The sequence below is a fragment of the Pristis pectinata genome, chromosome 14, assembly GCF_009764475.1.
Source record: "Pristis pectinata isolate sPriPec2 chromosome 14, sPriPec2.1.pri, whole genome shotgun sequence".
NCBI classification, from domain to species: domain Eukaryota; kingdom Metazoa; phylum Chordata; class Chondrichthyes; order Rhinopristiformes; family Pristidae; genus Pristis; species Pristis pectinata.
The window spans coordinates 19,911,531-19,972,478 of record NC_067418.1 but is presented as its reverse complement, the minus strand read 5'-3'; the positions used below and the strand labels follow the sequence as shown (position 1 = coordinate 19,972,478).

The 60,948-nt window shown below is 39.9% G+C and overlaps 1 protein-coding gene across 7 annotated transcripts; it reads left to right on the top strand.

The window, feature by feature from the left end:
- The first annotated feature begins 15,652 nt into the window (after positions 1–15,652).
- On the top strand, positions 15,653–56,764 carry alkbh3 (alkB homolog 3, alpha-ketoglutarate dependent dioxygenase). Of its 7 annotated transcripts, none has more exons than XM_052029569.1 (10): positions 15,653–15,916; positions 24,948–25,062; positions 27,912–28,009; positions 32,521–32,555; positions 34,964–35,011; positions 37,712–37,815; positions 42,131–42,219; positions 42,302–42,511; positions 49,295–49,393; positions 55,916–56,764. In XM_052029569.1, the coding sequence occupies exons 2-10, from the start codon at positions 24,984–24,986 to the stop codon at positions 55,991–55,993; spliced, it is 840 nt and encodes a 279-aa protein (XP_051885529.1). In that variant the 5' UTR covers positions 15,653–15,916; positions 24,948–24,983; the 3' UTR covers positions 55,994–56,764. The 7 variants fall into 7 exon arrangements, with proteins under 7 accessions (XP_051885529.1, XP_051885533.1, XP_051885534.1 ...); XM_052029573.1 differs by lacking the exon at positions 15,653–15,916 and adding an exon at positions 15,940–15,980; XM_052029574.1 differs by lacking the exon at positions 15,653–15,916 and adding an exon at positions 20,573–20,681.
- The last annotated feature ends 4,184 nt before the right edge of the window (positions 56,765–60,948 follow it).

Genomic DNA, 60,948 nt, shown 5'->3' with positions numbered 1-60,948 from the left:
GCAAATATCTGCTCTGTGATAATATTAATGTCCTCCAAAACATCTCTACTAGTTTCTCTTATCTCTTGAGCAACCATGATTTTCTCCTCAGTAAACACAGAGGAGAAATATTAAAAATCCCACCCATCTCCTGTGACTCAAGACATAGGTGGCCCTGCTGATCTTTAAGGGGACCTACTCTCTCCCTGGCCACCCTTTTAATATATCCATAGAACCTCTTGAGAAATTCCTTAACCTTACCTGCCAGATCCATCTCATATTCTCTCTTTGCCCTCCTAATTTCCCCCTTGAGAGTATTCTTAATCTTTTTATAGTCATCAAGAGATTCATTCGTCCCCAACCTCCTAAACACAATGCATGCTTCCCTCTTTTTGACCAGAGCCTCAATATCTCTTGTCAGCCAAGGTTCCCTGAACTTGACAGGTTGACCCTTCACCCTAACAGGAACATGCTGCTCCTGGACTCTTGATATCACACTTTTAAAAGCCTCCCACTTGCCATTCATTCCTTCCCCTTCAAACAAGCTCACCCAATCAACCTCTGTTATATCCTGCCTAATTCCCCCAAAATTAGCTCTGGTCCAATTTAGGACCCTAGCCTGTAGACCCATCCTATCCTTTTCCATCACTATCTTATGGAATTATGGTCACTAGAGCCAAAGTGCTCCCTGACTGCCACCTCAGTTGCCTGCCCTATCTCCTTCCCTAAGAGAAGGTCCAGTATTGCACCCTCCTGAGTAGGGCCCTCTATATATAGACTTAGGAAACTTGCCTGGACATATTTCCACCCCATCCAGACCCTTAACACTCTGGGTAGTCAAATTAATACTGGGGAAATTAAAATCTCTCACTTATACGAACCTATTATTACAACTATCAGCAATTTTTGTACACACCTCCTTCTCAAGTTCCCGCTGACTATTGGGTGTCTATAATACAGCCCCACTAGAATGACCCTCTCCTCCTTGTTTCTAATTTTTACCTGTATGGCCTCACTGGACAATACCCCCAAAATGTCATCTCTAAGTACTGCTGTTACATCCTCCCTTATCAAAAAGGCAACACCCCTTCCTCACTTACCTGTACCTCTCTCACACCTATAGCATCTGTATCCTGGAATATTGAACTGCCAGTCCTGCCCTTCTCTCAGCCATGTTTCTGTTATGGCTATAACATTTTGGTATTGGTTTAGTATTGTCACTTATACTGAGGTACAGTGAAAAACTTGTCTTGCATACCGTTTGTGCAGATCAATTGAATACATGGTGCATTGAGGTTTATCGATGCACAGTAGAAAGCATCCTATCTGGATGTATCACAGCTTGGTATGGCAACTGCTCTGCCCGGGACCGTAAGAAACTGCAGAGAGTTGTGGACACAGCCCAGCACATCACGGAAAGTAGCCTCCCCTCCATGGATTTTGTCCATACCTCCTGCCTTGGTGAAGCAGCCAGCATAATCAAAGACCCCACCCCCCTCGGTCATTCTCTCGTCTCCCCCCTCCCATCAGGCAGAAGATACAGGAGCCTGAGGGCACATACCACCAAGCTCAAGGACAGCTGTCCCACTGTGACAAGACTTATATGATGAGAGGGACTCTTGACCTCACAACCTACCTTGTTATGACCTTGCATCTTATTATCTACCTGCAATGTACTTTCCTGTAGCTGTGACACTTTACTCTGTATTCTATCACTTCTGAGTTCATCTCATATTACTGGTAGACAAGTAAGAGGATCTTTAACATTTCTTAATCTCTATTAGGGTCCCAGAAATCTCCTCCCTTGCCTACCTTAGCAACCTGCAATACATCTCAGGTAGTTATTGGAGGCATTTCTTAAATACAAAAGGTAACCAAGGAAAAGAGTAGGGTCTGTTAGATATGAAAGGGGCAATCTGTGTATGGACCCAGATTATGTGGGTGAGGTCTCAGATAAATACTTCTCAGCTGTATTCACTAAGGAGAAAGATATTGTAGCTGCAGATTTCAGGGTACAGGACAGGGAAATTCTAGATTCTGTTAACATTAAAAAGGAAGTATGTCTGACCAGGCATAAAGGTTGATGAATGCCTGGGCCCAATGAGATGTATGCCAGGTTGCTATGGGAGGTAAGGGAGGAGGTTTCTGTGACCTTGACAGATTTTTAATAGTTTCCTGACCATAGGTGAGGTGGCCGATGACTAAAGGATGACAAATGTGATACCTTTATTATAGAAGGGCAGCAGGGATTATCCATTTAATTACAGGCCAGTGAATCTAATGTCAGCACGGGATGTTATTGGAAAAAATTCTGAGGGACAAGATTAATTAACATTTGAAAAGGGAAGGGATAGTCAGCACATCCTTGTTGGTGGGAGATCTTGTCTGACTAATTTGATGGCATTTTTTGAAGAGGTAATAAAACCTACTGATGAGGACAGTGTGGTTGAGGCATTCTACAAGGATTTAAGGAAAGGCTTTGATATGGTCCCACATGGAATGCTTGTCCAAAAGTATAGACTTATGGAATCTAAGGCAAGTTAGTACATTGGATTCAGAGTTGGTTTGGTAAAAGGGGACAGAGGGTGGAGGATTGCATTTGTGATGGTGACTGTGAGCAGTGGTATACCACAGGAATTGGCACTAGGACCTTTATTGTTTGGCATATAGACTAATAATCTGGATATGAATGTAGGAGGTATGATCAGTAAGTTCGCAAATAACACTAAAGTTTGTGGTGTTGTTGATAATGAGGAGAATAGTCGGGTTACGGAACAATACTGATCAGCTGGTAAGTCAGGTGGAGCGATGGCTGGTGGAATTTATTCCTGATAAGTGTGAGGTGATGCATTCTGGGAAGTCTAATAAAGGTAGGAAATACACCATGAATGGTAGGGCCAGAGAGAGTATTGAGGAACAGGGAGACCTTGGTGTACAAGTCCATAGGTTCCCTAAACGTGGCAGCACAGAAAGATATGACAAAGAAGGTATAGAATATAAGATTATGGTATCTTTATTAGTCACATGTACATCGAAACACACAGTGCAATGCATCTTTTGTGTAAGGTGTTTTGGGGGCAGCCCGCAAGTGTCAGCATGCTTCCGGCACCAACATAGCATACCCACAACTTCCTAACCCATACGTCTTTGGAATGTGGGAGGAAACCAGAGGAACCCCACGCAGACATGGGGAGAACGTACAAACTCCTTACAGACAGTGGCCAGAATTGAACCTGGGTCTGTGGCACTGTAATAGTGGTGCTAACCACTACACTACCGTGCCTGCTAAAAGTATAGATGTCATGGTAGAACTCTACAAAATGGTGGGTAGGCCACAGCTGGAGTCCAGGTGACCCCTGCATTACGGTCATTTGGATTATGAAAATTCGCTCATACAGAATACACAAATCACTACCCACTACTGATTGTACTGAGGAGAGTATCTGAGTCAGAGTGGTAAGGCTTTGGCGAGAACAGGTAAGAGGTGAGAATTATAGTAAGGGGGTAAGTTACTGGTTTATTTATTTAGTAGCATTAGATAGTAGCATTAGCAGTATGCCTATAGGATTAGTTTTGTGCTTGGAGTGCCAGATGTGGGGACCCTGGGAGACTTCCAGCCTCCCTGAGGACTACATCTGCGCCAGGTGCATTGAGATGTGGCTCCCTAGGGACCATATTAGGAATCTGGAGCTGCAGCTTGATGACCTTTGGTTAATCAGGGAAAGTGAGGAGGTGATTGACAGGAGCTATAGAGAGAGATAGTACAGAGCACCTCTCTGGCAGTCCCCCTCAGAAATCAGTATATTGTTTTAGATACTGTTGGAGAGGATGACCTGGCAGAGGAAGACCACGGTGATCGGGACTCCAGCACTGTGCCTGGTGCCGTGGTCCAGAGAGCAAGGAGGAATGCAGTAGTTATAGGGGATTCCATAGTGAGGGGAACAGACAAGAGATTCTGCGAGCCTGATAAGGATACCCGGATGGCGTGTTGCCTCCCTGGTGCCAGGGTACGGGATGTCTCAGATCAGGTCCACAGTATTCTGAGTGGAGTGGGCGAGCAGCCAGAAGTCTTGGTACATGTTGGTACCAATGACGTAGATAGAAAAAGAGTGGAGGTCCTGAAGGAAGATTACAGGGAGTTAGGAAGAAAGTTGAGAAGCAGGACCTCCAGGATAGTAATCTCAGGATTACTGCCTGTGCCATGTACTAATGAAGGCAAAAGTAGCAGAATCAGGCAGATGAATGTATGGCTGAGGAACTGGTGCAGGGGGCAGGGCTTCAAATTCTTGGATCATTGGGATCTGTTTTGGGGTAGGTATGACCTATACAAAGAGGATGGGTTACACCTGATCTCAAAGGGTACCAATATGCTGGTGGGAATGTTTAATATAGCTGTTAGGGAGGGTTTAAAGTAATTTGGCGGGGGGAAGGAAACCAGGGTGTTAGGGTCGAGGAAGAGGAAAATAGAAACAAGTCAAAGATAGTGTGCAGCAAAGATGGCAAGGAGGACAGACAGGTGAAAAGACAGGATAATTTGCTGTGTAATCAAAATACAGCAAAATCGGTAGCAGATACTGGTCTGAATGCACTGTACTTACATGCACATAGCATTAGAAATAAGGTGGATAACCTTGTAGTATAGCTACAGATTAAAAGATATGATGTGACTATCACTGAGTCATGGCTTAATGATGGATGTGATTGGGAGCTGAATGTCCAAGGGTACACAGTGTATAGGAAAGATAGGCGGGTAGGTAGAGGGGGTGGCGTAGCCCTGATGGTTGGCAACGATATTAAATCACGAGAAAGAAGGGACATAGGATCAGAAGAGGTAGAATCCTTATGGGTTGAGTTAAGAAATGGCAAGGGTAAAAGGACCCTAATAGCAGTTATACACAGGCCCCCAAACAGCAGCCGGAATGTGGACTACAAGTTACAGTTGGAAATAGAAAAAGCGTGTCAGAGAGACAATGTCAAGATAATTATGGGGGATTTTAACATGAAGGTGGATTAGGAAAATCAGGAAGGTACTAGATCTCAGGAGAGAGAGTTTGTGGAATGCCTACCGAATGGCTTTTTGGAGCAGCTTGTTGATGAGCCCACCAGGGGATCGGCTGTTTTGGATTGGGTGCTGTGTAATGAACCTGAGGTGATTAGGAAACTAAAGGTAAAGGAACCCTTAGGAAGTAGTGATCATAATATGATTGAGTTCAGTTTCATAATATGATTCAGTTCAGCTGATATCAGAAGTGTCAATATTTCAGTGGAACAAAGGAAATTACAGTGGCATGAGAGAGGAACTGGCCCAAATTGACTGGAAAAGTAAACTGGATGGAGGGACGGCAGAGCAGAAATGGATGAAATTTCTACAAGGAATGAGGAAAGTGCAGGAAAAGTATATTCCAAGGAAGAAGAAAATTATGAATGGAAAAATGGCACAAATGTGGCTAACGAGAGAGGTTAAGGCTAAAATAAAAGCAAAAGGGAGGGCATACAAGGAAGCAAAAATTAGTGGTAAAACAAGATTGGGAAGCTTTTAAAAGCTTACAGAAAGAAACTAAGAAAGTCATTAGGAAGGAAAAGATGAATTATGAAAGGAAGTTGGCAAATAACATACAAAAGGTTACTAAGTTTTTAAATATATTGAGAGTAAAAGAGAGACACGACCAATTGAAAACGATGCTGGAGAAATTATAATGGGTGACAAAGAGATGACAGAAGAACTAAATGAGTATTTTGCATCAGTCTTTACTGTGGAAGACATCAGCAATATACCTGATAGTCAGGGGTCTCGGGGAATAGAATTGAGTACAGTCAAGATTACTAGAGAGAAAGTGCTCGGGAAGCTGAATGGACAAAGGACAGATAAGTCTCCCAGACCGGATGGAGTGCACCCTTGGGTTCTGAAGGAGGTGGCTTTAGAGATTGTGGAGGCATTGGAGATGATTTTCCAGGAATCAATAGACTCCGGCGTGATTCCGGAGGACTGGAAGGTCGCAAATGCAGTTTAAGAAAGGAGGGAGGCAGCAAAAGGAAAATTACAAGCTTATTAATCTGACATGGGTGGTTGGAAAGTTATTGGAGTCGATCCTTAAGGACGAGGTTATGGAATACTGAGAGGTGCATGACAAGATAGGTCCAAGTCAGCATGGTTTCCTTAAGCGAAGATTCTGCCTGACCAACCTATTGGAATTTTTTGAGGTAATCTCAAGTAGGATGGACAAGGGAGAAGCAATGGATGTTGTGTATTTGGATTTTCAAAAGGCCTTCGATAAGGTGCCGCACAAGAGGTTGCTTAATAAGATGAGTGCCCATGGAACTACAGGAAGGATATTAGAATGGGTGGAGCATTGGCTGATATGCAGAAAGCAAAGGGTGGGAATAAAGGGATCCTGTTCTGGTTGGCTGCCGGTTACTAGTGGTGTTCCGCAGGGGTCAGTGTTGGGGCCGCTTCTTTTTGCACTGTATATTGATGATTTAGATTATGGAATAAATGGTTTTGTGGCTAAGTTTTCAGATGACACCAAGATAGGTGGAGGAGCAGGAAGTGTTGAAGAAACAGAAAGGTTGCAGAGAGACTTGGACAGTTTAGGAGAATGGGCAAAAAAATGGCAGATGAAATACAATGTCAAAAAATGTGCAGTTGTACACTTTGGAAGAAGAAATAAACGGGCAGATTACTATCTAGATGGGGAGAAAATTCAAAATTCGGAAGTGCAAAGGGACTTGGGGGTCCTCGTGCAGGATACTCTAAAGGTTAACCTCCAGGTTGGGTCGACGGTAAAGAAAGCGAATGCTATGTTGGCATTCATTCCAAGAGGAATAGCATATAAAAGTAAGGATGTGTTGATGAGGCTCTATGGGGCACTGGTGAGACCTCATTTGGAGTACTGTGTGCCGTTTTGGGCCCCTTATCTTAGAAAGGATGGACTGATGTTGGAGAGGGTTCAGAGAAGATTTACGAAGATGATTCCCAGAATGAAAGGGCTGACATACGAGGAGCGTTTCTCAGCTCTTGGACTGTATTCATTGGAGTACAGAAGAATGAGAGAGGACCTTAGAAACATTTCGAATGTTGAAAGGACTGGACACAGTAGATGTGGCCAAGTTGTTTCCCATGGTGGGTGAGTCCAGGACAAGAGGGCACAGTCTTAGAATTAGTGGGTACCCATTTAGAACAGAGATGCGGAGAAATTTCTTTAGCCAGAGGGTCATGGATTTATGGAATCTGTTGCCACGTACAGCTGTGGCAGCCCAATCATTGGGGGTGTTTAAGGCGGAGATTGATAGGTATCTAATTAGTCAGGGTATCAAGGGATATAGGGAAAAGGACGGGAATTGGGGCTAGATGGGAGAATAGTTAGCTCATGGTGAAGTGGCGGAGCAGACTCGATGGGCCAAATGGCCTACTTCTGCTCCTTTGTCTTGTGATCTTGTGAGTGTTGAGCAAATGTTACCAGATGTTGCCTGGGTTAGAACATTTCAGCTATGAGGAGAGATTGGGTATGCTGAATTTATTTTCCTTTAAGTTGAGGAGGCCAAGGTGGAACCCAATAGAGATGGACAAAGTTGAGGGGTGTGGATATTGAGAAACTTTTTCCCATTAGGGTAAATTTCTAAAACCAAAGGGTTCAAGATGAGGAGCAAGAAGGTTAGAGTGGATGTGAGGAAACATTTTTTCACCCAGAAGGTGGTTGCAATCTGGAATGCACTGCCTCTCACAACATCTTAAAAGTATGTAGATGAGCACTTGAATCGCAGAAGCATGAAAGGATACAGCCAAGTGCCAGTGAATGGGATTAGTGTAGATGCGTACTTGATGGTCAGAATGGACACAGGCCAAAGGGCCAATTTCTGTGCTGTACAACTATAGACGTCTTTACTCAAATCCTTTTGCAATAAAGGTCAATGTACCATTTACCTTTCTAATTGCCTGCTGTAACTGTATATCCTTGGTGATTCACGAACAAGGACGGCCACTGCACATCAACACCTTTTACTCTCACATCAGTTGAAAAAACAAAGGGGCTGATGTCATATTTTTCTCTTATATTCCATCTGCTCTCTTGCCAATTCGCACAGCTTCTCTGTAATTGCCCCCTTCCCTTGTTCCCAAGCCCTTCTGCATCTTTCTCACAAATCACACTGCAACCCACCTTTGTATAAAGATCAAATGTATTTGTTATTACATTTGATCCCTCATCCAAATCATTTGTATAAATTGTGAACAGCTGGGCACCCAGAACTGATCACCACAACCACCCAATCCAAAAATGACCTGTTTATTCTTACCTTCTGTCAATTAACCAGCCCTCAATCTATGCCAGTATGTTACCTCCAAACTGGTCTTAATTTAATAATCTTGTGTAGCACCTTATCAAAGGCCTTGTGAAAGAACAATACACTGCGTCAACTGGTTCACCCTTATCCTGCTAATTGCAACCTCAAAACAATAAGATTTGTCAAACACTGTTTCTCTTTCCTTAAATCCATTGTGGACTCTGCCCTATACATTATTATTTTCAAAGTGCTCTGTTACCACTTCCTTACCAACAGAGTCATACAGAACAGAAACAGGCCCTTTGGCCCAACTCATTAACACTGACCAAGATGTCTATCCAAACTAGTCTCATTTGCCTGCATTTGGCCCATATCCCTCTAAACTTTTTCTATCCATTATATTGATCCATCCATCAATAGATTCTAGCCTTACTAATTTTAGGCTAACTAGTCTCTAGATCCCTGTTTTCTTTCTATTTTCCACAAATAATGGGAATATACTTGCCGCCTTCCAATCTGTGGGAAGTCTTCAAGAATCCATGAAATTCTGAAAGGTGGCAATCAGTGTATCCACCATCTCCACTGCATCTCTTGAAACCTTGGAAATCACATTCTATTGGTTATCAGTCTCATTAATTCCACCAACTTTTTTTAATCTAAAAGCAATGACCTGAAATGGACAGCATCCTTAATTTACCATGGGTTGATCAAACCTTTCTATGTACATATGTAAAGTTTAAATTATTTAATTACACAAAATTTTAGCTTATGAAACTGAAGAGTTGACCTGGCATAGATTCAAAATCAAAATGAAGACTGCAGAAACTGCTTTATCTATTGAATAAATAATTTATTAACATTCAGATCTACTCAAAGGAGCAAAATCTGGTTAAACAAATCCCACTGTGTGTAAGTAAGAAAATAAGAGTGCTTTTGATCACCTAGTCAGATTTGAGAAGGTACTTCAATCGACTCAAAACAACTTATTGGTACTAAATTGATATTTTGTACTGAAAGCTGTGTTGCTTCTAATTCCATGCAGAGTTATCAAATAATCAGAATATTTTTCCAAATTATTAGCCTCTTCCCAAACACAAATTATACTTCTTCATTGCAAGATAAAGCAAGTAAAAATTGCGTGACGTAGGCGGGTAGCGCGCGAAAGGTTTAAAAAGCAAACCGCCATATCCAGCGGGCAGCGGAGTGAGTGGGAGCAGAGTATTTTGGGTTTTGGCTCAAGGGCTTAGGCTTAAAGGGGCGAGGCAGGTGAGTAGCTGATAGGTAAAAGTAAGGTTTACCTATTACTGTTATAAACTTTTAAGTAGGATAAAACTAGGTAGGGAAAGACTTAGTTCAGTTGGAGGACATGGTGGTGTGCATGATGTGGGAGCTAGTGGACCCTGCTGTGGTACATGGTGACCACTTCTGCAGTAAGTGCTTGAGGCTGGAGGAACTTTGGCTCAGAATTGATGAGCAGAAGTCGCAGCTTCAAACACTGCAAAGCATCAGGGAGGGAGAGAGTTACGTAGATATCGTGCATCGGGAGACAGTCACCCCCCCCCCGCTTAGAGCAGGTACTTCTGGAGTCCAGGAAGTAGATAGAAGGGTGACTGTCAGGGGAGAGAAAAGGAAAAAGAAAATGAACAGGCAGATAGAGCAGAGGACCCCGAAGGCTGTTCCCCTCAATAACAGGTTTTCCACTTTTGAAGCTGTTGAGGGGGATGACCTGCAGGGGTCAAGCAGGTCTCTGGCACTGGAACTGGTCCTGCTGCTCAGAAGGGAAGGGAGGAAAAGAGGAATGCAGTAGTGATAGGGGACTTGATGGTCAGGGAAACAGATAGGAGGTTCTGTGGCAGTGAGCATGAATCCCAGATGGTATGTTGCCTCCCAGGTGCCAGGGTCCGGGATGTCTCTGATCAGGTCCACAGGATTCTTGAATGGGAGGGAATGCAGCCAGAGGTCGTGGTACATGTTGGTACCAAGGACCTAGGTAGGAAAAAGGATGAGGTCCTGAAAGGTGAGTTTAGGGAGCTAGGCAGAAGGCTGAAGAACAGGACCTCAAGGGTAGCAATATCAGGATTGCTGCCAGTGCCATGTGATAGTGAAGGTAGGAATAGGAGGAGATGGCAGATGAATGTGTGGCTGAGGAGTTGGTGCAGGAGGGAAGGTTTTAGATTTTTGGATCATTGGGATCTCTTCTGGGGAAGGTGGGACCTGTACAGAGAGGATGGGTTACACCCGAACCCTAGGGGGGCCGATATCCTTGCAGGCAGGTTGCTAGGGTGGTTCGGGAGGGTTTAAACTAGTTTGTGAGGGGGATGGGAACCAGAGGGGTAGGTTAGAGGATGAAGTGGATGGGGAAAAGTCAGATCTATCATGTACAGAGGCTTTGAGGAAGGAGAAGCAGAGTACAGGGTATAAAAGTAGAAAGCCGGATAGGCTAAAGTGCATTTACTTAAATGCAAGAAGTATCAGGAATAAGGGTAATGAACTGAGAGCTTGGTTAAGTACATGTCACCAGGGCAGGAATGGGTATTGAATATTCCTGGATTTCAGTGCTTTAAAAGGGATAGGGAGGGGGGGAGAAGAGGGGGAGGGGTGGCGTTACTGGTCAGGGATACTCTTACAGCTGCAGAAAGGGTGGATGATGTAAAAGGATCCTCTCTAGAGTCAGTATGGGTGGAAGTTAGGAATAAGAAAGGAGCAGCTACTCTACTGGGAGTATTCTATAGGCCCCCCCAGTAGCAGCAGGGATACTGAGGAGCAGATTGGGAGGCAGGTTTTGGAAAGGTGCAAGAATAACAGGGTAGTTATCATGGGAGACTTCAACTTCCCCAATATTGATTGGCACGTGCTTAGTGCTAAAGGTTTAGACGGGGCAGAGTTTGTTAGGTGTATCCAGGACAGATTCCTGTCACAGTATGTTGACAGACCGACAAGAGGGAATGCCATATTAGATCTAGTATTAGGTAATGAACCAGTTTGGTGAGCATTTAGGGGACAGTGACCACCGCTCCCTAACCTTTAGCATTGTCATGGACAAGGATAGGAACAGAGAGGACGGAAAGATGTTTAATTGGGGAAGAGCAAATTATGAGGCGAAAAGGCTAGACCTTCAGAGTGTAAATTGAGATGCCATTTTTGAAGGGAAATGTAATATGCAGATGTGGGTGTTGTTCAGGGATCTCTTGCAGGGTGTTAGGGATAAATTTGTCCCGATGAGGCAGAAAAATAATGGCAGGGTGAAGAAACCATGGGTGACAAGAGAGGTGGAACAACTAGTTAGGAAGAAGAAGGCAGCATACATAAGGTGTAAGCAGCAAGGATCAGATAGGGCTCATGAGGAATATAGGGTAGCAAGGAGGGAACTTAAGAAGGGGCTGAGGAGAGCAAGAAGGGGACATGAAAAGGCTTTGGCGAGTAGGGTTAAGGAGAATCCCAAGGCTTTTTTCACATATGTGAAGAGCAGAAGAATGACGAGAGTAAAGGTAGGACTGATTAGAGACAAAGGTGGGAAGATGTGCCTGGAAGCTGTGGAAGTGGGTGAGGTTCTCAATGAATACTTCTCTTCAGTATTCACCAGAGAGAGGGGCTTTGATGACGCTGAGGACAGTGTTGGTAAGGTTAATGTTCTGGAGCATGTAGATATCAAGAGAGAGGATGTGTTGGAGCTGTTAGAAAATATTAGGACAAATAAGTCCCTGGGGCCTGACGGAATATCCCCCAGACTGCTCTGTGAGGCGAGGGAGGAGATTGCTGAGCCGTTGGCTAGGATCTTTGAGTCCTCGTTGTCCACGGGGATGGTACCGGAGGATTGGAGGGTGGCAAATATTGTCCCCTTACTCAAAAAAGGTAGTAGGGATAGTCCAGGGAATTACAGACCAGTGAGCCTTACGTCTGTGGTAGGCAAGCTGTTGGAAAGGTTTCTAAGAGATAGGATCTATGAGCATTTAGAGAATCATGGACTGATTAGGAACAGCCAGCATGGCTTTGTGAAGGGAAGATCATGTCTCACAAGCCTGACAGGGTTCTTTGAGGAGGTGACCAGGAAGATTGATGAGGGTAGTGCAGTAGGTGTGGTCTACATGGATTTTAGTAAGGCATTTGACAAGGTTCCACATGGTAGGCTTCTTCAGAAGGTCAGAGGGCATGGGATCCAGGGAGCTTGGCCGTGTGGATTCAGAATTGGCTTGCCTGTAGAAAGCAGAGGGTTGTGGTGGAGGGAGTGCATTTGGATTGGAGGGCTGTGACTAGTGGTGTCCCACAAGGATCGGTTCTGGGACCTCTACTTTTCGTGATATTTATTAATGACTTGGATGAGGGGTGGAAGGGTGGGTTAGCAAGTTTGCAGACGACACAAAGGTCGGTGGTGTTGTGGATAGTGTGGAGGGCTGTCAGAGCTTACAGAGGGATATTGATAGGATGCAGAGCTGGGCTGAAAAGTGGCAGATGGAGTTCAATCCGGAGAAGTGTGAGGTGGTACACTTTGGAAGGACAAACTCCAAGGCGGAGTACAATGTTAATGGCTGGAAACTGGGTAGTGTGGAGGAGCAGAGGGATCTGGGGGTTCATATCCACAGATCACTGAAAGTTGCCTCACAGGTGGATAGGGTAGTTAAGAAAGCTTATGGGATGTTGGCTTTCATAAGTCATGGCATCGAGTTTAAGAGCTGCGAGGTAATGATGCAGCTCTACAAAACTCTGATTAGACCACACTTGGAGTACTGTGTCCAGTTCTGGTTGCCTCATCATAGGAAGGATGTGGAAGCTTTGGAAAGGGTGCAGAGGAGATTTACCAGGATGCTGCCTGGATTGGAGAGTATGGATTATGAGGAGAGGCTAAGGGAGCTAGGGCTTTACTCTTTGGAGAGAAGGAGGATGAGAGGAGACATGATAGAGGTGTACAAAATATTAAGAGGAATAGATAGAGTGGACAGCCAGCGGCTCTTTCCCAGGGCACCAATGCTCAATACAAGAGGGCATGGCTTTATAAAGTATTGGGTGGGAAGTTCAGGAGAGACATCAGAGGAAAGTTTTTCACCCAGAGAGTGGTTGGTGCATGGTATGCGCTGCCTGGGGTAGTGGTGGAGGCAGATACGTTGGTCAAGTTCAAGAGGTTGTTAGATAAGCATATGGAGGAATTTAAAATAGGGGGATATGTGGAAGGAAGGGGTTAGATAGACTTAGGTGTGGTTTAAAGGTAGGCACAGCATGGTGGGCCAAAGGGCCTGTATTATGCTGTCTTCTTCTATGGTTTTGTAAAATATTAATCCAGATTTTGCTGAGTTTTACCTTTTACGAGTTCAGGTGTAGCACATGACTGGCTGTGCCAAACTGGTTGGCTGAGGGCTGCTGTTGTACCCCAAATGGTGTGGCTCTGAAGAAAAGTACATTGCATATTTCCAGTACTGTTTGCATAATGTTTTTATTAGTTTTTCCAGGTGATTTAACTTCCAATAACTTGAATTTATTCAAGAGTTTTCGAATGCTGAATGTTGAATGTTTAGAAGTTTGCAAAAGTTTGACAGATTGCTTGGAGTGGGGCCCAATCAGCAAAGTGCAGACCACAGATGGAACAAAATACTGGATACCAGAAATTAGTCACAAACTACTATAAATATTCTGGCCAAGCGGTATCCAGGGAGTGAATATCATGCAATGTAAAAATATTCAGTTTTCCAAGCACATTTGAAACCCATTGGAAAAAGTTAGAAAAATTTTGATATGGGAAATTTAAACAAAAAAACAGAATACTGCAAATACTCAGCAGGTCAGGCAGCATCTGTGGAATTTCTCTCTCCAGCTGTCCTTGCACATGAGTCACTGAAAGCTCACATGCAGGGGCAGCAAAGCATCATGTTGGTCTTTATTACAAGAGAGTTGATTACAAGAGTAAAGATATCTTAATGCGATGAACTTGGACCTTGGTGAGGCTGTACCTGGAGTTTTATGTAAAGACTGGGTCTCCGGACCTAAAAATTAATACCTGTTATAGAGGGAGGGCAGCAAAGATTCACTCGACTGATTTTAGGGTTGTTGGCTTTACTGGACTAGAGGTGACTAGGCCCTATTCTCTGGAGTTTAGAAGAATGAAAGGAGATGCCATTGTAACTTAAACATTCATACAAAACTGGGAGGATGTTTCCTCTGGCTGAGGAATCTACAATGAGGGGTATAGCAATAAAGGATTTGCCCTTAGAGACTGAGGTGAGGAAAAATTTATTCATCCAGAGGATGGTGAGCCTTTGAACTTCCCGAGTTCAGAAGACTATGCAGGCTCAGTCAATGACTTTGCTCAAAATATTTTAATAGGTTTCTGGATATTGAGGGAATTGAGGAATGGGAATAAAATGGTCTTAATGAATTGCAGAGCAGGCCCAAAGAGCCAACTCCTGCTCCAGATTTTTAAAATATTCTTGTCATCTTCCCCAATTCAACTTTTCCTCTCCTCTTTGCCCGGCTTCCTCTTCCTGCACTTTCTCTTGTTCTTCTTCCTTCCTCAATCTGTTCTCCCGTCTCCTGCTCCTTCTCATCCACTCTTTCCTTCCTCCTGTCGCCTTGCTCTTTCACTGTCGCCTTCCTAACACACATTCCTCCCAGTTACCCTGACATCCTGTCCTTTGCCCTGGCCTGTCTTCCTTTCTTTTATCTTCATCTTTTAGTCAGTCCCTTGGGATTAACAATGACTTCCATCCCAAATATGGGAACCACAGACTCTTCCAAAGAAGGGCAGTTGCTATCCCTTTGTCCCATATTTCCTGCTCCTCTATTCACTCTTTCTCTAACTTTTTCAGACACGAGATTCTGCAGATGCTGGAATCAGGAGCAACACACACAAAATTCTGGAGGAACTCAGCAGGTCAGGCAGCATCTATGAAGGGAAATGGAGTCCTAATGAAGGGCCATGGCATTCTGATGAAGGGTCTCGGCCCAAAACATCGACTGTTTAATTCCCTCCATAGATGCTGCCTGACCTGCTGGTTCCTCCAGCTTTGTGTGTGTATTTCACTAACTTTCTCTCCTTTTTTGTGCCTCTGACCCTAGTTATTTAACAGAGCAACTGCCGATCCGTACTTCCAGCATTTGTTGCTTTCAGCATTAATCTAATCGTGACGTTGCTTGTAGTAAGACTGAATATTGAGGGATGGGAATAAAATGATCTTAAGTTTGCTGTTACATTAGGACAGATGTAGTTTTGATTGTGTTATGTGGAGACCCTGAAGGAATAAAGGAGTTACAGAGTCACAAGATAACTCTGCAAAAGTTCAAAGATTACTCTTTACTTTCCCAACCGGCACCGTCTGGAAACAGACCACCTTTTATGACTGCAACAAAAACTAAACTGCTGGAAGAACTCAGCGACTCGAGCAGCATCTCTCCTCTACTTTTCTTTCTTCCCTCTCCTCTCTCTTTCACCCTTCCTGCTCCTGTTGTTTCCACCCATTTTCTTTTTTTCCATTTCAGACCGTATTGTTTGCTGCTCATCCACCCGCGTTGACAGAGCCCACCCCGGCGCGATCATCGGTTGAAGCAGATACACGGTGCACCGCGCTGCTGCGGCTTCAGCTGGTCCGGAGTGGGAACAATTTACCGGGCCCTCTCTGTGCTGGAACCGGTCGGACCCGGGACTGTGACACAGCGGAAGTCGGACAGTAAGGTTGGTGAAACTTATATGGGGAGGAGGAGGGCGAAGGGGTTGATACTGGGGACGTGTTGCTGCGGTAAGAGATTTACCACGGTCTTATTGATCGGCGGAGCAAAGCGAGGGGCCGAATGGCTTCCTCCTGATCTATCTCTTGTGTTATGTTCTTCCCAGAGCAACCAATGAGACCCTTTCCACATAGCAACCAGAGACTACACAGCAAGGGGGGGGGATCTCCCTCTACATGTTTTGTAGCAACTCGAGTGAAACCCCTCAAAGCAACGAGAACCCCCCCCCCCCCCCCAACCACACACACACACACACACACACACACACACACACTCATTCCAAACAGGGGATGTGCTCCCTCCACACCCAGGGACAATCTCTGGAGTGAAAGTAACAGGAGAAATGCTCAGCCCCAAAATAATCAGAGAGAAGCTCCCTCATTCTTTAAAAAAAACGTACGCCCCTCATCTCCATAATAACTGGGGAAAAAATCCATCATAATTAATAGACAAATGGCCTCACCTGTTAAAATTGCAGGGTGGGAATGATTTACCGGGTCATTTCTGTGCTGGAACCAGTTTAGTTTTAGTTTAGGAACAGAGGGATATAGGGTTAATACAGAAAAATGGCGCTTGGGTAGAAAGATCAATCTTACTGAATGGTAATGCAAGCCTTGTGAGGTCAACTGGCCTGCTATTTCTTATATTTTCCCCAATGGCAATTGAGAGAATGGGGTATTTTATTTATGAAGAGAGACTGTGGGTTGGCTAGGTTTGTTTCCGTAGGAGCAAAGGAGACTGAGGAGGGGAACCTGATAGAGGTATACTAAATAATGAGAGCCATAGATGGAGTAGATGGAAATAAATGTTTCCCCATAGCAGAGGGCTAACGTTTTGAGATAAGGGGTATCATTTAGATGGTATCTGAGGAACGTTACATAATTAACCAGACTAGGCTTGTACTTTCTTGAGTTCAGAAGAATGAGAATTGATGACATTGAATAGTACAAATTTCTTATAGGGCGGCACAAGGTAGAAGCAAAGTCGAAGTTTCCTCTGGCAAAATTACCATTTAGGATAATGATGAGAAAAAAAATCTTTACCCAGAGATTCACCATCCAAAAGTACTGCAAAGGCTTGGCCACTGAGAATATTCAAACCAGAGATTGATGTATTTTTAGATATTAAGGGAATCGGGAAATAGGGTTAATGGAACAAAATCAGCCATGATCATGTTGAATGACAGCACAGGTACAGGGGGCTGAGTGGCCTCCTCTTCCTATCTCTTACATTCAATAGAAGTGCAGATTTATTAAAGGTGTACTTGTGCTACTGAGATATGAATCATAGTAGATCCACTACCCCGAGCCAATCCATGGCCTCGGGTAATGTATCTAGTAATTCAGGCAGCAACTGATTCTGTGCAATGTGCTGCAGATAAAGTTTCTGCAATATCTCTATGGTTGTTATTTATTACAATGATAGTGCTGCCAGACACCATACGTAGAACTGACTGTAATGGGTAAACTGACTGTACCGCCCACTGGAAAGATACATTTTATCAGGCTTTCATGTCAACAGCCTTGGCAAACCTAGCAAACAATTTCCTGGCTGTGTAATACCCCCACTTCAGTAACATTATCAGAACACGTTTCCTAACAATACAATTAGCCCTGCTGTTTGACATGCAATTTGCCTGAAAATTTCTAAAATATATCCAGACCTCAAGAATTCATTTTTTGGAGTCCTCTGGTTTTCTTTATCACAGTGTGCAAACATTCAAACTAAATTCCCGTTTGTAACCTTATCCCACCTTGTACCCTTCCTCTGCTTTGGCTTTTGGCTCCCATTAAGATATGGCATCCTCTTTGATTCTCAATAGTAACATCAGTGATGAACGTAAAAATGGCTGGTAGCTGAGATATTAGCATTGAGTCATGATGATCGTTTTTATTTTTTTCCACCAACTCTATTCTCAAGTCACCACATGTGTTTCTGTTCCATCAGTTTTTGAGGCTGAGTAAGATTGGCACTTTAGCATCCCTTTTGAACAAGTAAACACTCTTCTTTCCCTTTGTAACATTGCCTCTCCCCACACCTGTCCCAGTTCACCTGTTGCTGAAATCTTCATATGCTTATTATTTTTACTCAAGACTAGACTCTTTCAATGCTTTTCTCGCCCTCAGTTTGAGCTTATCCACAATTCAGCTGTCCCTGTTCCAAGTCTCATCAAGTCCTACTCACCCAATGTCTATGCATGGTGACTTGCATTGTCTCCCATTTTGACTTTAAAATTCTCATCTTTGTTTACAATTCCCTCTAACACTTTGGCATCTCTGAAACCTCTTCTCGTCATACAACCCATTAAGATCTTTACACTCCTCCAGTATTGGTCTTTTGCCAGATGCCACTTTTAGTCACTGCACTATTCGTGGCCATGGCTTCAGTTGCTTGGGCCCAAGATTGTAAAATGTTCCTCCTCAGACAGACTGACAGACGGACACACACACGCAAATGCACATCCCTACCTTAAGATGCTCATATCGCGATCCCAGTTTTGCTTGATAATGTACCTGTTCGGATTGTTACGGACTCAGTGAAAGTCCCTTTAAGATAGAGAGTGTGTGTGTATGTGTGTGTGGGGCGTGCTTACGTCAATAGAAGATAAAGGACGTAATGACGTTGTTGAAGGAGTCAGAAGAAGAAGAAGAAGGAGAGAGAGAGAAGGGAGAGAGACACCAGCCTGCTTGTTTTCTCTATCGATGGATGAGAAACAATAACTGTGTTTGCCATAGAAATCCATGTATGGAAGTTGGAAGTAATCCGGTGGAGTTCACTTTGTTGCTGACCTGTAGAGGGAAACAGGTATTTGTGTGTGGACGACCACGGTTCGGATGCTTTTCGGGGTGAGGAAGTCACTACTGAGTAAACACTGGAGTGTCGTTTGGGTTCCATCGTGGAACATTTGGATTTCGTATGTACTCTCTCTATGTTTTTCTACATCTACATCTTATCTTCAGACAACGGTGGTTGTTGAAGAAGCCCTTGCTCATGTTTCACCTTATGGCTTGCAGAACTGAACTTTAAGAACCATTCCGGAACTGGGAGTTTTGGACTTTGTCACACACACACACGAAGAGTTTAGTTTTGGGGTTAACGTTCAAGGTTTAACATTCTTGAATTCTAACATACTAACATTTTTACTTTTATTTTACGTATTATCATAAGTAGTGATTAATAAAATAGTTTTTAACACTAAATCATGCTCAGTGTGTTTCTTTTGTTGCTGGTTCGTGACAAAATTGGGGGCTCGTCCGGGATCGTTCCCAAGGTTAACGAGATTCGTCCGGGATCCAACCCAAAGGTTAACGAGTGTCGTCTGGGATCATTCCCCAGATTGACGAGATTTGTTCGGGATTCAATCCAAAGATTTTTGAGGGAGGTCTGATAAATTCTTTTTAATTGGCTTGTGTGTGTGGAAACCAGCAGCAATGGATATTAAGGCATTTTTGGAGTCACCAACCCAAAAGGGATTGGGGGTGGCGAAAAAGGATGATTTGATAAAGATTGCTATAAGGCTAAACCTTACAGAAGTAAAGCAGTCTATGAGAAAGGCAGATATTCAGAGACTGATAGCTGGCCATTATGTGGAAAAGAAGGTGTTTGAGAAGGAAGTGTTAAAACAGTTTCCTGGCAGTGAAATAGCAATTTCTGAGGCACAGGTGCAGCTGGCAAAGATAGAGGCTGAACGAGAACAAACCCAGTTAAAGTTAGAGGCCGAACAAAAGAAATTAGAGGCTGAACAAAAGATAACTCAGATGAAGATAGAGGCTGATCTAGCAATGAAGCAGATGGAATTGAAGAGGATGGAGCTGAATAGTGAGGAAAAGGAGAAACAGAGGCAGCATGAGTTACAAATGAAGCGTAGGAGTTTGGAATCTGATTCTGAAGATGGTTTTTCAGCCAGCAGGGAGGTTCAATTAGTCCCTCCTTTTGAAGAAGATCAGGTTGATCAGTATTTCCAACATTTTGAAAAGGTTGCTGTGAGTTCAAACTGGCCAAGGAAAGGATGGGCTCTTATGGTACAGAGTGTGATTAAAGGTAAAGCTCAAAAAGCTTATTCTGCTTTGTCTGCTGAGGATGCAGCTGATTATACCAAGGTAAAACAAGCTATTTTGAAGGCCTATGAATTGGTCCCTGAGGCTTATAGACAAAAATTCAGAGACTTGAGGAAATCTGCAGATCAGACTTATATGGAATTTGCCAATGGAAAGAGAATATGTTTTGAACGATGGTGCCTGGCTAAAAATGTAGATGGGGATTATGATAAATTGACAGAATTGATACTAGTGGAAGACTTTAAAAGATGTGTTCCAGCTGAATTAACAACATATTTAAATGAAAAGGCAGTGGAAACTTTACAAGAAACTGCTAGGTTGGCAGATGATTATGCTTTAACCCATAAATCCAAATGGGGACAACCTCAAACCTTTCAAAAGAGTTACAAAGACAATCCAGGTAAACCGGAGATTAAATTGGGAGGTAATCAAAAAGGAAAAGATGAAAAGAAGCCAGGGCTGGAGAAACCTGTTGAGCGTACTTGTTATTACTGTAGGAAACCTGGCCATGTGATATCTAATTGTGCCCTTTTGAAGAAAAAGAAGGAAGCTGTGCCCAATGCTTGCTTTCAGGCAATTAAAAATCAAAAAGGTTTAGGAGATGCTGTTAAAGACCAGTCCTTGCAAGAGGGAAAAGCGGAAAAGTTGGAGGAGGTGAGAAAAGAATTCCGTTCGTATGTATCAGAGGGTTTTGTTTCACTGAATGATGAGTCACCCCAGGTGCCAGTGAAAATTCTTAGAGATACTGGGGCTAGTCAATCTCTCTTGCTGGACAGTGTTTTAAATTTTGGTGAAGAAAGTGACACTGGTGAAGTAAATCTAGTACGAGGCGTTACAGGTGAGACCATGTCTGTCCCTTTTCACAGGGTGATTTTAAAGTCAAAGTTCGTAGAAGGACCAGTCGAGATAGGGATAAGACCTAGTTTGCCAGTGGAAGGAGTTTCTTTGTTATTGGGAAATGACCTTGCAGATGGAGAAATTGTTCCTGTGGTACGGTTAACAACCAAACCAAGAATTGATGAGTCTGAGAATGATTCAGATGTTTACCCATCATGTGCGGTGACTCGAGCTAGAGCTAGAGAATTAGCCAAGACAGACAGTCCGGTGCAGTCTGATGTGGTTCCTTGTGACAGTCCTAAACAGGAAGAAAATTATGATGCCTTATCTGAGACTTTTCTGTCTTCATTGGAGGATCAACATCCTTGTAGTGAGCCTGAATTTAAAGATTTGTCTTTGTCGAGGAAGGATTTTATAGTGGAACAGACAAAGGACCCTGAGTTGACAGAATTGAAAGAAAAAGCTCTCTCATGTGAGGAGATTGAAAAGTGCCAACTGGATACTATGTCAAAAATGGAGTGTTAATGAGGAAATGGAGACCTCCTCATGTTCCTGTTACTGAGGAATGGGAAGTTATTCATCAGGTTGTTGTTCCAAAAGTTTATAGGAATGAGATTTTAAACCTGGCCCATAGTATGCCTTTGGGTGGTCATTTTGGGGTGAATAAAACTGTAGGGAAGATCTTGAAACAATTCTATTGGCCTGGTTTGAGAAAAGATGTGGTGATGTTTTGTCGAACCTGCCACACATGTCAGATGGTAGGTAAACCAAATCAAAAACCCCCTGTGGCTCCTTTGAAGCCAATTCCTGCTTTTGGGGAGCCCTTTTCGAAGGTGATTGTGGACTGTGTTGGTCCCTTACCAAAGTCTAAGACTGGAAATCAGTATTTGTTAACCATCATGTGTGCCACTTCTAGATTTCCAGAGGCAATACCCCTTAGAAATATTAAGGCCAAGACGGTGTCAAAGGCTCTTGTAAAATTTTTTTACCTTGTTTGGTTTGCCAAAAGAAATCCAATCTGATCAAGGTAGTAATTTTATGTCAAAAATTTTTCAACAAATAGTCTATGAGCTGGGAGCAAAGCAGATTGTATCATCTGCATATCACCCAGAATCTCAAGGAGCTCTGGAGACATTTCATTCTACTCTCAAAAATATGCTGAAGACTTATTGCTTTGAAAACACAAAGGATTGGGACGAAGGTATCCATTTACTTTTGTTTGCCGTTAGAGAATCAATCCAGGAGTCAATAGGATTTAGTCTGTTTGAGCTTGTATTTGGACATAGGGTGAGAGGACCTTTGGAGTTGTTCAGAGAGCAATGGGTTAATGAGGAAGTGCACTTGAGTCTGTTGGACTATGTCCAAAAATTTAAAACTCGGTTGGAGAGAGTCTGCCAGCTAACAAGAGAGAATTTGAAAACAAGCCAGATAAGAATGAAGACATATTTTGATAGACGTGCTCGGCCTAGGACATTCGCAGTGGGGCAAAAGGTGTTGGTATTTTTCCCTAGCCAAAATAATCCCTTGCAATCTCGTTTTTCTGGACCCTATGTTATTGAATCTCGAGTGACTGATCTAACATATATAATCAAAACACCAGATAGACGCAAGAAAACACAACTCTGTCATGTAAACATGCTAAAACCTTATTATGAGAGGGATTCAGTTGTGGCCTTGGTGGATGATGTAAAGGTTGTTTCTAGAATGCCTGATGTTGATGTTGAGGAAGGCCAATTTAGACCAAATATTGTTCCATCGAAACTAAAAAAATCCTGGAGAACCTTGAAACGAAGTTGGACCATTTACAAGTTTCACAAAAACAACAGATGAGAGAATTAATTTTAAAATTTAAAAATCTGTTCCCAGATGTTCCAAACAGAACATCGATAATTACCCATGATGTTGACGTTGGGGATGCAAAACCAATCAAACAACACCCATATCGAATGAATGTGGAAAAAAATAAACTTGTTGATCAGGAAATAAAATACATGTTGGAAAATGATATTATTAGACATTCTACTTCAAATTGGAGTTCGCCCTGTGTTATTGTACCTAAACCTGATGGAACTGTTAGATTTTGCACAGATTACAGGAAAGTGAATGCTGTAACAAAGTCAGATGCTTACCCTATTCCTAGGGTGGATGATTGCATAGATAGAGTGGGAAAGGCAAAATTTCTCACAAAGATTGACTTATTAAAAGGGTACTGGTGTGTTCCATTAACAGATAGAGGAAGGGAAATTTCAGCCTTTGTAACCCCTTCTGGATTGTATGAATACAATGTTTTGCCATTTGGAATGAAAAATGCTCCGGCAACATTTCAAAGAATGATTAATTCAGTGATTCATGGGTTAAAACATACAGATGCCTACATTGACGACTTAGTGACTGGGAATGATACTTGGGAAGATCACATCTCTGCGTTAGAAAGGTTGTTTGAAAGACTTTCCAAGGCTAACCTTACAGTTAACTTGGCTAAAAGTGAATTTGGCCGTGCCACTGTGACGTATCTTGGTTATGTTGTAGGTCAAGGCAAGCAAGCTCCTGTTCAGGCAAAAGTTCAAGCAATATCTGAGTTCCCTATTCCCACAGGTACGAGGACTGTTAAAAGATTTTTGGGAATGGTTGGATATTACCGAAAATTTTGTAAAAATTTTGCTGATATTGCTCTTCCCCTAACTAATCTTCTGAAGAAGGGAGTAAAGTTTGTTTGGACAGATTCTTGTCAAGAAGCATTTGAGAAGCTGAAAAGCCATTTTATGCTACCATCCTGTGCTCAAAACACCTGACTTTGAAAAGCCATTTTCATTAGCAGTAGATGCCAGTGATGAAGCTGCAGGAGCTGTGTTGTTGCAGAAGGGTGACCTTGATGATATTGACCATCCTGTAGCTTACTTTTCAAAGAAATTTAATGAGCATCAAAAGAATTATTCCACCATAGAGAAAGAATTACTGTCACTTGTTTTAGCCTTGCAACATTTCAGTGTATATGTTTGCACCGCTCAGAAACCATTGACTGTATATACAGATCATAACCCATTGGTGTTTCTGAGCCGAGTCAAAAACAAGAACAGAAGGCTGTTAAACTGGAGTTTAATTTTGCAAGAGTTTGATCTCATGATAACTCACATTAAAGGCAAAGATAATGTGATTGCTGATTGTCTTTCTCGATGTTAAATGGGAAACATGTATCTGTACTAATCTGATAGTCTGTAGTTGTGTAGCATGATAATCATTAACATTACTAACTGTATGCGCGGTTAAAATTTTCTTGGGAAAATTTTTTTTTAGGTGGGAGGTGTTACGGACTCAGTGTAAGTCCCTTTAAGATAGAGAGTGTGTGTGTATGTGTGTGTGGGGCGTGCTTACGTCAATAGAAGATAAAGGACGTAATGACGTTGTTGAAGGAGTCAGAAGAAGAAGAAGAAGGAGAGAGAGAGAAGGGAGAGAGACACCAGCCTGCTTGTTTTCTCTATCGATGGATGAGAAACAATAACTGTGTTTGCCATAGAAATCCATGTATGGAAGTTGGAAGTAATCCGGTGGAGTTCACTTTGTTGCTGACCTGTAGAGGGAAGCAGGTATTTGTGTGTGGACGACCACGGTTCGGATGCTTTTCGGGGTGAGGAAGTCACTACCGAGTAAACACTGGAGTGTCATTTGGGTTCCATCGTGGAACATTTGGATTTCGTATGTACTCTCTCTATGTTTTTCTACATCTACATCTTATCTTCAGACAACGGTGGTTGTTGAAGAAGCCCTTGCTCATGTTTCACCTTATGGCTTGCAGAACTGAACTTTAAGAACCATTCCAGAACTGGGAGTTTTGGACTTTGTCACACACACACACGAAGAGTTTAGTTTTGGGGTTAACGTTCAAGGTTTAACATTCTTGAATTCTAACATACTAACATTTTTACTTTTATTTTACGTATTAGCATAAGTAGTGATTAATAAAATAGTTTTTAACACTAAATCATGCTCAGTGTGTTTCTTTTGTTGCTGGTTCGTGACAGGATGTTTTGCTTTATTTATAACAAATTGCTGCCATTGTTCTGATGTTGTGCTCTTGTACTTCAGAGTGCTATGACAGTGAAGAAGTGAGACAAACAAATTATGGCAGACAAAAGACAACGGGCAAGAGTGCAGGGTTCATGGGCAGGCCACAGTAAGACCACAGCAACCGCATTTCAAGGTATGGTATCAAAAAAATAACTTTTTCTTGAAAACTAGTACATTATAACTGAAGCATAAAATTAGGTTTGGCGATATAATGGGGAATCAAAGTGCATGTCAGTGTCTACATATTAGAATGAATTAGGGAATTGTGGTTTAACAAAAGCAGATTGATTGTGTAATCTGAGTTTCACTCTGTATCTGGTCCTGCTCTTCCCTACTGCCTTCAGTCAGTGCATTTTAATTCTTTAAAAATATCAAGTGGTATGGAATCTTAATAATAAACAAGTCTTAAGTTGTTACAATGGAAATTATGTTCACAGCACGTTAGGATTTGCTGCACAGCTGCTGTGTTGAGGGTTTTGCAGCCTGAGGGCACAGTGTGAGCATATTGGATTCTGAGTTGGGTTGCTCATATTTGCATCTTGGTCTCAACTGGTAGAAGGGGAAGATTAGTTCCTTTAAATTCCTCCTCTTTCCACATGTGCCCTCTGGCTTAAGGGCATAGCTTGCCAGAATGACTATCGTTTATGTGTTATAATGTGCCAGGGATGGAACATTCACATTTCTTATCAATCATAATACATATGAACTGTAGACTGGTTAAGGAAATAAAACAAATTTAAGAGTAAAAATGTCTGACATTTCATGATAAACTTACCGGATATCAATCCTGCACAAACAACCCAAAAGATGTGTCTATTTCAATGTTTTTGAGTACCCAAATGGTTAACTTTTTCTTTTAGTAAGTGAAATGATTGTGACATCAGTTACTTCTTGTGCAGTTAGTGCTGTGGCAGTGTAACTTTTTATTTGGCTTTAGGACAACACATACTATTATGTATTTTGAAAAAATTAGATAAATACTCCAGGAATCCAAATGACTCCTAAGTAGATCTTCTGTCGACTTACTAGTATTTCAACAGCATAATGAATAATAGAACTAACCAAATAATGTAATCCCTTTCTCAAATATGCTTCATTATCTTCAGTACAATTGTACCTTAAATTACCTTTTTTTTCTTCACCTACTTCCTACATATCTGATATGCATCAGGGCTCTACCAATAGGAAATAATTTGAGTTGCTTCACTTTGACTCTTCCAATAGAGATGGATAATTTTTGTTTAAATCTCCTTCCCCTGATGCATTTTAGTTGTGAACAGTGGATGTCAACCTTTTTTCTTGCATTTCTTAGCACTGAACTTGACACTGCAATATCTCTCATCACTGTCTTTTGTAATTACGATGTTGTCACTTCTAACAATGTCAACAGCTCTACCCTTGACTAGGTGCTGGAGAATATACTGGTACTTTTTGTAAAATTATTTCCTATTTTTAGTATTTGATATTCTTGCCATTCAAGTTACTTTCTTAAATGGTAAAAATTGAAGTAAATATAAGTTTCTGCTCATATCTTGCTGTAGCCTCTTAAGCATTTTCTTGGGTTATGTAACAGAATCATAAAACTCTACAACATGCTGTGATTTTATCTAATATATAATATAAATAAAATTTTGACTTTGAATTTAAATTTTAAGAAGTCACTGGTATAATTGGAAAATGTTCTTAATCAATTAAGACTTTAAAAGAAAAATAAATATTGTACATTTTTTTGGGATTAAAGCTATGAATCCTCATATTTGTTTGTTGCTTCCCTGAGGCCATTGCTTGATTACAGAGCATGTCCAGATGAGGGCAGCAAGTGCTTGGCAACACTAATAACAGAATTTGCAAATCATATTTGTTGTATCATTCAACAGTGCTCATAATGTATAGGGAAAAAAAAGCACTACAGTGCCTGAATAAGTCAATTTTGCTGTGATAGTGTTTTAGTGTTATTTTATGTCAAGTACTGAGAAATAGCCCTTCTCACCAAGTTTTACTTATTTGTTGTTTTAAAACTTTCTTCAGTTGTGTCTCCTCCTGACCTACAATGTCCATTGTCAAAAGATTCCTCCCAGGTTTCCACTCTTATTTCTCTTGATCAGTTTGTTACTATTCAAAGTCATCAAGGCCAAATTCTCCTCTCTATTCTCTTTCTTATTTTCTTCTTCTCAGTACTTATTCACAACTCTACAAGACAGAGCATGTTCACAACAATGTACATGAAATGCTGTGGATGTGAAGCCATATCCCACTTTGGTGTTCACTATGCAGGGACACTGTGGACATGCATTATTTTTAATAATCTTATTAAGTTTCCCATTATTAAAATAAAGCAATCTTAAGTGATCAGTATAGGACGGAAACTAACACCATCATTTCCCACATGATCAATTGTCACTTTTGACTGTTGAAAGCAGTTTTGCCCGTGACCATTGCAATTCATGAAGGCCATTTTAGGGACAGTAATAGGAGAATTTGGAGTGAAATACCTGATAAGCAGAACAAAAAAACTGAAGAGGGAGTAAATTATAATTTAGAGGGGGTGGGGATGAAGGGAATTTGTAAGCAAGAGGTTAATTATGCAGAATGTAGACGAGTTTTTTTCCACTGTCCCATTTTCAATATATTTTCTGCCTCAGATGATGTCTTCCACAAAAGCAGTAATTAAGTGGGCCCAATGAAATGATACTGTTGTTATCACAATAATTGAATTGAGACCCTTTTTTTTTAAAGAAATATGAACATGTCTGGTGATAACTTTACTATGTGATTGAAATGCCAACATTGAAATATAGTCTTGTTAGAATATATATCTTAAAGGAAACTTTGAAAACTTCATTTTTGAAATACTGCATTGCTGGGAAATCCTGTATCCTCCTTTTATGTACAATGGATGCTAATTTAAACTATAATACAGACAAACATTTTATGTTTACAATAAATGCATTTTAAAATGTAGTGTGATCCATTTATTTTTAGCTGGCAGACATTCTTCACAAAATGTTGCTAGAACACATTGGCCATCAAAAGAACAAGCTGCAGCTGATAGGCGATTTGTCTTTCAAGATCCAACTGAGGTAATACAAAGAATGGAATGTTTTTAAGTGTGTGATTCTATCTACCCAAGTACATTGGGTCCATTGTTACAGGCAGCATGATGCAATCCAATGACACACATATAATAGATATCACTAATGTCCAAAGAGCAAAAAAAAATATTTCTGCCTTTCGTGAGAAAAGCTCACCTTTACAGACCAATAACACATTTACTTGTAGAACAAATGCAGGTAAACCATATGATGAAGAAGCTAGAAGAAATACACATCTCCCTAAAATAGGATGATTGTTGCAAGTGCAATAAGATGTTTTAAAAAGCTGTGTGTTAAGGTTTTGCAGTTAAGTGCAATATAATGTCTTATTTTAGTAGCTCCAGATCAATTCGATTCAGTACTTTGGTATGTGCACATTGTTGGGTAACATTGATTTAAATGTTGGCCAATTAGTGTATTACACAGTGTTCCATATCTTAAGTTGAATCATGTTAGTTGTTTACCATTTTTGGTTATTTCAACAAATGAGAACAATAAATCACATGTCTTAAAGTCCCCATCATGTGTTGAAAAGGCATAGGATAATGATCTTGGATCATTAAATACAGTACTTCATTTAATCCAAGGGCTGTAGTCGATGTGAGATTTCATAATATATAAAAGACTTGGTGGTTAGAGTTGTTTGCAAATTAAGCATAAACATAGCTTATTTGCCACAGCTATTAAAAAGGAAAGATTCTTGAACTCATTGCTATCTACAGCATAGAATTTCTTTAGGAAAAGGATGCAGTGAGGACAAGACTTGTCTCGAGACTCTTGTGATTTACCAATTGTTCCCAGGGATGCATACTGAGACAAACATTGACTGCTGCTGAAAGATCATCAGTTCAGTGAAAGGCACAATTTGGTACACCTGATACCTATAGGTATCCAGTGCAAGGAGATGTCTGCAAGCAAGTGCTGGCGACTGGCACAATCCAAGGTGCAGGAGTGTGTGCTACTGTTAATTAGGATTTTCCTTTTGCTTTTCAAATCATAGTACGTTTCTGTTTTATATCTGTTCTGTTTCTGCTGCCTTAAACCCTTGATGTATGCTTCATCTATTCACTAAGCCACTCCAATGTGGGCACGTTGTCAGGTGAAGGGAACAAAATCACTACAAATGTAATGGTATCAAATGAAAGGTTTAATTTGTTCTTGCCATAAAGGGGATTATACACATACTGTGCTGGATGACTTGTTGACTTAAAACCAATAAAAAATAATTAGTATCTGCATTGACAATTTTAATATAATTCAACTAAAATTTCTCAACTCACTAACCTGTCCATCTTTTAATTTTGCTTCCTAAGTGACGGCCACAGTAGGATGCAAGACCACAATTAATATCTGATTGTTTTTGAAGATAGTTGTTTAAGTGTATTGTTGTGACGATTGGATGAGTCTGTGTATAGGTAACAACAAACGAGTAACTATGTGTGTATGACAAAGGGTAATAGGGATGCATTGGAGAAATGACTGTGTTGGAAACAGACTATGGCTGATTTTTTTCCCCAAACATATTTTCATAATATGTACAGAAAAGGCAATTGGGACATGTTATTATCAACATTGATTGTTCCAGCAATTCAATATATTCCCTTACAATGGGACAGCACCACTAATGATTCTTCTGCAAATAAATCCATCAGTAAGGCATTTGAGAGCTTATTACTGATTGCCCTGCCCCTCAGTGTCCAGTAGTGGCAGGATGCTAGACTGTGGTTCTTCCCTATGAAGCCTCACAAAGCTTCAGTGCATCTGTCAGCACATACTCGTGCATCTTGAAATGTGCCAGTCGGCAGCATTCTCTCATAATAGTGTAAACGTAGCTTATTTGCCAGAACTATTATAAAGGAAAGAATCTCGAGCTCATTGGCCATTTGTACCATGGAATTACTTCATAAAAAGGATGCAGTGGGTCTTTGTCAAGGTTCATCTCAAGACTCTGTAGCTCTCCAGTTATTCCCAGGGACATATATCGAGACAAACATCATCTGCTGCTGGAAGATCATCAGTTCAGTGAAAGGTGCACTTTGGTACACCAAAACTTATTGGTGTTCCAGTGCAAGGAGATATCTGTAAGCGAATGCTGCCGACTGGCACATTCCAAGGTGCAGGAGTATGTGCTACTGTTAATTAGTTTTTGCTCTTTGCATCATAGTAATCACTGCACAATTGTGTTTTATGTTTGTTGTGTCTCTGCCTTCTTAAAACCTTAATTTATGCTGGGAGACCCATACATTTTGAGAATACCAAAGTGTGCCTTTCACCGAGTTGATCATCTTTCAGCAGCAGTCGATGTTTGTCCCTGGGAACACCTGGTAAATCACAGAGTCCTGGGACAAACCTCGACAAAGACCCACTCCATGTTTTACCGTGTGTTTTTGGCAGACACACAGTCCACAAGGAGCTGGACAACTGTCTCATCTGCACCAATGCCACCTCGAGGGCAGTGTGTGGTGGGATTGAGGCCCTGACTGTGCATGCAGAGTACAATGAGGAGGGCACCTCTCATCATCAGGCAAATGAGGTCTTGGTGCTTATTTGTGAGTTCTGATGAACAGGCATTCTGACAGTTTGCTCAGGGAACCATTCCACAGGGTCCACTGTCTCCTACTCCCATAGGTTCTCCAGGATATTCTGTGCGGACCATCACTTGATGGACTTGTGCTTCAAGGTGTTTTTTTACAGAAACATTTCTGTGGGAGATAGGTGCAGCAAGAGCCACTGAATGGAATGTTGCACGGCAACAAGGCCAGGCCCATCCTTTTGAACAACAGCAACAGGTAAAACCTCAGCACATAGGAGACAGCAGAGTGGGGCAACTAATGGAGCTGGATTCAATCCCGACCTCTGTCTATGTGGTGTTCTCCCTGTGACCACATGGGCTTTCTCCCGGTGCTCTGGTTTCCTCCCACATCCCAAAGACTTGCTGGTTGGCAGGTTAATAGGCTGCTGTAAATTGTCCCTAGTGAGTGGCCTAGTGGTAGAATCTGGGGGAGTTGATGAGAATGTGAGATTAATGTCAGATTAGTATAAATGGGCAGTTGATGGTCGGCATGGACTTGATAAACTGAAGGGCCTGTTTCCGTGCTCTAACTCTCCGTAGTAACCCTTGGCGCCAGCTTACTCAGGAACTACACTCAGCTTGATGCAGTCACATGGGTGGGAGAAATTAAATTTTTAGCTCCATAAAATCTTCTTGATCAGGGCCAGTATTTCAAAGATTATTTTGAAGTTATTTGATATTGACTTTTATGTATTTTTTGCATCCCTCTCACTTGAGTGATGTGGAGTAACAGGGGACTTTGGAAGCTGAACTTCAGAGCATGGCATCTTAACGTCTGAAGAAGAAAGCAGTAAAACACAGAGAAACAAAAAATATATAATAATGAATAATTAATGTGGATTTTATAAAGATAAATCTTACTTGAAGAGGGAACATGGGAGAGAGGGAGGTAAAGGTAACCACAGGGTCTTTATAACATACAGTGTATTTATAACATGCCACAATAGACAATAAGGTCATTTCATTTGCAGTCATGGGACAAATATCAGAATGGATAATCATTTGGCTGTGAAGCAAAAGGCAGTGTTAGGATAAATGATAGTTAATTAGGGTAATAGAATTGGGAAGAGAGGTGCCAGAAGATCAGCAACGTCATCATTGTTCTGTTTGTTTTAATGGTTTAAACTTTGGACGCAAAACAATTTCTGAATTTGTGAATGGCACCAAATTGGGAGGGATAATCAGTGCCAAGGAGAATTACAACACGTTATAAGAAGATATTAATAAACTTGCCAGGTGAAGGTGTGATTATCCTAACAAGGGGGTATTTTGTTGCAGCCACTTTTATTTCATAAACTGCACACATTTCAGAAAATATCTACTATGATCGTTGAGTTTGTATTCTTTTAAAACATTCATATGTCTCTTTACTGCAAAAAAAAGAGACAATAAGACTAATTTTTCATCAGAGACACAGAATAGGATTGTGAGCAATCACTTTTTAACGAGCCTGATTTTCTTTCTATTAACTTACAACAATAGCTTACATTTGTATAATACCCTTAATATAGCAAAGTCATCCCAAGGTATGACATGTGGAAAACAAAATCAAATGCTGTACAAAATGGGCTGCAGATTCATTATGACCCCAGTACATTTTACTGATGAAAAATAACTTTCAATTCAAGATATATTAACAAATTTTCAAACAGATTTTAAAATAAGTGCAATATAAAAGCCTAACCTCTCGCCTACTATACAACATCCTGCAGATAAAAAGATTTTACCAGTTGATAATTATAATTTCCAGACTTATGGTCATACTGTTTGTTATATGTTCAGACATCTTTAAAGGATTTGTAGTGTATTCTGCTTGTGGCAAAGGCCTGTCTTTCCTTATTAGTCATTGTTACTCAAATGTTTTGACTTCTTTAAAATCAAATGTATAGTACTCTCATTCTTCTTGTGGAACTTGTTTCCATCATAGGTTCAGCGTAAGATTCCAGAAGAAAGGATCATTGAGTAAGTACATAAATGTTACATAAGTAATATCACTCTTAGTAGGACAACATAAGTCTTGCACTGTAATCCTTCTCACACTGCTTCAAAATTCTATGATAAACATAAGAAATGGAAGGGGTTCTTTAAACCTGATCTGCTATTCAGTAAGATTCTGGCTAAGCTAATCTTTGGCCTCAACTCAATCTTCCTGTAACTCTTGATTCCCCTTTAGTGCAAAAGCTCACTTTGAATGTACTTAAATCTGCAACTGCAGCTCTCTAGGCTAGATAATTCCAGAGATTCACAAACATGAGAGAAAAAAAATCCTTCTCATCACAGTAATAGGTGACTGACCCTTTATCCTGAGATTGCCTCAGGGTTCTAGATTTCTCCATTCAAGGAAACTTCCTCACAATGTATATCCTGTCAAGAGATAAATGAAAATTATGAAAATTTTCATAAATGAAAATCTTACTGCAGTGGCTGGAAATCTGAAATAAGAAAGAAAAATGCAGGAAGCACTCAGTAAATCTGGCAGCATGTATGGAACTGAAACAAACCCTTCGTAAGGACTCTGACCAAAAGTATAGATGAACTACACTACACTCTTGCATTTAATGTTTATTTTTGTTTACTCATTCTATTTATCACTATTTTGACATAATTTTCTAATTTTATGTATATTTTCTGATGAAGTGGGATGTGATCTCTTTTAAGGAATTTTATTCCAGGTTTCTTGCTGTTAGTAAAATTAAAAGTTTGCTTATTTTCAGGCTGTTTTAAGATGTGTTGGATTGGCAGTTCTTTATGATGCAGCACATAGATGCAATCACAAGGAAGGTGTGCCAGCATCTCTACTTTCTTAGAAGGTTAAGGAGGTTCGGCTTGTCACCGAACACTCTCTCAAACTTCTACAGGTGTACTATTGAAAGTATCCTGACTGGTTGCATCATGGTCTGGTACAGCAATTCGAATGCACAGGAACATAAAAAAACTCTGGAAAGTAGTGGACTCTGCCCAAAACCTCACAGGCACATCCCTCCCCACCATCAAAAGTATCTACTTGAGGTGCTGTCTCAAAAAAACGGCATCTGCAATCAAAAAACCCCATCTGAGCTGTGTCATCTTCTCGCAGCTACAATTGGGCAAGAGGTACAGAAGTCTGAAGTCCCACACCACCAGGTTCAAGGACAGCTACTTCCATTCAACCATGCGGTTCTTGAGCAAACCTGCACAACCCTAATCACTAACTCAGTAGAGTAACACTATAACCACTTTGCGCTATGATGAACCTTGTTTATATTTTGGATCTAGTTGTGCTCTTTCTTGTACCATTCTTGTATAATTTATGTTTTTCTTCTGAATGTTGTGACTCTAATGCTATGTGCCTGTAATGCTGCTGCTAGTAAGTTTTTTTTACTGCACCTGTGCATACACATGTGCATATGACAATAAACTCGCACTTGCACATGGACTACAATGAGCTGCATGTATCTTAAAGGGAATGCAGCAAAGGTTTGTGAGATTGATTTGTGAGGGATAAGAGAATAAAGTTATTTTGTTTCAAATTTTGAAAATTGAGAGATTATCTCATTGACAGATCTAAATTTCCCAGAAGACTTCACATCGATGGTGAGAGACTGATTTCCCTGGTTAGAGAGTCGAGAATTTTGGAGTCAAAGCCTCAGAATGAAGAATTGCCCATTTAAGATTGAGAAGCAAATATTTGGAATTCTCTACCCAGGGGGCTCAGTCAATTGGTACTGAAGTTACAACCTGTTCATGTATTGCAAGACTGACTACAGTTAAGCTTTTGAACTTCCCACAGCTAATACAATTAATTCTGACCTGCTACTGTCCCGCATAGCAAGCAATTTCCTTTTTTAAAAATCCCTATTAATATTAACAAACTGATAATTTTGAAATAACTTGGTCAGAGGTTTTCACTTCATATGTTGGCAGTACTTTGTACCTCATGTTAACCACCACAGAATAATGTTGATGGCTGATAATAAGATGGTAGTCCCAATTATTCCGCTGCTTTGACCAAATGAAGACAGCAAATATTGGAATACAGAAGATGACTACAGGGAAATTAGAGAAAACTTATTTTGTTAATTACATTGTTTCAAGTGAATCAAATTTAGAGTACTTTAGTTACTGACCTGCTACTTTTGTTCACTCTGATAATTGACCCTTACAGTTTGATATTGGTAAAGGTTGGGCTGAACACAGTATTTCAATTCTGCTAATTCTCTATTTGGAGCTGTAAATGTGGAGAATAAATTACAACTTATTAGTACTGATGATTCCAATTATTTATTCAATATGTTTATATTATTATAACATAATGTTTTCAATTATAGTTTCTAATAAGCCTTGCATGTTTCCACCTGAGATTTTAAACTGATTTATTCTTTGTTTATAAGCAAAGAAGGTTTATATGAGATCAGCAATGGGCCAACAGGAGTTTCTAGGTAGGAAATGAAGATTTTTCTCCTGTCCTATGCATGAAACTTTAAGGTAAAATGAATAATAATTTAGATTTGATTACAGTTTTTTTTTGTCAAGGACTGTTGTATAAGAAACATTTGGAATTTGTGATTGAAATACAGATTCATAGCCTGAATTTTTAAGTTACTGCTTACGTCCAGTGCTTCTGCACACAAACTTAACAGGAGCCATTGCCCATTGTGAACTTTGATGCTTTATAGCTCAGGCATACAAAGGCCACTGATATTTTGCCAGTTTGGCATCAATGATATTTATATTGCAAGATATTCATGCACCCAAGTGGACCAATTTTAACTGTCATGGGTTAGGACACTAGTTTCATTTCCCACTGCAATGCTCCCAGTGATAAATACTTACGTCTCTGCTTTCCAATCTGTGTCATTATGTTTGCTATTTTTTTTCTGCACTTGTCCAAAGGGGCAAGATTATTTTATCAGAAGTGTTTCTTATTTTGGGGCTTCTGAATAAAGTTCTCTGCAGTGTTTCTGTAGTTATTATTTTATAGTAAGTGATGAAGGTGTAGTTCAGTATTTTGTTCGAATTCATTTTTCAGAACAGAACATCAGTGACTTAGTCAGCATTTATTGCCTACCCCTAATTGTCTTGAGATGGTGGCGGTGAGCCACTTGAACCTTTGCAGTTCTTCTGAAAAAGGTATTTCTGTAACATTGGGAAGGGTTCCAGCATTTAAACCCAGAGATGATGAAGGAATAGTAATATATTTCCAAGTGAGGATGTCTCACAATTTGAAGGTGAACTTGCTGGTGGTGGTGTTCCCATGCCCCTGAAGCCCTCCTCTTGGGGCTATTGTGGGTTTGGGAGATGTTTTTGGAATGATTTAGATGAGTAACCGTGGTGCATTTTATAAATGGCACACACTGCAGAATGATTCGACAGTAGTGAAGGGATTGAATGTTTAGAGTGGTGGATGGGTTCCAGTCAAGTGGGCTGCTAGAACCTGGGTGGTGTCGAACATCTTGAGTATCTCTGGAGCTGTGGCGAGCATTCCATCCTACTCCTGACTTGTGCTTTGAAGATGCTGGAAAAACTTTGGGATGAGTTATTTATCACAGGATACACAACCTCTGTCCTGTCTTGTAGCCACAATATTTCTGTTCCTGTTTCAGTTGAGTTTCTGTTCAGTGTTAACCTTCAGGGTGTTATTACTGGGGGAGTTGGCAGTGGTAATACTACTGAATGTCAAAGATAGGTGGGTTGAGCTTTGGAGACGGTCATTGCCTCACACTTGAGTCATGCAAATGTTCCTAAATCAGTTTAGACCTGAATATTGTCTAAACCTGCTACATGCAGCCATGGACAGCTTCAGTTGCTGAGAAAATGTGAGTAGAATTGAACATTGTGTAATCATCAGCAAACATCTCCATTTGTGACCTAATGCTGGAAGGTAAGTCGCTGATGTAGCATTTGGAGATGGTTGGGCCTAGAACACTGTCCTGAGTCCCTCATGCAATGATGTCTTGGGACTGGGATGATTGATCTCCAGCAACCACAATCATCTTCCTTTGTGCAAGATCTGTCTCCAGCTCTTGGACTGTTTTCCTCTTTATGCCCATTGACTTCAATGGGGTTCCAGGGCTTGATGTCACACTTGGTCAAATGCTGCTTTGATGTTAAGGGCTGCTGCTCTCTGGAATTCAGTTGTTTGGTCCATGTTTTATCCACATGGCTGAAGGCTGGTTTCTGTGTGTTAGTGGAGGTTTCAGGAGGAAGCCGAGTTTGATCAAACGTTCAGTACTTATACAGAGCGTAGTTGCAAATGTTTAAGCCTTCTATTTAGCACCCTTAGGCTGGACTCTACCAATTTCAAGGATGGGGATGGTCTTGGCGATTCCTCCTGTTAGCTGTTTAATTGTTCACCACTATTCACAACTAGTTCTGGCAGGACTGCAGACCTTTGATTTGATCTGATAATTATGAGGTTGCTCAGTGTGGTTTATTGCATGCTGCTTTTGTCATTTAGCATGTATAATGCATCTGAATTAGCTTGCCAATTCATTTTTTGGAATGCCATGATATGCCCTTCTGCAGTTCTTATCGTGAACTGAGGTTGGTCATGTGTGTGTGCATTCTCCCTGTGACTGCCGGGTTTCCTCCTACATTCCAAAAACAGTGTGTACATTTCTGCTGCACAGTGATTAAGTTACCTGACCGATAATCCAAACACCTGGAATAACAATTTAGATTCCAGGGTTCAAATCCCACCATAGTATGGAATCTGGAAGAAAATTTGCAATTGACCTTAGTAAGGCTGGCCACAGAAACTTCTGGATTATTGTTAAAAATCTGTCAGTGTCACTAATATCCTTCAGAGGAGGAAATCTGGTCTGGCCTATCATGTGACTCCAGACTTGCACCACGTGCTTGATTCTTAAAATATTCAATACAATGACCTAGCAAATGATCATCTTCTCAAGGGGCAATTAAGGATGGGCAATAAACCTTGCCAGCAATGCCCAGGTCCCCAAAAATATCAATGAGTAAATAAAAAAGAGCAAAAGTCTAACAATCGAAAATACTGTATCATAACTTAGACTGTAAGATTACAACATTTGAATAAACATATCTAAAAATGTCTAGGTCTTACAAGCCAGACAGCAAAACATTATCACTGTTTTATTTCTATTTTTTCTTTTCCTTTTCAGACTGCATCTGAAACCTGGTTTCATCGAGCCAAAAGAAGCTGATTGGATGTTTGAACAACTGTACAGGGAAATACCATGGCAGCAAAAATCTAACATCGGACAGAGTTGGTTTTATCTTAAAATTTGCAGTTTTCTAATATACCTTTGACAAAGTATTTTATTTAATCTTAGTGCCTCAAATGTACAAAATACAGAGATTTGTTTAGTATCATTGGTTTCTTTCCCATGCAAATGACCTGTGTCCAGGTCGCAGTTTAATACCATTTATAAACCATTCACCTGAGTTGTGAATGATGTGAGTTCTCTCTTTTTACCACTTCAGTTAACCATTGCAGAACTCATTATTCCCTATCATTAATACAATGTGGCACCTCAAATCTTCAGCCCCCTCACTACGCCATGCCGCTTGATGTCCCTCTCCAAGGTCCAAACTAACTGAAGAAACATTTATTGTTTTCGGCTATGACTGTGCTACAAGAGAATAAAATTACTTTCTTTACCAAAACTGGAGATGTTGAAGATCTAAAATAGAAACAGAAAATGCTGGAAGTTCTTGGCAGGTCAGGCCACGTGTGGGAAGAGAAATAGAGTTAATGTTTCAGGTCGAAGAAAGGCACCGAAGGCTCTTTGACCTGAAATGTTAACTCTATTTTTCCCGTACATTTCTTCGACCTGAAATGTTAACTCTGTTTTTTCCATACATGCGGCCTGTTGCTGAGTATTTCCAGTGTTTTCTATTTTTAATTTTACTTTCTTTACCAAATGTTCTTGGCTTCAGAAAGCCAGGGGTCAGCTGACATAAATTCCACTACAGCCTCTGAGAGATAGGGAGGGATCTACCACTCCTAGACTTGCCCCCTTTGACTTAAGACTTAAGATGAAGACTATGGGAGAGACATGAAATTTCCCCAACATGGGTTTCCACTGGTAGGAAAGCCTTCAAAAAAGGGACATGGGTACAAATAAAGGATCAGTCATTTAAAAGATGAGTGGGTATTTCCTCTTGCTGAGGTGGTGAATCTCTGGAATTCTGTACCTGAAAAGTTGTGGAAACCAGATCACTGGAAATACTTAGAGAGAAGGTAGACGAATTTTTGAATGTCAGGGAATAGTGGGCTTTGGGGAACTGGCACAGGAGAGGAGTTGAGGTCTGGGTCAGATTAGCCGTGATCATATTGAATAGTCGGGTAGGCTTCAGGGGCCAGGTCACCTAATCTTGCTCCTATTTTCGTGTTTTAATGAATTTAAATTTCCTGTCTAAACAATGCAGAGTCCCAACAGATCTGATTCTGGCCTATATTATGTACGCTTCAGGACATTGTTGGATCTTGCATTCTCTGAAGATCTTTTGGGTCTCAGTGTTTACAGAAGGAAGGTGACAGTTTGAATTTACCTCAAAATGTTGTACAGAAGGTTTACTTAGAGAGTTGTTTAAATAATCCACAAATAATTGCTGTCATTTTTAAAGAACTTTTTGAACTGCATTAGGGGAAGCAAAATGAGTATTTACAATATTAATATCTTGTAAGTCCATTGGGGAAAGAAAGCTAACAGTACTAATCTTGGGCTGCAGTGAAACACTTCCTGTCAGATTTATAGAACACCAGTGAAAGTGAAATCTGCATTCAGGCCTTTGGTGGCACCATATAGAAACTGCTGCATTTAAAAAAATGCATGTACAAACAAAAACATCTTTTAAACTGGATTAGTATACATATGCTTTTCCATACATGGTCAATAATGTTTCATTACCTGCAGGCTGATGTTAAATTTGGTCTATTCCGTAATCTTTACAGCTTTATTCAAAACACTTTTAATGAGTACTTATCTTATTTGCAGCGTTGGTTGATTAAAGAAGGTAGGTTGTATATGGTAATTGTGATGCAGACTTAAAACATTTACTGAGTTAAAGTAAATGAAACGTAGTCAAATGGTTAAGGAAACATACCTTGTGTTATTGGTCTCTATAAACTTGTTAAAATTTGGTAAAATATATTAATATTTAATTTTCTTTTCACAATTTAAAGCTACACTTATGGATATAGTCTCTGCTTATTCATTTGTAGGAGGGTACTTCAGACAATTCACTTCAAATGAGCTGATGGCTTCATATTTGATGGAACATTGGCTGAAGTTCAGTCACCAAACATAATCCTTCACTAAATTTTATATGTTGAATCAGAATAGCCAGTGGCTTCAATTACTTTTTTGCAGGAGCTGTTTTATGCCTTTTTAATTCTTTTAGCTGAAGATTGTACTTTTTAATCCCATTCTTGGGCAAGTGATCTGCTTTAACATCGATGGTTCGATTGTGAGACAATCTAACTCTAAGTTGATTTATCCTTTTTTTTTGGAGAAAGACTAAAAACATGAAGAACTATAATCCAACATGTGGATAATTTTGTTTGTAAACCCACGTCCCATCACTCAAGTGGCATTGATTTCCAATGATGCTTCCCCAACAAGCAACCTCATGCACACATGGAGAAGAATTCATTTTCACTGATTTATCATATTCTTCATCAGATTTGGTCATTTACTTCCTCTGCAGGACTTCCTCTGCCTATTGTCAGGAATTGTAGTGGGAACTAAGTTGGACCCCTACATGAAGTGTTGACGAACTTTGTATGTCATCATGTTTTAATGAGTTACATTCATCTAATGTGCTGTCAAAGTATACCCTTAGAAGAAGTATTGTATTTACACATCTTAATCAGGTAATATTCCAGAATTTAGGATTTCCTTCCAAGTTCAAATAAGTAATGATTGAAACAAATCTAAGCACTTAGGGAAGTTAGAATGACGTTGGCCCTCAACCCTTCCATGTTGGTTTACATTTTTCTATCTTCCTACCTTTGCTTTCAATAAAAAAAAAGTTGAAATAATGCATTAGTAATATGATATTGCAGATTTGAACTAAATAGGTACACTAAATTTTATTTTGCAGCTTCTTAAAACTGTTTAGGCCACACCTGGAGTATTGCATTCAATTCTGGTTGCCTCATTATAGGAAGGATGTGGAGGCTTTGGAGTGGGTGCAGAAGAGGTTTACCAGGATGCTGCCTGGATTAAAGAGCATGTACTATGAGGAGAGGTTGGACAAACATGGGTTGTTTTCTCTGGAGTGCCGGAGGCTGAGAGGAGACCTGATAGAAGTTTATAAGGTTGTGAGGGGCATAGATAGAGTAGACAGCTGGTATCTTTTTCCCAGGGTCAAAATGTCTAATACTAGAGGGAATAAGTTCAAAGGAGATGTATGGGGCAAGTTTTTTTTACAAAGAGAGTGGTGAGTGCCTGGAATGCACTGCCAGGTATGGTGGTGGAAGCAGTTACGATAGAGGCATTTAAGAGCCTCTTAGATAGGCACATGGATATGCAGTGAATGGAGGGATGTGGACTTGTGTAGGCAGAAGGGACTAGTTTAGTAGGCCTTTAGTTACTAGTTCAGCACAACATTGTGGGCTGAAGAAGCTGTTCTGGTGCCAGACTGTTCCATTTTCTTTAATTTTTTTTTATGGAGCATGAATGTTGACTATGCTCCATTTTGTTATTAGTTCCTCACTCCACTCAGTATTGTGATAAATAAACTGCAAACTGCTGTGTGTCTAAACACCAACAATTTGAATTAGCAAAATAATGTCCAATATCCATTGGGTACTTTTAATCAAGCCATGCTACCTTTCAGTTAAATTGATATGTTAATAGTGTATAACATTGAAATCAGTATGATCAGCTCAAAGCAGTTCTATGTCTTGAACAGTTAAATGATGTAAAACTCCCTTTTATAAACTGTCTACCTTCTGATTTTTGTTTTGAAGCAGGATTCTATTATGCCGTATAACAATGTTCCATGAAACAAGCTTAACATTTTGTGCTGTTCTCATCATTCTGGAAGTGCTTTGTGAATAATTTTAGTTGTCCCAGCATTTTAAAGAAAACATTCCATAGTGTTCCTTTCAGTGTAAAACATGGATGGATTCTAAAAGAATGCATTAGCTTTATGTTTTGAGAGAGGAGTTCTGCTGGATTGGTTGCTGGCATTACATGTTTTTGAATGTTGTCCCAATCCTGATTTTTCTTTTAAACAACTGCAATAAGATTTTAACTGGTAAAAGTGCTGTTGTTTGTTTAATATTTCAATATTACTTGAAGGGACCTTTATTGATTTTATGGCCAACATCAGGAGCCTTGTAGAAACTCCATTTGACATCACAAATGATAGCCTTTCCTCAGAAGACATCCATAATTTTTGCACTCTACACTTTACGCACTTAATTGAGAATTGTGGCTGTTTGCTCCCAATTATTTCTTGCTTAATGTTGTATGCATCCTTTTTCAGAGGTCAGAACAAATATATGGATGATTTATTTAGGAGTACGTGATTATCATTTTTAACAGTGAATGTTTCATGTGTTGCAGATGGACCATATCAGGAACCAAGACTCACAGCTTGGTATGGAGATCTCCCCTACACATACTCTCACTCAACTATGAAATCAAACCCTCAAGTATGTTATTTTGTAATATTCTCTTTGAACATGTCAATATTTTAAAAATATGATCACATATAAGCCATTATGTTCCATTTAGTGGCATCCCCTACTATCTATGCTGAAGGATCTCATTGAGGAACTAACTGGATACACCTTTAATTCTCTTCTTTGCAATCTGTACCGAAATTGTAAGGACAGCATTGATTGGCACAGCGATGATGAGCCATCGCTGGGAAGAAACCCAGTTATCGCATCACTTAGCTTTGGGGAAACCAGGAACTTTGAAATGAGGAAAAAACCACCTCCAGTAAGTACACACTTAAAAAAAAATTGCTTTGCAGGCACTGGACATGATATAATTGTATTTTATTTGTTTCATATATAGCAATTTTTTTTCTTATTGGATGCAATAAAATCTCATTTATCTCTTGTAAGAGGAAATTTAAGAGCTTAATGGAACTGATTAAAAGTAGTTGATCTTGCTCATATAATGCAGAAATATTACAGTTTTAAAAATACAGAACAAAAGTTGCCATTAAAAATAGGTAAACCATAATTGGGTGAAGAAAAAGTAGTTGATTGTTAAAATGGAAAACTTTTCATTTATGATTTTGTTCAACATAGTCATAAATAGTTTAATATTCTCCAGCTAAACATCAAGAAGGCCAAAGCCCTCGTGAACTTGCACCCATCATGAACTTCACTGCCTTGTGTTTGTAAGGTCCCAGGCCAGAGTATTTCCAGGAGTAGCTAATAATAGTAATTCCTTAGAATAGCATGCATGAATTTCCTGTGCAATGATCTAAATGGAGTGTTTCTCAGGAAGTGATGTCATTTGATGTGTGCCCAATGTGGAAATTGCACTAGATGTATCAAGGTGATTTGTGGCCAGAAATGCAATTCAAATTTACAGAATAGTCCAGTAACTTAACCATTGTGTTACCATACTGTCAGTCATTCTGTGGATCCATGAACAGTGATTGTTCTGACAATATTAGGATTTCAGTGCATCTGCATTTTGTTTTTAAGTGGTAAATGTATTTGAGCAATGTGAAACATATATGAACTTTGATACAGTAAGTTGTTCTTTGAATGTATCTTGTATTCATCCTGTTTTTTAAAAAATCACACATTAAGTATATACCCTCACCAATTGCTGCATCAATGCTTTGGCACTGATTTAAGTGTTAAGGCTACATCCTGATGCAATTTGTTTCTATATTTAGAAACTTGACTCCATTCTGCTCACTGACACTTGCTCAAGCTGAGCCTGCTGATGGGGAACCTTGCTGGTCTCTCATTGAGCCTCAAATTCACACTTGTCCAAAGAATTTATCCCAATTTCACCTTAATAACATCCATCACTTCCATTTTGAATCACCAACAGTGAGACTTTCATTTACTTTTCTATCATCTTCGGGTTCAGCATCTTCAAATCCCATTCTGACAGCCCTTCCGAGCTCACAAACTATGATCAGAACCAAATTGTCCAATGCACTGCTTTGAACATCCTTTTTGCATTTAATATCCTTTCATTGATTCGTTCTGTCCTCTTCCTGTCACCTTCTCATGCTTTGGCTGACACCTTCCAATTTTTTGTCACTCTCTTGTATTGACTGATCCTTCGCTCAGTTGATAACACGGCTGTAAACTATGTGCACACATGCACAAGTGCATACTTTATATTTCACTTTTCATTTTCATTTCACATTTTCCTTTTTATTTCACTTCTGTTCTTTTTTACTTCATTCTTTTTTACTTCATTCTTTTTTACTTCATTCTTTTTGTACTTCATTCTTTTTTTTTACTTTACTTCATTCTTTTTTTCTTTTTTGGGAAGGGTGCAGAGGATTGAGCAGCAGAATCTAGTATTAGATATTTGAATTAGAAGTCATAGAAATAGAACAAAAACATTGCCTCTTCAACCTTGAAAAGGGCCAAATGGGAGAGGGTCCTTTACAGAGGTATGTGATGCAAAGTGGAATAAAAGACATTTATCTGCACTAATTCAAGTTGCATTATGACTTAGATGAAGAAAACTCATTCAGATTTTGCAGTCAGTAGAGAAGGAATGGTGCTTACATCTGATTTCAGATAGGAAAGCTGCCCAAAGATCTGGTGAACTCTGGCTTTGACCTTCCCTCCTCTGAGGTAAAATGCATGCCTGACAGCAGTTGGAAATCCCTGCTGTCATCTTGCTGGCTGAGCATTCAGTCTTAAAATCCTAAAATATATTACAGAATGCTTAATAATGAATGTAACATACATCTAATGATCAAGGCGGAAGCTGAAATAAAAAGTATATTTGGAAATATTTATCTTGCCATTTTATAGCGGAGTGATCCTTTCAGTTCATCTCATTTCTCTTGATTTCATTGAAGAAAGCTCCAAAACATTGGAAGCCTATAGTGGAGGGCTGATTCACTGAGACCAACTTCTGCATTTCTTCATTGCCATGCACAGAACCCCAAAATTGCAGTATCAAGATATAATTGGAGTGAACATGAAAATTTTACCATCGTTCCACCCCAATATTTAAACAGCTGTAAGGGAAATTCAAGATTTAAATCACAAAACACAATATAAAAAGTGACCTCTAGCTGCTTTGAACTTTCAAATGATCATTGGATTCAGAAGTTGGGATGACTAAAGAGGCATTTTGGTGCTCTTATGAGAAAGGCTTTAAATGATTCTGGAAATAAGTAGGTTGAACCACTACTTTAAGGTCGCTGTGGGACACCAGCCATTGGGATTGGTTCACTTGAGGCTTTGTTTGCCGACAATATCTCATTTCCATGATTTTATTCTTTTAATGTGACTTAAATGGGTGCCCAATTAAGAGGTCCAGTAAGTTTCCGAATGACACTGATTCTGTTTTAGTGAATCATTAAAATAGAATATCAAATTTGGCTCTTGTAGTTTTCATTAATTTCCTCATTCTCCTGTTACTATTGTTCTCTCATTTCAGCAATTCTATAATCCTTTATTAAATTCTAAAGTTAGGGAATGTCTTGCAATCTACCTCATTTTGATATTCCACATCATAAGTCTCAAAGGTTTAACAAAGATGTTTAACAAAGATTACCATTACTGTCACTGTACTGCCTGAGTAACAGAAACACATCCCCTACTATAGAGCCATATTTTTGGCATTTCTTTTGAAATAGATTTTCGGTAACTAACAATTTAAATTGCACTAAAAGCAGGAGTGTTGCCTGAGCTGTACATCCCATACATCTATTAATGTTCCTTGTATTGGTCTCAAGATTCATGTTGTTCTTCATCAGAAAGTAAATTGATTCATGTAGTCTATATTTACAGCTCATTTTGAAAATGTTAATGGATCAAAGCATCAAACTTCTATGTTCATGACAAAGCTGCTTTTAAAACAATATGTAAGCATATAGTTTTATTTAAATGATTGTGACAATGTTGGTACTACTGAAAATTGTGTGGGTGGCTCTGACAATACAGGGAAAATCTTACATGGCGCTGAAGGTTCCCATGGCAACTGCTTAAATGTGGGTTTAAAGTGTATGTGCAGACATCTCTGACAAGCCTTCCCAGATTAAAAAAATAAGAGTATGTTCCTTCCTGTGGTTAAATAGATTACACCTAATAATGTCTTAAGAATTTCAGTACAAACAGTGCTTGTTTAGTTTTGCAATGCAAAGAGTTAGAGGATGGATGTCAGGAATGCTCAAAAGTTATGGGTACTTAAAATCTGTATTTATAACATTGTGGTTGTACTTGGGAATGTAACATCCATCATTGTTAATTGAAGATGTTTTATAAACCACATCATTACATGGTTTGAGTAACCATGAGCTGGGTCCAAATAAAAAGTCCACACTGAATTCCTCCATGGGAAGGGAAATGGGAAGCTTGCACTACTGGCTGTCGTACAGGATTTCCTAAGTTGGAGAGGAGGTTGAGGGAACTGCAAACATTTTTTAGACAAATCAATGACAAAAACACACCCTTGTTATTAACTGATTCCTCTCTCCTGAATAATCCAAAATTAGTTTTGGTCATGAACTATGTGTGCCTGACATTTAAAACTTGCTGAATGTTTGACCTCCATTGACTTTTGGTGCACATAATGGCGGCATTTTTCTAGGGGTGCAAAGAGGGGGAATGTTTATATTGCAGATCACTACACAAAATGTCAGGCTAACTTTAGTAAAACTCATTTTTTTAATGCAAGATTTAACTCCAGAGATTCACTAGTCTCTCGGTTGCTTGTTCAGGAACAAATGTGTTAATAATTACAAAATTCTATTGTTGAATGACTGAGTGCTGGGTATGTAGTTATTTCTTACTCTCATGATAGTGAGTTGCTTGTTTTGCATTGTATATGTTCCAGATTGGGAATAATATTTTGCCTCCACCATTCTTTTAAAATTCCCCATTTTTTGCTTTGTTGTTTATATTACCCTCCATCTCAAGTGTATTCCATTTTTCTGATGTGGGTGTAAAGGCAATTTGTTGCCAGTTTTGGATTTACTGCTGGAAAGAGCTTACATTGCATAACACTTTATAATGTGTCTCATTGGATTATTATGAGTTTTGACAATAGTTCATCTTCTGAAAGGTGAGGGTCAGATTTACAGTCTTTAATCACGAGAAATATATTAATTTTAACCAGATAATGTATTTTAGTCATGTTTGAAGACGTGCTATAGTTCTTGCTGCTCCACTCACTTCTCCCTCGCTGTTTCACTCACTGGCTCCTTGCTGCTCCAGTCAATGCCTTTTCACTGTTCCATTTACCATATCTCCGGTGTAAGTTTCCACCTTGCAGGACCTCTGTCCACCAGTGTCACGCTCTAGTGTTATACAGTCATGTGTGAATCTTCCAGTACCGTTCCCACTGTAATAGTGACAGACCTCTACCCAGCAGTACTGTACCCCACTGTTATCTTTTCCCATCAGTACAGCACCCCAGTATTATACAGTAAATAGACCTGTGCCCAGCAGTACTCTGCCCAACTGTTCTACCAGTTCTAATAGAATAGATATGAGGGAACCAATGGATGTGGTGTATTTGGATTTTTGGAAGGCTTCTAATATGGTCCCAGACTGAAGGATGGTTAACAAGGTTAGAACAACCAGAATTGAGGGTAATATGCTGACATGGATTGAGAATTGATACCAGACAGAAGTCAAAAAATGAGAATAAATTGATCTTTCTCAGGTTGACAGGCAGTGATATAGTAGATCACGGATCAATGCTTTTACTCCACCTATTCAGTCTTCATTGGTGATTTGTCTGGGCAGACTAAATGCCATATTTCCCAATTTGCTGCTGGTACTAAACTAAATGGGATTGTGAATACGGAGGAAGATGTAAAGAAGCTTCAAGGGGATATGGGCAATGTAAATGAGTAGGTGAGAACAAGGAATGTAACGTGGAGAAATCCAAGGTCATCCACTTTAGTACTCTGTATAGAAAATCAGTGTATTTTTTAAATGGTGTTGGGTAGTGATGTTCAAAGGCATCTGTGTGTGTTTGTAACAAGTCACTGAAAGCCAATGTGCAGGTGTAACAAGCAATCAGAAAGGCAAATTATATGTTTGTATTTATTGTGAAAGGATTTGAATACAAGAGTAAGGAAATCTTACTGCAATTGTGCAGGGACTTGCAGAAATCGCATGTAAAATATTCTGTAGTTTTGGTTTCCTTGCTGAAGAAACGACGCACTTGCCTGAGGAAGTCAGTGAAGGTTCACTGGGTTGGTTCCAGGGATGTTTGGTTTGTCACGTGAGGACACATTCAGTAGACTAGGACTGTATGCTTTAAAGTTTTAGAGTTTGACAGGTTGGATGGAGGGACTATTTTCCCGTGTTGAGGGATCACAGTCACAGAATGTTTAACGGAGACACAAGAAATTCTGCAGATGCTGGAATCTGGAGCAATACACAAAAAGTGCTGGAGGAACTTAGCAGGTCAGGCAGCATCCATGGAGGGAAATAAACGGTCGATGTTACAGGCCGAGATATTTAAGACTTCAAAGAGGATAAACTCAGAGCCAAGCATGCTACAAAAATGTTTTTGGTTTGATTAATTAATCCAATTAATTTTTCTGTATAGAAGTGCTTTGTGAGAAGAGGCAAACTCAAACTGGGCATTATGAGAAATATTAGAATGCAATTTTGTTTTAATAGGATATGCAAATGTAAATTATATGAAAAAAAATTAAGTCATTGAAGTTTGGAAATTCATTATCTGTTGTCCATACAGATGTATTAACCTATATATTTTTAATTATTTAAAATATCACAGAGTAATTTTATTTAATACAGATGTCTTTCTCCTTCTGAAGTAACCTGTAGCTGTTATTATTTAGCTTTTGTATGAGTAACAAAGTGAGTTTAGAGTTGATGCACCTATTTTAAACATATGGGTGCCAATAAGATTGTGCATTTAATGTTGTTTCTTGCAAAAGTAACTCACCAATGCTTTAATAGTCAATTGAACCTCTTATGACCTAATCATTTCATTTTCATTGGCAGATCTACTAAATTCTGGTAGCCAAATGCTTAAAAATTAATTATAACACTGTTCATTGTGATGTTTCTAGAATATCTCACATTGAATAGAAAGCCCAAAATATTAAACAATGACCCTTTTACGTGAAGGAAATTAGGGTAGACAGGTAACAGATTTCACTGAGTTACATAGCTATGGGCTGGGGAATTCAGGGTCAGATGGTACCATCAATATTACTCAGTTCTGGATTCTCCAAAAGTTTTTAAAGTTTACTAATGTTATTTACCCTCCATTAATTAAAATGGAGATTAATTTTCTGGACACTGTTGTGATTAATCCAGGAGAAAAATTATAGAGAATGAGGAAAAAAATGTATTTTCTTATTCATTTCTCTGTGTACTTCTGAGCATTTCATATTTAAAAAAAATATTTGAAAAGAAGCTAATTGACTGGGATGTGATGAAGTCCCTGGGCGACTAGAACAACCAACCAGAACTGGTGTCCTATCATACTCAAAAGTAACATATCCTCTGCAAATATCATGAGTAATTACAATATTCTTAAATTGTTTCATCATCTTTCTATTGTTACATCCAGGAAGAGAAAGGAGATTATACCTATGCAGAAAGAATTCGTATCCCATTAAACCATGGGTGTTTGTTGGTAATGGAAGGGAAAACCCAGAAGGATTGGCAGGTGAGACACTCTATGTCAAACAGCAGATGTTACAGTACAGGATATTTGTTAAATAAATGTGCTTTCTTTATCATGAGTCTGACCATGTTCCAGCTCACAGAAACCAATATTCTGTGGGTTCACTTTTATCTGAGGAGAAGGAAGGACAAAGGATTGGTATCGGTGGAGGAGAAGAAAGAAACACTTGCACCCTGCATGATCTCAGGGTATATGACATCCAGTTTGTGCATAACAGATCTCATGTACAGATAGCAAAGCAAAACATGGGTTAGAAGGAGTGAGCTTCCTGATGCACCTTTGGTACATTTATCTTGCCTTTATTTACAACGTACCGTGCATCAGCAGAACATTGTCATTATCTTTAAATGGCAATGGCAGATCACGTGCAACATTTAAAGAAAAGAACTGGATGAAGTGAGGGAAGAATTGCTGCTGTTCCTCAGCACATGACTTGTTTCAGTGCCTGAAAAGTACATAGTCACAGAAAAGTTAGCAGCACGGAAGGAGGCTGTTCAGCCCATTGAGGCTGTGCCGATTCCGCAACAGTCATCAACTATTCCCATTTTTTCCCCTTCGAAGTAGTTACCGTTTCCTTTTGAATACCACAGTTCAATCTACCTCCACCGCCCTATCCCTTGCAGTGCATTCCACATTCTAGCCACTTGCTGCCTAAACAAATTTCTCCTCATGTCATTTTTTATTCTTTTTGTAGTGCAATGTCCAGTGGTCCTTGACCTTCTGCAGGTGGAAACTATTTTACTCTGTTTAGACCCTTATGATTTTAAATAAATCAGTCATGACCCCTCACAACCTCTTGTTCCAAGGAGAAATTCAGCCTCCTCCCACCCTGCTCATTGTCTGATAGATTTTTGGATTCTACCTTATCTTTGCCACTGGACTATTCTCATATCCTCCCTTTTCCCCTTTTATTTCCATTACTAATTTATCCTCTTATCAGTTGTCAAATGGGTTGTCAAATGCCTTTATCTCTCCTTTATTTTACTCTCATTTGTTTGCTTATCCAGGAAGCTCAGGCTTTACTTGTTCTACCATTCTCACTCATGGGAGAATGTACCTGGACTGAACCAGAGTCATCTCCTCAGAGGCTGATCTTGCTCAAATACAGTTTTGACTACCAATCTTTGATTCCAGTTTATCCAAGGCATATCTGTTCCCATCCCGTTGAAATTGATCCTTCTCTAATTAACTATTTTTAGAGTAGAACATATCCTTTTCCACAGCTATTCCCAACCTTATAGGTAACAACAAATATAGGATCATATGTTCCTCCGTGTTACCTACTCCACTTGGCTCACTTCATTCCCAGAAGCAACTCCAGTGATGCCGCCTTCCTAGTTGGGTTACACAGTAGCACAGCCAGTCGAGCTGCTGCTTCACAGTCCAGTGACCAACATTCAATCCTGGTCTTTCCACTGTAAATTGCCCCTAATGGGTAGGTGAGTGATAGAATCTGAGGGAAGCTGATGGGAATGTAGAGAGAACAAAGTGAAACTAGTATAAAAGAGGGCTTGATGGCCGGTGCAAACTTGGTGGGTGAACAACCTGCTTCCATGCTGTATGAGTCAATATCTATGACTCCTATTGTTCAAGAAGGTTCTCCCAAACATTCCAAAAATTCTTCCCCCTCTTTACCCCTTATATTGGGGTAGTTGAGGTCCCTTAATCATAAGTACTGTTTTTTGCACATGTCAATAATTTCCCTGAAAATTTGATCCTCTGTATCCTTATAACTGGTTGACACCCTATTGAATACTCCCATAGGGGAATGGCAACTTCCGTTGTTTCTTAACTCTAGCCAAACACAATTGACCTTGAACTGCTGCAGAACACCCTCTTTCTCCAACACTGCAATATTCTCCACAATCGACGCTGCACCCACCAGTCCTTCCTCCCCACCCTCCACCCCATTCCTTTGTTTCTCTCTCTATCTTTTCTGAACACCTCTGTATGCAGGAATATTTAGTACCTAACCTGCCCTTTTTTTAGCCAGAACCCAACAACACCGTAATCCTAAATGATTAATTGCACCTGCAGCTCTCCAATTTCGATAACACTCTTCACAGGTCTACCATACTTTAATGAAACAATTGTTGTTCTTTCTTGAACTGTCTCCTCGTCTGCTCCTATGTAAGATGGTACTATTTCTTGCTCTAATGCTGTCCATCTCTCTCAGTGCATCTTTTGTTCCCCTTCTCAATGCTATTTCTAGGTGTCTGCCCCTCTTCGCCACCCTCTGCCAGAGCAATTTACCCACCCTGATATTTGGAATAGGTCTTTCAATCCCTTTTACCTACTCTGCTATTCATTAAGATTACAGCTAATCTTTTACCAAAGAACCTCTAACCTCTCAACCTTTGATTCCCTCAACATCCAAAAGTCTAAAGGCAGGTATTAATATGGAATTGGATCTGGCCTGCATAAGTCCCACATCCCCAGAACTGTTCTTAATGTACCAGGAATCTAAAGCCATTTCTCCAACCATGCAGTTCATCAGCACCACCATATGTCTACTATGTCTATACTTGCTAGAACATAGCACCAAGCATAAAGAGATTGCTATCTTTGAAGACCTGCTTAAACTCCAGTAACTCTTTAAAATCTACCCGCAGGATTTCATCCCTTTCTCTATGTCATTGGTATCGATTTGAACTACAACATTTAGCTGTTCATCCTCCTGCTTTAGAATGTTTTACAGCCACAATTGATGGCTTTGGTTCAGGCACGTGGTACTAGTTGGCAATTTCATCTCTGACCACATGAATACCTGCCTTTAGACTTTTGGATGTTGAGGGAATCAAAGGTTGAGAGGTTAGTGGTTCTTCGGTAAAAGATTAGCTGTAATCTGAATGAATAGCAGAGTAGGTAAAAGGGATTGAAAGACCTATTCCTGCTTCCGTTTCTTATGTAATTACGTCTGCTTCCCTAACCATAACCATATAGAAGACTCTATAACTCTCACTGCCTTGATCTTTCTCCTCCCCTGCTCTGCAGCAGAACAATTCTTCAGGGATCTCCTGATCTAATGGCATGTACTTTTATGTCTTTCTGGCAGGCACCCAGTTCCCCTTGCCATGCACACTTTTGAGCTGTGGGGTGACCAACTTCTGAAGTGTGCCATCCAACATTCATGAATCATTATTCATTGTAACCTTACTCATACCTGGAAACATATTCTGTTTACCAACAACAGAAGAATTATATTTGGTTTGACTTGATGCAAATTAATTACCTTGTATATGGCACTAAGCCTTTCTAAAACATATTTTTGATTATTAGAACAGCAACGTATTCTCAGTTGATTTAATCCTTACTGAACTGCATAGAATAGATATTAAACTGTTTCATTAATATTATTGTTTTGAAGGATTCCTGTGTCTAAAAATGTGCTTCTCTCACAACTTAGCTAATATGCTCCATTCTTAGCCAGTATGTTGCCTGGAATGTTAGACTTCCTAAGGATGTGATTAAGTAAACAACTCAAATGACTCTGTATATTCCAGGCACAGACAAAGTAATGTGAGATCACTAACTCCAATTAATCATCTTCACAGCAATACCTTGCTTTACATCAGGACTGCCAATTAATTGCAGTTAACCATTGTGATTAATGCATTAATTTTCTTTAGATTAATATTTTAGTGCAAATCAAATGCATAAACAACTCTGAGAATACCTTGAAACTGCTTGCGTCCTTAAATAATACTCGAGACTAAGCGTTCTGCACATGTGTGGCATTGCCAGGGAGACAGCAATGTGTTGCAGTTTCTGTCAGCAGTGTGCATCACAGATCCTGAAGCCAAATGCAAGCTGGATCTCATTTACCCTTGGGCCCCAGCACATCAGCTGCTTCATAAATCTACACTCACAGTCTGCAGGGTAGAGCACTCTTGTGATTAAAGCCAAAATTAAGCATATTAAATTGTTATATTAATCACAATAAATTTTTAATTCCATACCAGCCAAAATTTATACAGCAACATCAACACAGAAAAGTATTCCAGTATGCATCAGAAAAGCACTATTAGACAAAAACTTGATTCAATCCAAAGAAGATGTGAGGACAGAGACACAGGAGACTACCAGTGCTGGGATCGGGAGCAATAACAAACTGCTGGAGGAACAGTGGGTCAAGCAGCATCTGTGAAGGGAAAGGGATAGTTGATAGTGAAGGGAAAGGGATCCCTCAAGGTTGCCATGCAGGTCGATAGGGTTGTTAAGAAGGGGTATGGAGTGTTGGCCTTCATTAGTCGGGGTATTGAGTTCAAGAGCCGCGAGGTGACGTTGCAGCTCTATAGAACTCTGGTCAGACCACACTTGGAGTATTGTGTTCAGTTCTGGTCGCCTCATTACAGGAAGGATGTGGAAGCTTTAGAGAGGGTGCAGAGGAGATTTACCAGGATGTAGCCTGGATTGGAGAGCATGTCTCATGAGGATAGGTTGAGCGAGCTAGGGCTTTTCTCTTTGGAGAGGAGGAGGATGAGAGGTGACTTGATAGAGGTATACAAGATGATAAGAGGCATAGATAGAGTAGACAGTCAGAGACTTTTTCCCAGTGCGACAATGGCTAACACAAGGGGACATAATTTTAAGGTGATTGGAGGAAGGTATAAGGGGGAATGTCAGGGATAAGTTGTTTACATAGAGTGGTGGGTGCGTGGAACGCACTGCCTGCAGAGGTTGTGGGGGCAAATACATTAGGGACATTTAAGAGACTCTTAGCCCCCTATTTTTCTATCATTCATCTGTCTATCTATGTGGGAGGAAGGGTTAGATAGATCTTAGAGCAGGATAAAATGTCGACACAACATTGTGGGCCGAAGGGCCTGTACTGTGCTGTAGTGTTCTATGTTCTATGATGCTTTGGGTCGAGACCCTGCATCAGGACTGTTAACTAAAAGCTTGTTTGACAAAGTAGATTTTAACCAGGGTTAGAGTCATAGAGCACTACAGCACAGAAACAGGCCCTTCGGCCCATCTAGTCCATGCTGACCTGATCTTCTGCTTAGTCCCATCTACCTGCACCCAGACCATATCCCTCCAAACCCCTTCCATCCATGTACCTATCTAAACTTCTCTTAAATGTTACAATTGAACCTGCATCTACCACTTCTGCTGGCAGCTCGTTCCACACTCACATCACCCTCTGAGTGAAGAAGTTTCCCCTCAGATTCCCCTTATATATTTCACCTTTCACCCTAAACCTACATCCTCTAGTTCTAGTCTCACCCAACCTTAGGGGAAAAAGCCTGCATGCATTCAGCCAATTTATACCCCTCATAATTTTGTATATCTCGATAAGATCTCCCCTCATTCTCCTGCACTCCAGGGATTAAAGTCCTAACCTATTCAACCTTTCCCTATAACACAGGTCCTCAAGTCCCAGCAACATCCTTGTAAATTTTCTCTCTACTCTTTCAAGCTTTTAAAGGAAGAGTGAGAAACAAAAGTTTTGGGGAAATTTTGGGATACTGTACTCCCATCTGAGGAATGAGTGGGAAATAAACAAGGCCAGAATTAGAAGGATGCAAAATAAGAATGCAAGGATTAGCAGCAGGAGTTGGCTGTTTGGCTCCTCATTCCAGCTGTGCCATCCAGTAAGATCATGAATGATATTTTACTTTGTTGCCACTTTCCTGTGCTGATTCCCTCAATATCCAATAATCTACTGATGTATCTATATAGGTGACAGATCAGGAGGAGCAAAGAACTGAAAGGATTTGAGGATTTTTGGGGCCTGAGGTGATATAATCATGAAGTAATTAGGTGATGGGTGGTAAAAACATGGTGAGGGGTTAGAATACAGGAATTTTTGATCAGCTGAGGATTGTGTAAACTAACCAAAACATTTGGAAAATGAACTCTAGAGGCGCCAAGGGCATGGATGAAGTTTCCGTGAACAAACAGGTAAAAATGAACAGATTGCAACAATGGAAGAAAGCAGTCTTTGAGAGGAAGGTGCGAGAGTGATGAGCAAATCAGGAACTGCAAAGGCACCATGGATTTAATTGTCAGCCCTAATATAAATGCAAGTTGTTTTTCAAAGTCGAGAGCCAAAGTCTAGGCATCTGGGGGCTTCAAAGGGCCATTATAAGTAACTTGGGAGGGGAAGAGAGCAGGAAGAAAAGTATTTTCTCCAAAGGCTAGATATAGAAAAATTGGGGTTATTAAGATGGAGGGAGATATGAGTAATGAGGTGTATGCAGCTCACTCATGGAGATGGTGGGAGAGCATTAAAAATATTTGTTGACAAGGTGGGTGAGAGGGTAAGCCTAAGTGGACTTACTTGGAAGGAGAAATTAATGGGGGAAGATTGAGGCAGAAAAATCATTGAAGTGGAATACTTGAATTAAGATGGAGAGTGAAATCACAAAGGAGAAGATGATACCTTGGGAGGACTGAATGGTAACTCCAAAGATTGAATGGGGGCACTATTAGAAAAGTATGTAGAAAATAAAGAATCTTGACTATTAATGTTTGAATGTATTTTACTGTTGTTTTCAGCATCGAGTTCCAAAAGAATACCATGATAGAAATCCACGAATAAACCTGACATTTAGAACAGTTTATCCTGAGCCATGATTACACGTGAAAATGCATTTGCAGCAAAACTGTATGAAAATAAATGAAAGAGCAAGAGACTTCAGTTGGATTTTGATAGTTTTTGTTTGAAAGCAGGAACCTTGGAAACTACATTAGAAATAAAAAAAAACATCCTCAATCGGTCATTGTTGCCATTAACACAAACAAAGAAAGTTCATACAAACGTGTTTCAGAATTTGTCTGCTAACACTTACAATTCCAAGGCATTGGACTTGTATATTAAAGAAGAATGTCTGGAAAGTTTCACTGTTGCAAGTTTAGGAAAAATGAGGTGAAAAGTTATTTCTAAACAATGGTGAAAAGTTATTTCTAGACAATGTTAACAAGTAAATTTTGAATTCTTTGGGGAAAAAAAAGATTTCAAATTGTGATCATGTATGAATCATGAAAGACATGCTTGCACGGAAATGTGTCATGGAGTGCTTGGAACCCTATCAATATTTGTTGAAGGCTTAGATGTTTGTTTGAAAGCCAAAGTTGAGGTTCACAATTAAATAATTAAAAATTGAACCAGAATGGGAGAGAGAAAACAATTAAATTGTTGATTGAATATATCTTTGCAAAAGTAATTCCTGAGAACATTATGCACTAAAGGTTTAAAAACATGTTCAAAAACTTGTTTAATTTCCGTATGACATAAAATGTCTAGGAAGAGTCATTATCATGAAAACATAATGCACTTTGAAGCTGACTGAATTAATGATACCATGAAACATAATCTGTACACACTAAATAAATGGACTATGTTAATCCAAATTGTGATCTGACTTTTTATCGCAGTTCGCTACAGTGAACATTAATTAGTCAGTATTGCACAGAAATGCTCATCATTGCAGGACAATCGTTTTAAGCTATGATATTTGTTTTTATGCTATTTGACAATCTAAAAGAAATATAGCTCGCATAGTTGTTATCAAGAGATTTTTTTTTTGAAGTATTTGGGGTAGTAAGCTAATGTTAATAAAAGTGGGCATGTATGTTCAACTGTGATGCTTTGGGTTTCTGGTAGATTAGCCATGCAAAAGAATTGACGAAGAAAAACACTATGAAGCTGGAGGATCTTAGCAGGCCAGGCAGCTTCTAAGCGTCCTGGCCCAAAACGTTAACCACCTGCTTTTCTCCACGGATGCTGCCTGGCCTGCTGAGTTCCTCCAGCATCATCGTGTTTTTCATCTAGATTCCAGCATCTGCAGTCCATTGTTTCTCAAAAGGATTGACTTGCTGTGCACCCATACTAACGACTCTAACCCAACACATTTTGATGCTGGAATACTGAGTATACATCTTGGTTTTCTTGTATTGCTGGGTGGGGAATCAAAGAGTTATTGAACGCAGAGTTGTTATAGCAAGGAAAGAGGCCATTTGGCACTTTGAACTTGCACAGCATTCGGCAATAGCAGTCCATCCAGTCCCAAACTTTATTAATCTATTTCACTTTTTCCAGAGTGTGGGTGTCATGGGCAATGCTATCAGTAATTGTTCCTTCTCAATTGCTCTTGAGAAAGTGGTGGTGACTTGTTCTCTTGAACTGCTGCAGTCCTCTTGGTCAATGTACTTCCACCATACAGCTGGATAGCAGTTTCCAGGATCTAGACCCTGTGATGATGATGGAATAGTAATATATTTCCAGGTCTGGATAATGTTTGATTTGAAGAGGAGCATGCAAACAGTAGCATTCCCGTGCTCCTTTGTTCTTTGGTGGTAGAGGTTGCCATTTTAGGAAGGTCTTCAGAATACTCTTTGCAAATACTATGTATGTTCTACCTCTCTGTGATCTGCATTTTTTTATCTCCCTAAATCTATTCAGTTCCTTTTTTAATATTCTTTGTGATAAAATACATTCTACTTCTGAGGATTTTTTCCAAAAAAAATTATATTGCTTGGATTTGAGCTTCAAAATCTACTGCAGTCTTCTTGACCATTTATTTTTAAATATAATTGGACTAGAAGGTCAACAGCATGTTGCTGCTTCGTTTTTACACAGTTGAAAATTGACTTCACGCTGAGTGAAAGGTGACAATGACCTTTCTAGCATGTTTCACATCATTCATTTCACATGGTATTGGTGGCTTCCCAGTATATTAAAGGTGATTTTTGCAGCACTTTTGTTGCTTTTGTAATATTTTGGGGGAAGTTAGACCAAATTGTCCCTGAAGTGATCACTACTGGACATTTGCAGGACAAATAGATTTAATATTACAGTGTCAACTTCAGACCACTGTAAGTTAGGCCTTCAAGCCTTTGGACATCTTCATTCACACACAGCACTGACCAACTCATCCTTCCCTTTTACCTCTGGCCCCAATCCTCAATCCCACCCTGACTAGGGCCCCTGATTCTCTCAGGCATGTCTTTCCCCTCCCACCACTCACCTGCTCTCCAACCTGATCCCTAAGTGTGTGGACACCACCCTTCTTTCCTAAAACCCTATTCCAACTGACCTGAGCCATACTGATTGCAGGTGGCACATTTTCCACAATAGAAAAATGCAATCCCTGTTCAAGTGTTGCTAAAACTTGTAGCAATGGGCCCATAACCAAAATGGTCAAAGCATTCCATTGCAATACTATCTGGCGTACCCTTTTGAATTAACCAGAATTTCTAAGCAATTCTGTTTATCATGTGCAATAAAGCTACCATTCAATGAATAGTTGATGGACTAATGGAACACAAAATCATTACAGATGTGAAAGGTAAATTCAATTTGTTCTGCTATCCAGAACAATTTGGAGTCCCCCATTACAACTTCCATTTGGTTCTTGATGTTTCCAGGACTAAATGTCTATTTCATGTATTGGCTGTATTTTCTCCTATCAAATAATTTGACTATCAAATACAATTTTCTATGCAGATTTTATCATTACTTACTCAAGTCACGTGTCATTTTTGATCCAGTGTGATGATCTTATTCATCTATTAAGCTCAAGGACAATCTAACGAAACAATTCATATTGGATTACAGTTAATGATACAGTTGTGATTGGTTATGAACTGAATTTACAGCCTCATAAAGGTGCTGAGCTCTCGAATAATTTTCTCTGGGAAGGAGAAATGGAAATTAGGAGAGTTGAAGCTAGTATCTCTCAAGTTTATCATTACAGGTGGTTTCAAAATGTAAGTGTTGATACTTTGCGACCACCTTTTAAGATGCAGTGATCTGAAATGGAGATATAGGTGTAGGTAAATGTTTCCACTTGAAGACTGTTGATGTAATAAATATTTACCTTTCAAACAGACCAGAATCATCATCTTTTACTCAGTAAATATATGCATACAACTTGGCTTTAACAACTCTATCAAATTAAGATGTATTTTTATGATATAGAGAAGTGATTCCTCCCCTTTTATAGAAGTATTGTAATTCTGGATTAGTGCAATTATAGTAATATGATGTATTTGCAACAGGAAAAGGCAAAGTTCCTTTTCTGGCAGATTCAAGATCTCAGCAGGAAGAATGAAAACATTCCTTCAGTGGAGTGACACATTATCAACAATCCCTTGCAGTTTGGCAACAGGTCTAAAGTTTACAAAACACCTGTCACACCAACTGAATGTTCCAAAGCCATTGAATTAGTGCATAATATGGTGCAAAAAAGTACTAACAGCTCTCCAGTTACTCTAATTTTGGGATGTTGAATGAGTGATAGATGTTGCCCAAGGTGTCAAGATAAAATGTACAGCTCTCCTTTCTAAAGTATCTTCTTGATGTGAGGATCTCTGATAGCCACCTGAACAGACAAATTAAACCTCAGTTTAAAGTCTCATTCAAAAGATGGGGGGAGAAGGGGTGGTTCTCGGACAGTAATGCAGTTTTGCATCATAGTGCAATGCAGTTGCCACATTAAATTATGTACTATTTACAGAGGAAGATTCGGACAATGATAATCTTGTGAGTGCCAACAATTGATTTTTAAAAGCTGTTGTCTGATGGTAATAACAAAGGTCTAAATCTCTAATTACCTTTTTTTTCAAGAATATTGATAAGAAATTGTTTTCCCAAGATCTTCACTTTTCATATTGTTTATATGTGGTACAGTATTAACCTGAGAACTGGTGGTTTCCTTTTAATGCTGATGTATTTTAATTTCAAATGAGTTCTTATCTTATACTTATTATGATGTGGAAGAAGGCCATCGGGTCAATGCTGGCTCCCAGGAGAGCAATCTCATTAGCCCATTCCCCCTGCAACTTATTCTCTCTCACATAGGCCCATCATCTCCCCTTTGTTTTTTTTCTCTCTATAGCCTACACCACGGGGTAACTTACAGTAGCCAATTAACCTACCAGCACATCTTTGAGATGTGGAAGGAAACCGAACACCTTGAAGAAACTCACAGGGTCACTGAGAAAATGTGCAAACTCCACCCAGATGGCACCTGAGGTCAGGAGCTTAATTAATATAATTGGTGAAAACTGTAAATTCAGGATCACTTAACAGGGTTCTTTTCCAGAATCTGTGACATCATATGTTAGAAGCAAGCAAACTGGTAACTACAATGTCCTTGTAATATATATCTTGGGAAATGTTACAACTGTAACTGGCTCCAGTTGTTCACCAGATTGATTAATAGTTAGCTGGATCATCCCCAACAATTTTAAACTTAATTTTAGAGGCTGACATTTTAACTCTACCAGCTACACTCAGTTCTTGGCCTGAGCATGGTGCACCTTCTACTGGAAAGATTTGGAAAGATTGACGTGGTAAATTACCTCCAGTTGCAGGATTGTGACCTGTAACTGAAGAAGGAATCACAGGAGAGTTAAGGTGGTGGTGAGATTCACCTTTTAGACATATGCTTTCTTTGTTGAAGTAGAAATGTTAACATTTGATCAGGGGCTATTTGCTAAAGTGTACTGTACTTTAACTGGCTATGTTTGGCGGTGGGGGAAGAAAAAGGCAGCTATGTAATATGAAGCAGATCCAGCAATTACTC

Coding starts and splice junctions, on each gene's coding strand:
- alkbh3 (XM_052029569.1), top strand. CDS start 24,984: ATGGCAGACAAAAGACAACGGGCAAGAGTGCAGGGTTCATGGGCAGGC. Junction 32,556..34,963: donor CCAGAAGAAAGGATCATTGA/GTAAGTACATAA, acceptor TTTGTTTATAAG/CAAAGAAGGTTTATATGAGA. Junction 49,394..55,915: donor AAACCCAGAAGGATTGGCAG/GTGAGACACTCT, acceptor TGTTGTTTTCAG/CATCGAGTTCCAAAAGAATA.